Source organism: Python bivittatus, unplaced genomic scaffold, assembly GCF_059951505.1.
Source record: "Python bivittatus isolate LINGU-HERP-01145 unplaced genomic scaffold, Pbiv_v1 ctg000080_np1212, whole genome shotgun sequence".
In the NCBI taxonomy this organism is placed as follows: Eukaryota; Metazoa; Chordata; class Lepidosauria; order Squamata; family Pythonidae; genus Python; species Python bivittatus.
Window position 1 is genome coordinate 32416840 of NW_028277035.1, and position 72089 is coordinate 32488928.

Sequence of the window (72089 nt, forward strand, 5' to 3'; positions counted from 1 at the left end):
TTGCAGACTCATGTTCTTTTAATAGCTGAGGTAGGGAGGGAGGAAGAGTCACCAGCTGAACTTGCCTGCCAGATCAACTCGCCTGCCAGATAAGTAGTAGAAAGTGGATGGATGGTATCCAAGTATAGATTTTCCTTTTTTTCCTGTCTTACTTTCACAAGTCCCTGATCAGCTTTAGCTCCCTGAGAGCTTCAGGTGACCGCACGCCCTGCTTTCTCCGTCTCCTTCTTCATGCTTGCTTCTCCTCGCGGGAAAGGCTGCTCACAGTCGGTCGGAAAGTGAGCCCGTGTTCCACCCCGCCCAAACGGGGCCTGCTCCGCCCCCGTCCTGCCTCCTCGCTCGCGCCCTTATTTATCGCCGGCGCTCCACTGTGCTTGGCTCACTGTTCCCTGTCCGGGGCTGCTCCGTCGCTCGCCTGGGACCGCGGACTCAGCCGCCGATCGCTCCACTTCGTGTCGCTCACCCACGCACTCACTCACCGACCCACCCACCCACGCACCCGTCTTTCGCGATGCGCACCGGACTGCTTTTCTCTTTGGCTCTGGCTCTGTGGGTCACCAACGCCTGGGCGGCCAGCCGAACCCCTTACCAACAGATCTTGCAGCACAGCCGAATCCGGGGCAGACACCAAGGGTAAGGCTCCGGAGCAGGGAGAGCGCGAAGGGACGGCGAGGGCTCTGGCGACGGGCGAGCCATTTAGCCCACCGCCCGATGCCTCTTGTATTGGCGGGAGGGGGCTTGGAAAGGGACTCAGCGCGGCTCCCTGAGAATGGATGGGACGGACGGGGTGGTCACGAGCCAGAGCGCGTATCTGTGGGAGCGAGAGGGACAGGCGTGGTTTTCCAGGTTTAATGGCCATTGATTTCCTAGAGGATCAGTTTCTCGGGAATGGGGCGGCACCGATCGCCTCGTTCGAATGCAAGCAGCCAAAGCCTTCAAACTTCGGTCGTTTAGTAGTTCGACTCCTTCCCACAGTCTTTTTTGGCAATAGGGGAAAAGCTGGGAGGTGGGCGATAGGGCTGTTAAACAAATGATCGATTGTTTGGCTCATGGTACAGAGAAGTCAAATGCCACCGGGGAGACGAAGACTTGCTCACAAACCTAGGACTCTTTCCTCTGCCAAATACTGTCCGTCCCAGTAGACATGCACAAAAGTCACTCAAATGATACCCTTTATTGAACCAATGGGGCAAAATGGCTAGAATGGAAAGTTTTCAAGTCAGAGATTATCCTGCCCAGGTGAAAGTCCAGTGTGGCTGGAAAGTTTGCTGATTTTGAGACATCCTACTTACAGTAGGAAAATAAATGCTGACCCTATTGTTAACCCTGGACAGTCTCACTGTCTGGGCCTGTGATCTTTTTAAATGTGTGTTTCTTGTGTTCTAAGTAACACAACCAGTCCGACTTTTAACCAACATTTGCCTTGTACCAAGGGTTGCTTAGCACAATAGTTCTAAGGCTTTTTCTTTTCCTGAAACCTTTAAAACTTTTCCCAGAATTCAGCACTAGTTTTGTGCTCCCCAGATGTGATGAATGGATCTTTGTTCAAATCTAGGCACTGTGAATTACAAAACCTTATGTCAGGGGCAGACATCCTGGTCAACTTGGAGTCCTTCAGATCCTTCTGAACACTGTGGGTCAAAGAATTTGGAAATTGTAATTCAAAGCTCTAAAGAGTAGCAGGTATCTCTGGTTTATGTGAAAATACAGTTCTTAGTATGAAGGATGCCACAAACGCCATACATATGGATAGGTAAGAATGAAACTGATGTTTTCTAAATTACTTTTCCTTTTCTTCCCAGTTCAAACAGTCAAAATGATTTAGTAAGGAGAAATCACTGCCAGGTATCCAACATGGATCACCTAATGTGATGCTCTAGTGTCAAAACTTGTTTGAGTTATGGACAAGGCACTATTTTGCCCAAGGATGTTTTCCTTTTAGTTGCATGCTTCCATAATTTAACAATTGGTATAGGGATGGGGAAAGATTCACCAGCTGAACTTGTCTGATCAGTTATCCTGCCAGAAAAGTGGTAGAAAGATGGCAGGGTCCAATTATTGATTTGCAGAAATGGAAAGTATTTCTACTCATGCAAGTCTGTCTCCTATCTGCTGCAGCCTCATGCATCCTTCTACAGATTGATCCCACTAAGAACAGTGATTGTGTTTGTATAACATGCATGCATTTGCAGTCTGTTTTCCAGTTGTTAACTTGCTTTATTAAGCCCTCATCTCTCTACCATAAATAAAGAACTGCCTAATGTCCTTCAGAACTATTTGATTGCAGTTCATATAACTTGGACATATTGACTGCAGATGGTGGTAACTATAAATCTAGCATGCCTGCAGGGCTCCTATCTGGAAGACCCACAGGGAGAATTATATCCCTTCTGTGTACAATTATGATGCCATGGGGCATGGACAGATCTTGGGAAATGGAGCCAAATAACTTCTGCCTTGGCATCTGCTCCAGAGACGATGCTGCCAGTGTTTGTAGTGTATCTTCTAGAACTGTGGGATGGGTATTTCCTATTGGTGTTACACTTGCATACTTGCCACTTCTTCCCAAATACCAGGATTTCATTTTTTTCTTCCTGTAATGCCCTGCCACTATTGTTCCTTTCTCCCCAGACAGACTAATGGTGTTCTTTGCTTTGCCAGTCCCTCCCCCCACCAGTTGGGATCCCTCCCCCTGTTTTATTTATCATTGCAAAAATCAAACACTGCAAGAAATGAATAAAGGTGCAGCTTTAACTGGCTACCAGTTTTTGTGCCCTCCCATTGACTAGCCGGAGGAAGCACTAGTCTAGTGAATGCATGGTTGCTGAAAATGTGAGGACATTTGCGCAAAGGTATGAAAGGATTTCAGGGAGGTGGCTGGTGGCTGGATAGAAGTGTCCTGTGGCTGGAGCTTATCTTCCAACAGTATAGAACGGAAAGTCTTTGTTTATTCTTTCCCATGGATTCCTGAATTTAATGCCAATTTCAAAGGTGACTTGGCTCAATGTTTTTCCATTATTCACAGAGTATATTCATTTCTCCTGCAATAACTGCACTTCTCTAATTCTACAAACACAGTGAGAGGGTTAATGTTTAAAACAAAGAGAAAGCTTTAAAAGAATTGTAGCTCATCTGTACTGCTGAGTGAGAAGTCCTCGGTTCAACAGGAAGTGTCTTGGCTATGTTTTGTCCCACAATAAAAGAAATCAGGTTTTCTACCTTGCTTCTTCCTGTTTCATGTCTGCTTCAAAAGACAGAAAGAAGAACAGAAAAGAAAAGGAGCAATTTCAGAAAAGAGAGCCTTGGCCTTGGCCTTTTGGAGAGAACACAGGAATCCTTAAATCAAAGGCCAAACACTTTTGTGGTTCAAATGTGCTTAATTGCCTCCCTTATCCTTATTTTAGCAATGGGAAAAACATGGGAAATAAGGTGACAGTGATTCCCACAGGGCTGTCCTGTGAAACAAGTGATAGATCTGTTTGGCTCATGGTACAAAGAAATGAAATGCCATTGGAGAGATAAAAGCTTGTTCACAAAACTAAGACTTTTTCCTCTACCTAATACTGCATGGACAACATCATTTATTTATTATATTTGTATCCTACCACAATGCCAAAGAGTTTCTTATGGTTCACAGGTATACGATACAATTAAAATGGCCATGGTCAGATTAAAATTAAATTAATTTTAAAGCATTAACGCATAACCTTATTAAATTAAAGCATAACAACATGTGCCTATGTAGAACATGAACAACCCAACAAGCAGCAACCTATAAACTACAACCGAGAGGAGATTACAGGTAGTCCCCAGATTAAGAATGCCCAGTTTATGGATGACCCATAGTTAAGTACAGAGCCTATTGTAGCAATATTCAAGTTAAATACACAATGATTCAAGTTAAATACACAATGGTTCATGTTAATTACACCATCCTACTTAATCATACTACTATTCCGGCTTACATATAAATTCAATTTAAGGACACACCTTGGGAACGGAATTCATTCTTAAACTGGAAACTACCTGTACAACCCAAATACCTCCCAGAAGAGCTCCATGTTAAGCTACTTCAAGAAAGTAGTTAAACTGAGAGTTAATATGATTTCTACTGGGGGGGGGGGCATTCCAAGGAGCTTGGACCCTCTCATCTCACTTCAGCCTTGGACTCCCTCACTTTACAAGCAAAATATTGAACTCATTGATCAGTCATCCAGGCAGAGTTCTTGATACTGGTTCTTCCTTAATGGGAGGTTAACCACCCTAAACCTTGCTGTTAGGCACAACCTGCTGACAAAGTAAGAAAGAAGTTACTTTGTCTCTCTTATTGCCATGGAGTAGGCACAAAGGTGAGCACGTATCTATGGTGGAATCTATTCAGTTTTTGTCTTTTGCTATCAGTGCTCTAGGTTTTATTTCTGCTGCTTCATTGCCTGGAGGCTCATGGTCAACCAAGGAGCTACCTGGGATTAGTCAATAGAAAGAGGCCACTTATGGGTGATTTTTATCAAGGGCCCAGGTTGTCTCACATTTCCAGCGATGAACCAGGCCCTCAGCAGATTCATCCACCAGATTGTTGAAGAAGTGCCCTCCAGATCCATAAGATACCTGGGGTAGACCATTCAATTAGGTCCAGCCCTATAGAGGTCATAGATGGCTGTCAATTGTATTTGGACTAGGAAATGGTATGACTGTGGCAAAGGGGTGATGGTAATACTCTCCATGTCCAGATTGCATAACAACTGTTCCATAGCAAAGGCAAGGTTTAGCATATGTCTACCAATATGTATTGGCCATGATTATCTGAGACAACTCATGGTTGCCTGGAAGCCAAACTCCTGACCTTGACTAGACCCAGTGCCAGTTGCATGAAGATTGAAGTTCCAAAAACCAGTAATGGGGGTCTCCACCACCAGCCAGCAACCAGGTCTAGTAGCTCAGGGAGGGACTCTGATGTCTGTGGTTGGTATACCAGCAGGACCCCTAGCTTGTTTCTGTGGCCCTGTATATGACATAGACAGTCAAACCTTGCCACTTTAGAAATAGTTACCCTGGCCACAGATAAGGTCTCAAATTAATGCCATTCCCCTTTCTGGGCCTGATTTCAGAGCTCATGCATGACCCAATCAAATCATAACTTTTATTATAGATAAAATCAACTGTTTAAGATAGTTAGATCGGGAAGCTTTCAAGTCAGAGAGCTTATATTGCCCAGGTGAAATTCTTGTGTGGCCTGAAAGTTTGCTGCTTTTGAGATACGGTATTTATAGCAGGAATATAAATGCTGGCACTATGGTTGAGACTGCTGATGGCCAACGTCTACATTCTGGTCCCATCATGGAGTGTAGTGAACCTCTACAATTAAACCTCTGGTAATAATCAGGAGTTCTTGTACTTTATATGGCTTCTCCCTTACATTTTCCGGTCCATTTTTTGGCTATAGTTTCACAATCCCCATATTCATTGAGATTATGATGATAATCACCTTTGAGTCATTGAGATGGAAGATTGCTTGAGATGGAAAACTCACTGTCTACAAGACCTCATATCCACATGAGCTGCCATTTCACAAGGAGTAACTTCTCTTGCCTTATATTTGGGCTATGCCTAAAGAAATTTACTGATCATTATATAAAGGCTTTATCTGCCTATCTTCCTCCCTTGCCAGTGTCACCCACTATTTCTCTCAAGAAGGATGGCTATGAGTAGTCCCTAACCATTAGCCATCACTACCCTATTTCCTTCATTTCTAAATTCCTAGAACATTGCGGAAGAAAAACTATTCACTAGGCTGGACCTTTGTCACAACTGGTTGCAGGTTTACTCCAAGGATTTTACCCTTTATAGCAGTAAAGTCTGACCAGTCTTCAATGCGTATGTGACAATAGCCTCTATGTTAAGCTAGAGAATGTGCTCTTTGACATGCCAGTATTCAGCTATTTGGGCTACTGTATTTGCTTTGTAGGAAGTAAAATGATTCCAGCTAATCCATTTTGTCTATTGTGTATTTCTGCACTATCAGAATTGTGTAGCATTTCTTGGGTTTTGTCAATTATCATTGCACATTCATATCCAACTTTGCAAGTCTGGCCAAACCACAGACTTGGCTTTCCTAGAAGGGTGTTTCCTTTTAGTGGGATTTCAAAGCTCCATAGCCTTTCTTCAACTCAAACAGGCACTTGCTTGTCAAACCAGGTATTTAACACAAACGTCATGTATGTATACATATGTAGGTGTACACATAATCCTCACTGTCTTCTTTATCATCAGTTTTGCCAAGTTGCCTATTTCAGAGTGAATTGCTTCCTGTCACTGGATAATTGGCCACATGGTTTTAAATGATTCTCACTCATTCAAGATAAGGTTAGTATATCATATAGGTGGAATGTAGAACTTAATACATAGTTAGGAATATGTCATCCAGTTGAGTTTGTCATCTGGACAAACTATCAACAATTTTGGCAGGTTTTTGTAAAAGCTTGTAGCTCTTCCAAGGATATTTCAGGAATCTCTTTTGTTTAAGCATAGTCATTTTTAGTCCATTCATATGCTTGTATCTTCTGCCCAAAGTATATGAGTTTCTGCTTATTGATCATCTCCTTTAAGGAAAAAGTCAGCCTTAATTTGGTCCAGGACTGATTGGTTCATATTGTAGTCCATGGGTCTCTTAGTGACTGTTCCCAAACCTTATAATTGGAAGCTGTTTATCTTTTTTTCCCCCTCAGTGTCCAGCTTTCACACTTGTACGTTACTACTGCAAAGGCCATGAATTTACATTCTGATCTTTCTTGTTGGTGAAATGAGCTTATCTTTCATGATATTTGCTAACTTCTTGGTGCCTTAGTTTACAGCTGTCGTATCTTCCAATCCTGCCATCATTATATTTGTTGTATAACAGATTTGGGGACATCATTGTGTCACTCCCTTCTATATTCTGTACAATTCAGTTTCTCCAAATTCAGTTCTTACAGTAACTTCTTGTTCACTGTAATATCCCTCAGAAGATTAATCAGATTAAGATTAATCCCTCAAAATATTAATTATCTGACACTCATTATTCTTAATATATTTCCCATTCTGGTATGATTTATGCAATCCAGTGAAACAACAGAAATCTAGTATTCTCTTGCTCTGTCCATTATCCATTTTATATTAACTGCCTGGTCATTTTCTAGAAAACAGCCTGTTTGTTTGGCATTTCTCTCTCCATTTGGACTCAATCCCTTTTTTAAGATCTTAAATATAGTTTTGCTTGTGTAAGGAGTCAATGCAACAATTCAGTAACTGGTGCATTCTCTTGCAAATGCCTTCTTCAACAGAGGCAGATAAACTGATCTTTTCCAATACCTAGTCTGCATGGTCTTGTACCATATTTGCTGACATAGAGTTCTTAATATTTCAAGTGTTTCTTCTGCATCTTGAAACAGTTCAGTGGGTTTTTCATCTGTTTTTGGTACTTCCTTATTTGACAACAGGTCTATTGCCTGTTGTACCTCACTTTCTAGTACAGTTGGTTCCTGAATATATTGTTTCTGTGCAAATACTTCTGTCATTTAGCAATTCCATTTGTAAAAGTAGAGTCTTTAAATTTTCCTTTAATCTTATTTACCTCTATCAGATTTATTCTGTGTTTACCTTTCAATTTCCTTTCTTAGCTGTAAATTTTCCTCTGACTTCTCTCATCTTACTAAAAAAGAATTAACAGCTATTTGGGCAAATGGCAAAGGAAAAAGTTGCAGATATTAACACACCAGCTCTATTTCTGTACTTGAAGAATGCCTCCTAGAAAATCTGTCAGGAAGGCATTGGATATTCTCCCCAAACTCTTAAATTTGCTATTGAAGTTCTGGTTGCAATGCTGCATTTATGGTCTGTTTTAAGTCAAATTAAAACAAGCAAATAGACTGTTGTGAACTTGAAACAACATGACAGAAGATGCAGTACCTCATTCAGAGGTGCTGTTCTGAGACAGAGTGTGAAGACTTGGAGTTTATTAAATGTATACATTAAAGCAATGTATATCAACCTTTTACTTAATGTCTTGGAGAAAATGAAATCAAACAAAACAAAAGTCCAGATTCTATCAAACTACACATGCGTATCTGTGTTATTTGGCTTGCAGTCAGGCTTGACCCAAGATATTTTTGTTGCCTGTGGCAAAGCAGTAAGTGAAATGCAGATATCTTAAGGTCAGTTAAATCATCTTGGCACCTGAGGCACAAAGTCTCAAAGCCATTGGCCACCCAACTCAGTGTAACAGTACAACAGAAATAACAGTTGGCTGCTCTTTCTTGCCACCCAGAATCAGCTGTTTGAAACAGCCATTCCATCTAATGATGCAGCTGGCCTATTGTGTGTGTGAATGAGCCCCTGGTTTCATTTTTCCTCTAAAATGTGTTTCTGGTGACTCAAATGAAACAGATAGCATTAAGTGGAACTTACACGCATATTAAACTCAAAGGTGAATCAAATCAAGCTGATACATGCCAAAGATAAAAGGCTTCCTGAAGGCTTTGAATGTAATGAAAGCAAATTATGTTAATCCTTTCAGTGGCCTGTTTATCTTTTTAAGAATTGCACTGAGATTTTTATCTACTGAACTGTAGACAGAGTTGCTGGATCCTAACTCCCACTATTCCAAACAAGGGATGTGTTGAGGTAATGTGAGTTATACTCCAACACTCCCAGAGTGTATTAGATTGTGGAAGGCTGCCCAACAATTTTGTTGCTCCACCATTTATTTTTATTTATATTATTTAGTTATGTTATATTATTTACAGTATATTATCTGCTTGCAAATGGACTCTAAGCTATTTTTTTCTCACTTAGCTTACAAAAGGCACTCTAACCCAATGGTGAGACACTAAAGCTCACTTCAGTCTCAGTAGCATTTCCAGCAAAATATAGGATCAGATTCTTAAGAAATGAGTATGCCAGTTCCTGTGGTTTTTGGCTAACTTAGACTGACTGTGACAGGATAGTGGGATGTCCACTAGTGTGTTTGTGTGTGTGTGTCTTTTAAAGAGTAACATTAATATAACGACAGTAGGTCTGATATTAGTAACTGGAACTTCAGTTGCGCAGACTAGTTCATGGGTGTGTTGTTGGGTATTAATTTCCTGCTGTTTTTTAAGAAGTTGAGGGTAGCCTTTTGTCTTTCCTCAACCTTAAGTTGTGATGGAAGGCATCTTGGGAGATAATGATCTCCCAAGGCTAATGAAAGAGCATTGTTGCTAAGTGATTATTTAATTGGGGATTCCCACATCCAAATCCAAACTCTCAGGAGTGTCCATACCATCATTTGATCTTCACACGAAGAGATGCTGTACACTTCCAGCAGCATTTGATTTACATCCCCATGGCACTATTCCATTGCGTCATGGAATTCATGAGCTTCTGAAATATATAAGTATGGTGTGTCATTGGCTTCCTGGTATCCATTGGGTGAGAACGATCTACACTATGGGCGTGGCTGTTACATTTCCATCATCCCCTACCCATCAAGATCCTGTTATTTTCCTATGCAAAAACTTTCAGATGGGTTATCTACCATTTTCAGTTTAATTTGCTGGTCTGTGGATGGAATTATATTAATCAGATACCAGTGGCACTGGTTGAAGAGAACTGTGCTACATTATTAAAAAATGGCTATACTAGGCAGTGCCAGAGGAGACTAAGAAAGACAAACATCCCACCAGACAAAGTGGTCCTGAACCCACACACAAAAAAATAGAAGTTCACTTTTTATATCTCTAAGTATATTATGATTGGTTGCCCAGTCAGCCAGATGTTTAGACTGGATTTAGCATTTTTTTTCCGCCTATCGAATCCTTCTCAAGGACCTGGGATAGGTAGATGTTGTTGTTTAATAATATTAAAGGTATCATCATAGGATGTAAGCTGTTCCAAGTAAAGCTGCCTTTTGCAATTGACTGATGGTTATTTGGTCAATGCCGATGGTCTTCAAGTGGTGCTCCAGATGTTTTGGGATTGCACCCAAGGCGCCTATTACTATTGGTACTATCTTTGCTTTTTTTCCCCACAGTTGTTCTATTTCTATTTGCAGGTCTTTGTATCTTGTGATTTTCTCCAGTTCTTTCTCTTCTATTCTGCCGTCTCCAGATATTGCAATGTCCACTATCCAGACTTTTTTGTCTTTCTTATCAACAATTGTTAAGTCTGGACTGTTGTGTGGCAGGTGCTTGTCTGTTTGAATTCTAAAGTCCCAGAGCACTTTAGCTTCTTCATTTTCTATTACTTTGTCTGTGTTGTGGTCCTACCAGTCCTTGCTTGCAGGCAAGTGGTATTTCTTGCAGATATTCCAATGCACCATTCTTGCTACTTTGTCATGCCGTTGTTTGTAGTCACTCTGTCCAATCTTCTTGCAGCAGCTAACTAGGTGGTCCATTGTTTCTTCAGCTTCTTTGCAGAGGTGGCATTTGCTGTCTGATGCTGTCTTCTCAATTCTGGCTTTATATGCATTTGTATTATTATTATTATTATTATTATTATTATTATTATTATTATTATTATTATTTTGAGTTAGTTGAGTTCCTCATGGGTTCATTTTCATTGTTTAATGGCAGAACTGGATGAGAAGATAATGCTGGAGCTGGAAGATAATTAATAGGTGGATTTCCAAGCCATTGAAATTCACTTCTTTTGTATATTTTTCTCCTTTTCCACCTGTCCTACTGTCAACAATTCTTATGTGTAAGCTGAAAGAGACAGTGAGAAATATATTATTGCTTTTCTTTCAGAAGTAGAGATCGTTGGCCACAGCTCATCACCATCTTGAAATCTCCTTTGTTCCTTCTACACCACTTCTTAGTATATTGTTTCCTCCTGGTGCTACCATGATGGGATCTAAATATACCAAGCTTGTGACCCCACATGGCAATCACATATGAATTCAACTCTTTGTACAAGAAACATGTGAAGGAAGTATTGGAAGAGTATGATATCAGTATGCAGTGTGCTGTTACATCACTATCATATGTATGAAAGAGGATGGGTGAAGCGTTTGATGCTATATTAGGTCCGGCAGGAGAGGCATGCTCCAGGTCCTCTCTCTTAGGGAATGTCAACTGGAGGAGCCAAGGAAGAGACATTTTCTTTTGTGACACCTGCCCTTTGGAACGTTATCCCCCCAGAGGTCAGATTGACCCCAACCCTACTGGCTTTTCGTAAGGCTTTAAAGATGTGGTATTGCTACCAGACTTGGGGATCTGGGTGCGCAATAGAGCCTGTACAGTGGTTGTGTTGTGTGTTGACAGTTTTTTATACCTTGGATGTAGATTATATGTTTTTTCTTATTTATTTTTATTTATATATCAAATTTGTCACCGCCCATCTTGTTGAAACGACTCTGGGTGGTTTACAGCAAAGATAAAATTCATTAAAATATGATATAAAATATTCCTAATAATAAATAACTTCCTAGAAAGATAGAGAGTTGATGAATAACTTGGGGAGCGTAGTCAGGGTGCTATCCACCTCCAAGGACGGTTATAGCCCATGTTGCCCCATGCACGCTGGCAGGGCAGGTCTTTAATCCTTTTCAGAAAGCCAGGAGGGTCGGGGCCCACCACACCTCTGGGGGGGGGGGAGAATATTCCAAAGGGCAGGGGTAACAGCAGAGAAGGCTCTCCTCCTGGGCCCTGCCAGCCAACATTCTCTCACTGATGGGGTCTGCAACATGCCCTCTCTGCCTGACCGGGTGGGACGGGTTGATGTAATGGGGATGAGATGGTCCCTCAGGTAACCTGGACCCATGCCATGCGGGGCTTTAAAGGTGATAACCAACACTTTGAATTGGACCCAGAAGCAAACTGGCACCCAGTGCAGCTCCCACAGCTAAGGTATTACATGTGCCGTCCTAGCATTTACATGGTTTTATATGCTTTTATATGTTTTAATAACGTATTTTGTTTTTTGCATTGTTTATAACTGTTGTAAGCTACCCAAAGTCATGTATTTGAGATAGTCAGCTATATCCATCCAAGAAAGAAAGAAAGAAAGAAAGAAAGAAAGAAAGAAAGAAAGAAAGAAAGAAAGAAAGAAAGAAAGAAAGAAAGAAAGAAAGAAAGAAAGAAAGAAAGAAAGAAAGAAAGAAAGAAAGAAAGAAAGAAAACATGCCTTCTAATCAGGCCATGAAGCTATATAGTCTCATGACCTAAAATAGCCTTTCCAGACATGCACACTTTAGACATCTTGAATCATGGTTATACGAATGTTCAGGCAGTATAACCAATGGGATTTTGTGGTCCACAAAGTCTATGATATTTTTAGGAAGCTAATTTGTTCCAGAGTTAAGATTTCCACTGACTAGCTGCCTTGGTAGAAATATACTGTTCTAATTTCAGCATTTTAAATTATTGTTATGATTGTCAGAGGGAAAAAGATTTTTTTTAGTATTAATTCAAAGGAAGACAAATCCCACTTTTGCTTTAGTATGAAAAAGCTCTTTCAAGTCCCAGCTGAGTTTACAATGGCTATTTTATAGTCTACCGCCTGGAAGTTAAATGACAACAATAATACCTTTCTTAACATATGCAGTGTTTATTGCTGATCTATTAACAAGATATGTTGGAATACCAAACTATGAATGGAGAAACTCAAAATAATATTTCTCTTTTGATTTATAGTCCCAATGTTTGTGCTGTGCTGAAACTCATTGGAACCAACAAGAAATACTTGCCAAGTTGCAGAATGTGGTACCAGAAGAAAATATGTGGAAAATCAACGTAAGTATGGTTTAAGAAAACGGGAAAATTTCTCTTTTTGTGCTCAACATGCATGCAAATAAATGATGCAGTAAGCTTTTTTCCTGGCTTCTTCAGCCCCATGAGGGAGATCTGCAAATCCATCTGAGGTCTGTTCTGGCAAATGCAACAGGCATTGCCTAAAGCTTCCTGAAAAAATGGCCTTGATGCATACTTTTGGAAGGAAGAAGCAATCTGCACTCAATTAGGAATTTATACAGGCTGGCTGACTGCCAGTCTTCTCCTAAAGTCTGTTAGTCTTCTGAGAAAGGTGTATCCTCCCCAAGGTCACATACGCTGAAAATTGGAACTTGAGGGATGAGACAACCAGATAAATGTAAATATCGTGAAAGGTCCAGAGAGCAAAGATCCAATTACTTTGCCTGAGTAATTTATATGTTGGTCGTCAGTGATGATAAATAAGTTGCTACGTGAGACGAAATCAAAGGGAAAACATGTCTTAAGGGAGCCAGTGTCTTCTTAGAGCAGAAGCATATAAGTGTTTTCCCCCAATGGTTGGAAGTAAGTAGTAGTAGTAAGTAGTAGTAGTAGTAATGGTTGCAAGTAAGTAGGGCTGTCAAAGTGGTGGGGCCAGGATAAAACTTAGTTTGATTTCATTTATATGAAAAATTATATGAAAAATTAATTACAATTGAATCAAGTCAGTGTACTTGTAACAATTCTGCATTGATTTAATAACCTGACCCATTAGTCACATTAACATTTACAGTTTGGTGGCAGTGTTTGGAAAGTTGTGTAGACTATATTGAAGACTTGAAGCTTTTGGTTGTGCTCTTCTGCATTTGAGGTTGTGATGTTGACCATAGGGAAAGCCCTGTTATAGTCGAGCCTCAGCACCATGGCATTATGAATGGTGTTGAACCCAGAGGTATAGTACTTTTCTCAGAAAAGAGGTAGATTTTGTTTCTTCCTAATTTGTTTTCCTAATTTATTTCTTCTTCTAGATCAGAAGAGATGTAGGAAGACATTGATTGGGAACATACTGTATCAGGGAATGTTAAAAAAACAAAAACAAAAAAACTATAGTCTTATGGTTTCCAGTGCTCAGTGTAGAGAGTAAGAAACACAGTCTTGATGTAGATGGACAAGATCCTTTATCAAAGCAACAATGAGGAAAAAAAAATTAAGTCCAGAACAAGCAGAAAGTATGTAGAAGTCTCTCGGACAGACACCTCACTAATTCACATTATAGCACAATCAGATTTGCAAGTTCTTGTTGTTATAACTACTCTCTATAAAAGTAGTCTTAGCTTTCCTATGGAGCTGATTCTTGGTCTGGTCTATATGGTGGGGCTGACACTTAGAAATGGTTTGCCAAAAATGTAAAGTGGGGATTGGCAAAATGTCCAGATGGAGATTGGAAAGGACTGTTGTTGGGTAGATCCTAACTGATTAAATAATGACCCAATAAGTGCTCATTTATTGCTTTGTGCCACCCTGGAGGGAGATTTCAAACGGGTGTTCCATGGCCTTAACTTAGGCCCTGCCTTTCCATTATTTGAGCAGAGAATTTGAATGAAAGAGAGGTGAGTTGCTTATCGAATTGGTAGGTGACAGAAAATTGGCAAGGGTTATCAGTACTAGGGAATACATAATCAATATTCAAAAGGTCTTGACAGGCCTAAACTAACAAGATGAAATTTAACCAAAATAAATTTTAAGTCCAACATTCAGGTACAAAAGAATAAAAGGCATGTGGGATGGGTGAGAGCAAGCTTGGCAAAAGTAGATGGGAAAAGGATTTAAGTGCCTTGTTTGTTGCAGCTTAAATGTGAGCCAGCATGCTAAAAAAGCGAATACAACCACAGACTATATTAACAGAGTAAGACTGTTGAGATCATGAGAAGTCGTATCTCAACTTTTATGCTGTATTGGTCAAACCTTACCTTGAGTACTTAACTGATCCTAGATGTTACATTTTAAGAAGTGCAATGAAAAACTAGTAGATGTGCAGGGGAGTTGCTGTAAGGAGTGTCTGAAGGAATTTGGGTATATTTAGCCTGAAGAAAAGATTAATCAGGGGTGGCATGCTAGCTGTTCAAATATTTTATGCAAAAGATGAAACCTGTTGCTCTTGAGGGCAGAGATTTATGTAACTCTAGTGTCAGTCTCTTTGCATCAATTCCTTACTCCCCTCCCCAAATTTTCTTGCTTTAGTTTTTGATTTTTCCTTTTCTATGAAGCACAAGCAATAGCATGAGCATGTAGATATGTCAGACATTCACAGAATGTCTCTTTATAAGAGAAAAAAACCCCTCTTGTTCTGTCTGTTTTATAAAAAGGGGATTTTTCAGTAATGCTGTATTTAAATACCATCTTAGAAAAATAGAATGACTCTTGTAATTGATAATGTTACTGGGACATGATCAAATTCAGCAATATTAGCTTATTGCAATTATTAATCCATTCAATTAAAGACTGAGATTCCAGAAAGTAATCTTGTTGAGAACAAGACTCATGTGAAACTAAAAAAACAGAATATTTTTGCTGCAAAGGATGCTAAAATTACTATATGTCCACCAAATTTAAATCCATATACGACCTTGCAATACCTTCCATGTGCAAGAATTAGATTTTGGTAGTGTAGTAGTCCAATTTAATAACCCTAAAACTTGATTAAAATCTCTAGCCATAATTAAATGATTCACAGCCAAAGTAAAAAGATGTTCAAAACATCTATATAACACATCTGGAAAATCTGTACTTGGACCATAATAATGAATAATGTTGGTACATTTATTAAAGCACTTAATATATTAAAAACATATTTCTGGATCACTTACTTCTTGTTCCATTACAAATTTTAAGCAGTTGTTAATAAAAATTACTACCCTCTAGCAGATTTTTAGTTTCCACTTATGTATACTTGATCAACTGATCCCCTAGACAAGGGGGTCTTCCTATGGAGAAAAAAAAAAGTGAGTTTCTTTTTAAAAAAACAACTTTGGTCATGAGTTTCAGTTAAGTATTAAGAATTGGTACATGGGGGATATATGGTCCATAAATGACATAAGAACTTTTTAACTGACGATGATGATGATGAATGTCAGCCATTGGGAGACTTCAGTGGTGGCAACATACCAAGTTTAGACATACTGCGATGACAGACAGCTAAAGGTTTTGGGTGCTGAAACAGGAGATACTTAAACAGAACCAATTATTCAGAAGGATGATGGGCTCATCTTCACTTTTCAGATGGAGCTGGACTGCCATCTGTTAGGGATGCTTTATTTTGTAGCCCTCCACATTGTTGGATTCAGTGGCTGAAACAACCCCTTCCAACTCTATGATTCTGTGTGCAAATGCTTCTACCCTGAGGTCTTTCTGTCATATGTATGTACCGCAGAGTTCAAATAAATCTTGCAGCGTTCATGGGCAATGCACAATAAAGACAATAAAGCCCTGATACATTGGTAAAAATAATAATGCCAAGATATCAAAAGACAGAATGTTTGTAAGATCCAGAACTTCCAGTCCTACCTCAAGCAAGTCCAAACAGGAAAGCTTATAATACCTGCAACATGCCAGCAGGCTCAGATTAAAGCAAGTTTTTCAAGATAGCTTTTCATGCTCTGTATTCATGATATGTATAATTAAAATATATGTGTTGAAAAGAATACATACATGGTAAGACATGTAAACAGCATGTAGAAGGGATTGCGTTTTTGTTCTATTTTAAACATGGATGTAATTTTTTTTTAACTTCCCTGTGCTCCTCTGTACTAGAGAACCATGCTTGCATTTTGAGCATAAACACCCTCTGATTTCAACAACAAAAAGCCATTGCATGAATGTCCCTTGAGGGTCCTTGATGTCTTCCCCAAAGGAGATCTATCTCTCCTACTGATGAAAGGAACAAATAGAAATAAAGTCCATCAGACTAGAAATAGCAAAGGAAGCATTTCTAGCTCATTCCTATGTTATGCCATGATCCATTTTTGAGGCTACTGTGACAGTAGTTACTATGATCTCTTTTTTATTTGTGCCTTTGAGTCAGTTTTCTTGGCAAGGTTTTTTGGAAGTGGTTTGCCATTGCCTGTTTCCTGGGGCTAAGAGAGAGGGACTGGCCCAAGGTCACTCAGCTGGCTTTGTGCCTAAGGTGGGACTAGGACTCACCATCTCTGGTTTCTATCCTGATGCCTGATGAACCACGACACCAGATTGGCTCTCCTCATGATCTCTTTAAGTATAGTAATTATTCCATATCATTTGGACCTACTATTAAACAGAAAAGTTTCTTTCCCGATTGTGGAATTGTTCTGATTGTAGAATTCCAGCCCTAGAAATGTTAGATTGGGTCCTTTCTTCCTGAGGGTTACATAGGCAATTTGTTCCACCTGTATGACTTTTTGAGCTAAAATGGAACGCATACACAGTGTTATAAGTAAGCAAAATATTACATTATTATTTATTAATAGGAGATTGCCAATAGTGTGAAATTTCATTGTTGGGAAGCCCTCTCCCCCCCAAAAAAGTGTTTCAAGGGACTTTCTGGGAGAGCATGTGAATATCATGCTGCTGGAATTGTTCTGATTTTCCTCTTAGTGTTTTAAGAGACACTTCTAATACAACAGCTGCCCTATTGAGTCACTGGTATCGGGTTTTTAGAAATTTCAGAGCTTCTGACATTCGATTTACTGGTATCCAAATCTCTACTAAATTCCATTTCCTTACTGCATTTGCAGTGACTGAATTGTCTCATCTTGATTCAAACAGAATTTAACTCACTTGGTTCCTGAAAAGGTATAAATCATGTATGATTTTGCCTTGGCTCTACCAGTGTTTGGAATGGGGCCCACAACATGTTGAAATGTAGATTTTCAGTGTTGAAAATCCAAAATCTACTTTGAAAAAAGTAGAGCACTTTAGATTTAAAGATTTCTGGAATGGTTCAGTTAATGCTACTTCATCAAAACAAAAGGGAAAAAACCTTGCCAAAAATATTGGGATGTGGTCAGTTATCTGGTATGAGACGTATTTGTTTTTACCTAAAAATTGCAACCCCTTTCACCATCTTCCTTCTACTCTAATACATAATGCTCACTTCAGTACCCAGAGATTAATAAATGTGGTCTCCTGTTTAAGTCCCCATTGAGTCTAGGACTTCTTCTTCTGGATGGCTGGCACAAATACAACTGATGTAATTAGAAACGTTTGCCACCATGAGGTTACCTTCCCAGTTTTGCATTTCTGCAAAAGAAAATCTGATTATAAAATGTTAATGTAGAAGCAGTTTTAAATATCTGGAAAGGAGAATTGATATCTGTGGTGATGATTAGAGCATGGCCATAATATAAGTTAGATGTAGGCAATATGGGATCAAATCTTTTCTGCCACAAAGCGCTTTGAGTTAACCATCATTACTTAGCCTGTTGTGAAGAACTGCCATGATAATAAAATATGGGATGTCATGATTTATAAAATATTATTGGACTATGATAGAAAAGTAAGCTAAATGTACAATTCTTTAATACTGAATGCCTTTAGGCCATTTTCCACCCTAAGAATGTTGTCTTTCCAAGACAAAGATGGAACTGTAATGTTCACTCATAAAATCAAAGGAAGATAAGCTGATTTTGCTCTTCTTCCAAACTCCTGATTTGCTGGATGACAACGCTATTGAACTTCACACGTCTATCACCAGATGTTGTGCTTGTCAAACCTAAAGCCTCACAAATCATGTGTTTTATATCTCCTTCTGTTCTCCATGTACCACTAGAACTATTGGTTGGGACCCTAGGCAGTTCCAATTCAAATATTTAGGAGAACCTAGACTCTCTTTAGCCCAGAGACCTGACGAGACCTGAAGGCAAATTTCATGCCACTGTCTGATTATAAAACTTCCCACAAACTTATATCTCCTTTCATTCACTGGACAGTTCAGAGATATCTCTGATATGTTTTGATTTTGTAAGGTGAGCAACCATTTTGCTACTCTAAAGCTTTCTCTGAGCTCTTTGATGCTCAGCCATCATTTATCTTTTTCTGATAAAAGTCTACTAGTTGCTGTACTCTTGTGCTCATCTAAATGCCAACAAAAATGGGAAATGCTTGAGTTTTCATTTGCTCACATTCCTTCTTTCTTGCCTGAACTACCCTTTCCTTACCCTGGTTGTTATATGCCTGAAGATTTTTGTTAAATCAGTTTGAAAATGAATCCTTGAATTTTATGAGTGCAATGGACTAAAGTGGGCTGGGCTGGGCTGAGCTGGGCTGGGCTGGAGATAGGTAACCATTTTTACTCAGGGGCTGTGGTTTTTTAAAAAAAATCAGCTCCCAAGATCCATGGGGTAAGTCAAGGCAGCATCAAGATCTGATGTGAAAATATACATAGAAAGTGAGGGTTAGCATAACCCTGTTACTTTCACAAAGAACAAGGGATTCTTGGGATATTCCCAGTTTTAGAGTGTATGTTTTGGTTGGAATTAGACTGGGTGGAGAAGGAGATTTGTATAACTGTCAGTATATGTTTGGATAATATGTTAGTTTAAGAGCAATTGCAACTAAAGTGACGCCACAATATTTTATTAACTGTACAGTGAAAGAAGAACTCTGTTTAGTTAATTATGTAGTTTTTCAAAGTTGGAAGTTGAAGGAGCAAGGAAGGAATTATTTTCCGTGATAGCATCCTTACATTCTTTCAGTTTTCACTCATAACAGAATGATTTCCTTTATCAGGGATTACATAAACTTGTAAGAATTTCATCCCACACAAATGCAGAGAATACCTTTCCTTCTAGATCACTGTAAAAGCAATTCCAAAAGTTAATGATTTAGGGGGGTAAAGTAGCAGGTAAGCAACTAAGAGCCTTCTAGGTGTTTAAGATTTCAATATGCATCAGTTTCAGCCAGATGCCCCTTAGTAAGGGATTATGGCCATGAAACCTAAAACATCTGCAGGACACAATATTCCATACTTCCAGTGTACAGGATAGTTGCCGTGATTGTCTATATGCTATCTCACCCAAGCAATATTAGTTTTCTCTATACAGTCATATATCTTAAATGGAGATCCATTTGCTTTATTTTATGCAATTATTTTATGGACATATATACTGCTGTCCTCCACTGATGCACATAGAATAATAATTATGCTCACAGCCAAGACAAGCCCTGTTTTTTTTAATATGGCATTACATATATGCTTTGTTTTTAGTATAGCACTGCATATATGTTTTCAGTTGTATTTTTCTGATGGCTGCATTAAATAGGGGATTCTTATTATGATACCACTTAGTTATTAAATGCCTGGACAGTAATAGAGCCTTGACACTTCTAATATCTCAAAGCAACTATGTTAGGTTCCTAAGAATGTGTCTTTAATGTTATTGCACCATGAATGATAACCATGTTTCCCTTAGAGTTATCGTGTTTCCTTATCAGTTGTAAAGCCATTCTCTCTGTTGGGGTCTCCTATTAGTGTATACGCATGCTCAAGGGCTGTTACTCTTGGCTCATCTGGGTGCTACAGACCAGTGATTCATCATAACCAGCTAGCTTTAGAATAAAACATTTGTTTGGATTCTCTCCTGCTAGTATTTCCTTAGATGAGTTTTCCACTGCAACAGTGAGTCTTGATTTGGTGCATGTTTTAATGTCTGTTTTTTATTATCTCAAATGTAAATTTCCACTTAATTTTGCATGCTAAGAATTATCAGGATCTACAAATACAGTATATTCTTTCTCCATATATTTTTGTGGCTATCTTACATTTTGAAATCAAAGCCTAATTGACTAATAGGAAAAATTCACTTAAAATCACACACATAAAAAGACTGGAAAATGTGGGCAGAAGACATTACTGTGTATAGGACAAACGTCCGTATTAAGAAATCTAGTATAACTATGACTAGATTTCTATGTCATAAATATATGTGACATCTAATCAGACATTCTAAGAAAAGAAAGTAAATGTACTAGTGGCTTGTAAATTTATGATTTGTAAATAGTGTGTCAGATGACCTCAGAAGATGACCTCAGTGCTTTCATTGCTGAAAGCTGATAGTTTATGCTGTTTTCTTTACTATTTCTGATTTGTCCTGCATTACTGTAGCACATTATAGATTCTGTGAGCGCTTATGTTCCGTGCTTCCTAAAATGGTGTCTTCCATAAGAGAGCATCTGGAAAGGGCCATACTGATAATGCTCCTGACCTTTCGCTATTTGTTATATTGATTGTCAGCTGTTTCATTGATTTTTGAGTCAGACAAAATGACAGAATGTTTGGTGCTGCCTTTTGGAAGAGAAATGAGTGGTATGAATATGGCCACCAGATGGGAAGGGCTGCTGCTTAGCTATCCCTCTAGTCAGTGACATAACTAGAGTCATGGTTCAAGCTGGGTTTGCAATCGGTGGAACAAATAATTAGAGGTCATAGTAAATAAGCTATACTTTGAGGGCTGTTCCACACTTATGGAACTCTTGAGTGTCAACATTTTTCATTCTACGACCTCTGTTTTTCAGTGAGAGAGATATTTGCCTAGGCTAATGTGGTGACCCATAAAGATGGAATAGAATAATAATGTTGAGCTACAACTGTCTATTTTGTGTATATTTACCTCAGATTTATTTCTCCATAATATGTGAAACCCTGCTAACATCAATTTGAAGAAAAGCAATTCATTTTTTAATTATTTATTCCCTAAGGCTCTGTGCTCGTTAATCTGCAGTGTAATACAGTTCCAGAGAATCAAGCAGATGCTTCTACTGAAGAGTTCAGACTACCCTCCTAACTTTGTATACATTAGGTTTCTGGCCAGTTAGTAGCAGCTCATTAACACCCATTTCTCTATAAATAAGCCTTTGAGAAACAACATCATATCTTGGGAATTCTTGATGCTAAACTGTAGCTGAATTCTTCATTAATCATTTCTTTGTGTTAAATTCTGGTTTGAACTAAAAATCTGTCTAGACCATTAATGGTGAGTTTATTTTGTTGCCAAATAGGGCATATAAATGTGTATATCTGTCCTAAAGAAAAAGCTAGTGTGAGACTGAAAAGTGTACCAGTGGGGTGTTGAGAGCTCTAAGCATCAAAGAAAGCAAATTACTTTAAGCAAAACATTTCCCATATGGAATATATAAAGTCTAGACAATGAGTCTAGATTTTCCTGTGTAACTTTTCTTGGAACTTGCAATACAGAATATGTTTCTATAAGTGTAGTGCACGTATTTGTAGCACACTTTAAAATGTAATTACCTTAAATATTTTTTTTCATTTTGTAGCATGTTAAATGACAAAAGTCAAATCATAAAATACCAAATAGTTTAACTTGCTTCCATCCAATGACTCTCCCCTACTTCATCACAGATACATTCCTATATTTTTCATATCATTTTAACCCAACATTTGGCTTATGTACTTCTAAGTCAGTTTTGTAGGTTAAATCCACATTATTCTCTTTGCAGTTTTGACAGTGAGATTATATTGTCTACTTTTCTAAAAGTTGCAGACTTAGAAGTCAGCCAACACTGGGGAAAGATGAAAGTGGAATATTTTTTCCATATTAAAAAGAAAGCATAGTTTCTTTTAACAACAAAATAAAAACTATGCTTTTTTTTTAATAAGGAAAAAATATTCCACCTTCACCTTGTGGAAGAGCTTTGTTTTTAAAATTATAGTTTAGATTGTCTTCTGCTAGAAGGCTGAGAAAAGACAGGTCACCAGGAGCTGTTAAATATGTCAGAGGCAATTCATTAGTTCGATCACTGATCAAGTATTTTTTTAAATTAAACCTTAGAACATAACTAATTGGCCTGGCTGCTTATTTATATCACAGAGGTACATTCATTGGCTGATTTACTTATCTGATTGCTCATAATGTAGTTGGGATTCCATGAGTTCATTCAAATTGGTACAAGAGGATGAATAAATACATATTTAAATCAATTCCTAGTTGTGTAGGCTGGTCAAAGAAAGCAAAAATTGTCTCCCAAGGAGAGAAGTATTATTTCAGTACTGGGGCTTGATGAGAGAAAACATTAGATAGCTTGTTAAGATAATAAACATAATGGAATTACAGTGTCATCCAAACAGTGATTAAATATAATGTATGAGCCCAGCAGATATCAAAATAGCTTAATCTGCTAAGAAAACACACTTCATTATTTTTAATGCAGACATAAAAGATTACAATTGATTACCCTGGCATAGTTGGATGGATTAAAACTTTTTTAAGGTTTCGAAAGATTCAGTGAATGGTTGTATGTTCAACAGTCAGAAAACAGCACATGATGTTGGCTTCAATGCATATATTTTATGCATATTTTCCTAAAGAAATGGCCTCTGTATTTAGTACACCTTTCACCCCAATATGGTAAGTGTAATAGTATTTTTTTTTGTAGTTCATCTTTAGCACAAACTAGAATGCCATCTGATTAGTCTATAATTTTTCAGTAAGTTTCACATGGGGACATTTCCCGACTTTACTTGCCAGTCACCTTTCCAGATGTTTTATATGACTTTTCAGAAATGTTAATGGTCAGAAATTATGGGAATGATAGGTCAATACAGACTGATGTAACTGGACTTAATTTCAGTCAAGTTTCACTGTATGAATTGTACCAGGTGGCAACTGGATTTTTTGGTTGATTATTTATCTTAATATGCTGTGTATCCTTCTCATTACAGAGTGATTGCTTATGAATGTTGTCCTGGATATGAAGAAGTTCCTGGAGAAAAAGGCTGCCCGGCTGGTAAATAAGATTATGAAATGAGGTTTACAGGTTCTCTAGTTTAGTCTAGACTAGTTACATAGCCTAACCTATGTAAATTTGTATTAATCAATGTGTTACTGCATGTCTCCTGATTTGACCAATGAGCCTTGTAAGAAACCAGTAATAAATCAATAAGTAAGAGACAAGTTATAGCAAGAAGTCTTTCTCTAGTGTCTGTTCCAGACAGACAGAGTAATATAAAAAGTGCCAGCTCTTTTTAATCTCTAAAATCTGTTGCTATGCTTTCTGTTTTCAAAGCATAAACCATATTAAATAGCTAGCAACACAAGTACAGTATTGCATATGTTTGGGATTTAACTAGTTAATAAATAAACCTGGCAAGCAGGTTCTCTTCTGACTCGTTAGATCCTGGACCATCTCACAGTAAAACCTTTCAGCCTTAATTTTATTTCATCTTATTTCATCCCTATTTTCTGCCACACGTTCTGGGTGCCACACGTGCAAATGGGAGATTATACTGAGTTTTCTTTCCTCAGCATTTCCATTAATCATACTTTTTTGTCTGTCAATAGCTATTATGGTTAAAGGAAACTTGAGTTTCAAGAGTAGCGTGTCTGAATACTTTGGTTGGTTTTGGAGGGAATGTAATGAGAAATAGGCTGCCTTATGAAATATGACAAAGAAGTATTTAGCAGACAATTACTGGAAACAGGACTAAACAAATGTTTATCTGATTCAGCAATGCTACACAAGCATATCATCTTCAGTTACCTCTTCCTTGAGTTTCCATTTCTGCCATAAGTAGAGCAGGTTCCCTTTCTTTCTACTGCCTGTTTCCTTAAAACCTTTCAAGCCCCAGTTCCATTTATTTTCTAGCAAAGTGTTCATAAATCAATCTCACCTCATCTTATCTCCTTAACCCACCTATGCAGCGTCATCACATTCCTGGGCTCTTTATAACGTATACACACACAAAGCATATATAGTATGTTAGGTAAAAGCTGTATATTATTTGCTAATAATAGTGTGATATATATATATATATGATATTGTTTCTTACTAGCAAACCTGCTTTGATGGCAGAGAAGAGCAACTTGGAGTGAAAAAATGATACCTACAAATTGTTTGTTATAAATTACTCTTCCCCACCTCCCCCGTCCTCCCCCCCCCATTTTCTTCTCTGTGGGATTTCAAACGTGTGTGCAATTGCAAATGTATGCTTAAAGACTAATAAATTGTAGGAAAATTGTAGAATGAGAAACAGTAAAGTCTCATTCTCCTTGCTTCTTCTCCACCCATTATTAGCATTTTTAATTTAATATCTGGTCTGCAAAAATCTATATAACCATTAGATACTTCTGTATTATCATCTAGTGGTTATCTGGATTTTTGCAGATCAGATATGCCTAGGCAATTATACCCATGTCCATGCAAGATATCATTTGCCACTGCTGCAAGTTTTGTTTCTTTTTTCTGCCCTTTTCGGACCTAAAACACAAATCAAGCTAAATCTAGGTCTGTGCTAAAAACAGTAATATGTGAAATCAGTCTCAACTCAGTGGGTTGGACACAGACTTATTTATTCTTTGAGAACTAAGGACAGGACTTAAAGTAGTCCTGTCTAACCTACCTCATTGGTTTCAGTTGGTCTTCTCTCAGTTAGTGCCAACTAATTGACCAGATTTATTTTCAAAGCTCTTTAGTACTTATTTATTTTATTCTAATTGAGAAATAACCCTAACCCTAACCAGAGAGCCAGTCTGGTGTAGTGATTAAAGGCCCAAGGCTAGAAACAGCCAGGAGACAGTGAGTTCTAGTCCCGCCTGAGGCACAAAGCTAGCTGGGTGACCTTGGGCCAGTCACTCTCCTTCAGCCCTAGGAAGGAGACAATGGCAAACCACTTCTGAAATCTTGCCAAGAAAGCTCAAGGGACTGAGAGAGAGAGAGAGAAATAGTAGATTTTGTTCTGAAATTACTATAGTGTTGCTAAAGTGAAATGCCTTCTTTATTTTTAACAGCTTTGCCACTTGTCAATCTTCATGAGACACTTGGAGTTGTTGGAGCCACCACCACTCAGCTCTATTCTGCCAGCTCTAACCTGAGTGCTGAAATCACAGGGCCTGGCAGCTATACCATGTTTGCCCCCACCAATGAGGCCTGGGCATCGTTGCCTGCTGTAAGTCTAGGGCAGCTACATTTTGCTCAATATGGATGGAATTCATGATGTGGTAGATTTCTAAGCTTGGTTTTAACCACTCATTATGAATAAAACTACAAGAATAAATAGAATGTGAAAAAGTTGGATCCAGAGTTATACCTGTAAATTGAAACTTTTTGTCTTGCCATTATCAGAAACATTATTTAAATATGCTTGACATTTAAAAAAAAGACTGAAATTAGGTGGAACTGTGTAAGTTATGTACAGCAAGTATGGGGCTACAACTGTTCTTTATATCCATACCAGGCTTGTGAAAACTAAGGACAAGTTAGACTGCAAAAGAATGTAGTAGGTGAATGTAAGATTGGCAATCGCAGAGTTGTTTCCTTTTCTGAGCTGACATCTTCTGCAGGACAAGGACACCAGACTAATTAAAACAGTGTTGTGTTATCACATCACAAGCCTTCCTCCTTTCCTACCTGTGTTACAGTGTTGTACACCTGCTTCCAAAGGGGAGAACTTGTGGCATAATGCAGCAATCAGTGCTTTCATCATTCTAATGAAAGCAGCAAGATCCGGTGGATATTGTTGCATTGAGCAGAATGTGTGGTTATTACCGCTTCATGAGCTTGGTTTTCTACTTGGAAAGGGAAAAATCCTTTCTTCACGGGTAACCTACCTCAGCATAGTGCCTCCAGATAATTCTGTTACTAGGGAAGTTGCACTTCAGTGCATCAGGTTGGAAAAGGAAGTGGATATAGGAACGTTTTCTGTAAGAAAAATGTTGAGATAGTAACTGCTGTTTCTCTGGCAAAGCTCTCAATTCCCACTCTAGGGAAACTAGTACAGTTCAGGGATAAACTCCCCACCTCCTACTAGGCAGAAGGCAGATAGAAATAGTCAAGTAAAATGTATGTGCCTAGACCTGGGAAAGGATGCTCAGTATAGCCAAATCATTAATCTGATTTTTTGGTCTTAGGAAATGTTGGATTCATTGGTGAGCAATGTCAATATTGAGCTGTTAAATGCTCTGCGGTATCACATGGTAAATAGACGAATCCTAACAGATGAGCTAAAACATGGGCTTTCTCTCCCTTCAATGTACCAGAATATTGATATCCAGATTCATCATTACCCAAATGGAGTGAGTATCTGGTAAATTTACAAATATAACTCGGCACAGTACTGGATTTAGATTGGATGAAGTTAGGAAACATTATTTTGTTCCTACTTTGGGTAGCTTAATAATGTAGCCAGTTATGTTAATATAAATTAGCTTTCTACAATGTAGTAGCCCAAAAATGTGGAGTTCCTACCATGAAGAAACACTTTCAAAAGATTTTCTTGTACTGATTATGATGCATACGTACAGCACTCAGAATGATTTTTGGGAATGCGAAGATTAAAAAAACAGCATAGCTGCTTTTATCCACATCTCTCTGCAGTCATATAATAGTGTCATTATGATATATAATTTAAAAGAAGACTGCTAAATTGTATTGGGAGGGAAGGAGAGGCGGGGTTGGGGGAAGAGATCTACCATAGATAGATGTAGAGTGAATATAATACAGACGATATGAAGGAAAAGCAGTGAATTATGCATGCATGCAATCTTTACAGGTTCATTGCCTTGTATTTAGATGTTTGTGTTTGAGTAAAACAGTTTGAGTAAGATGCTGTCCTCTGAATTGGTGGTCTTTATTTTTTTTAACTTTATGAGTTTTTATTAAAAGTAAAATTATTCATTTATAAATAAAGACCTACCTTTAAAACCTATAGGATTCTTCAAAATGATTCTGTCAGATCTACACAAGCAACCCCTAGGATTCATTCTGTCTCTGTTAATGATATCCCTCCTATGTTGTATCATCCTTCAAATCAACATAGACATTTAATGTCAACAATATATTCATTTGCTTTTTTTTTTTCCCTATCCAGATTGTGACTGTGAACTGTGCTAGATTGCTGAAGGCTGACCATCATGCTACCAATGGAGTAGTCCATCTGATAGACAAAGTCATTTCTACAACATCAAACAGCATCCTGCAAGTTGTAGAGATTGAAGAAAGTCTCGAAACTCTTAGGGTAAGTCTATCTCAAATGATCTCAGTCTTATTTCCTTACACCAGTGAAAAGTGAGATCAATTTATTGGAAATCTGTTTATCTGGCATCCTTACTAGATTCATTCTAACATAACTGATTCCCTTTCTTTTCCATTTCTTCAAAGGCTGCTGTGGCAGCTGCTGGTCTAAACAATCTTTTAGAAGATGAAGGTCAGTTTACATTATTAGCACCAACCAATGAAGCTTTTGAGAAGATTCCTAAAGAAACGCTTAACAGGATCCTGGGAGACCCGGAAGCTCTGAAAGGTAAATAAATAACCACAATCTGTCCATAATAGTTATTAAAAGAAAGGCTATTGGTTTCACCAAAGAGTTGACCCTATGAGTGATGGATGGAGGCAAAATGTATTTTTGAAATTTATTACTATTCATTCCTGTTTATTCTCTTGAGTTATAGTGGGACAGTAGATGACAGTTACAAGAGAAGTGAAGGGAACTATTGAGATATAATACACCATCCTGAGGGTTATAGATGCCCATTTAGATTTCATTATAATCCATCCTTTCAGAAAGATAGAAACCATGTTTCAGCATGTTGTGGGCAAAATTGAGCCTGCTCTTTGAACCACATTCTTTTAAGACGTCCTTCTTATTTTCATGGGAAATAAATAGTTGTACGGGAGAATTAATCAAGTTTCTAAATGTTACAGACAGCAGTGTTAACTTATAAAGTCACATACAGTATGAGATAGGTTTCTCTGATGTACCATTCATGGACAAAATTGGTCTTTGAAATTATTTCCAGAGATAAACCTAATTTAAACTTCTGTTTAAAATGAAATTGCATTTTACTTCTACTTAGTGGATATAGTGTGTGTTTGGGTATAAATAGTGTGTGTGAGTATCAATATACATATGTGCATGTAATATATACTCTAAGGCAGCATTCCCTGTTTAAAAATGGTCAAAACCTCATTACCAGGGTTTTCACTCACTGAGACAAATATAAATGCCTTTGGGTTTTAACTAGAGGTTCTAAATAGAGAATTAGGCCACCTATTTTGAAATCTAATGGAACGCTAATCTAGAATTCCGTCCTCACCATTTAGAGCTGAGAGATGCAAAAACCATGTTAGTTTTTTGTTTTTGGATTTGTTTGGGTTTGTTTTTCTCTCTCTTCCATTGTTATTTCAAGAAGTTATACATGAATGGAAGGGACCTACACTGGAGTCATAGCATGCAGTCTTTGCATGCCTCCCTGCTATGATGGTGGCTCTTCCTAACTCCTTTTCCTCTTTTGGTATGTTTTGTTTACATGAGTCACTGCTCTAGTGATGACGTTTTTCAACCCTTCTGCTGACTTTAAGGCAGGAACAGAGAGAGGAAACCATGAGAAAGCTGTGTTGGCATTGACTCATTACCAAGAAGGCAGATGCATGGAGAACTAGGCAAGCTGGTCAGCACTTTCCATGGGGAAAAAGATGAACAATAGCAATCAGCACTTTGAACGATGTATTTGATGACATTAGATGGGCCTCAGAAACCTCTGCAATATCAAGCTGTGTGCTTTAAAAAAATAAAATACACAACACTCATTCATTTCTAAAGCCAAAGCAAAGTATAATTAGACCAGTTGTTTGTGCTTTTAAATGGGAAACAATCCTCAATATTGTTAAGGATCTGAACGAATGTGTTCAATAAGAGTTGAGAAGAGTCTTATCGTTAGGAAATAAATGTACCTGATTTTGTATACATAGAAGGACTTTTCAGCAAAGAAATATTTTTGTAAATACCATAGCATGGATTTGGACTTGGACTTGGAACTAGGAAGTTGATCCTTGCTAAATATAAAGAGGGCTGACCAGAACTAGTAGTAACTCCTTCCTCTCATTAAGGCTAGAACTACTAGTAACTCCTTCCTTCTCATTAAATAGTGTATTTGCAGTTGATTTGCCTGTTTGACCAAGCCTGGAGGCTACAAACATCTCTGTGTTGATGTGCCCTGAATGAAAACAGTGAGCTTGCTTTCCTCAACCTGCTATCTTCCAGATCTGATTGGCAATTCTAGGAATTGTAGACTCAACAAATCAGGAGGGCATCAGATTGGAGAAAGCTACACTGAGCAATTTGCAAGATTTGTTTTCGCTTTACTATTTTGCTTATTTAGAGACAAGAGTATGAAGCATGTCAACTTACTATTATTCTGAAATACTATTTAATTTTCAGTGTGTGGCCTACCATTCACTAGAAGAGATGTCCAAGCTGTTTTAAAAAAATTCTGCTTACTGTGTCCTATTCCCCCATAGCACTGCTGAACAACCACATCTTAAAAACAGCTATGTGTGCTGAAGCTATTATTGCCGGTTTATCCATGGAAACCCTGGAGGGTAATATGTTGGAAGTAAGCTGTTCTGGTAATCAGCTGACTCTCAATGGAAAACCCATCATTGCTGACAAGGATATAATGGCAACCAATGGAGTGATACACTTGGTCAATGAACTTCTCATCCCAGACTCTGGTAAAACTTTTTTTTTTTTTGTCCTCAGAATGCTATATGCAACTGCAAGTTAAACAACATGACTTGGGTGCCATGAATTAAGTTTCTTTCTTCTAATGGAAGATTATGGAACTAGTCATCTTTGCCCATTTAAAATGGATGTGTGAATTGGGAAAATGGAAATTGCACATGGTAGCCCATGCTGTGATGTACGCTTCCTTGTTCATGGAACTTCTAACCCTTGCATGTTCCCTGTACTTTTGAAAAGCGATTGGTATTGTTTAAAAAAAATAACAAATTACCTTTTAGGCAATTACCTTTACAGAAATATGAAAATGGGCAAGAGACTGCTATCTAGATACAGTAGATGAGAGACTAAATCTAGATACAGTACTTGCTTCTCTCACCCTGACATGATTAGGAAGATGGTTAATTTCCTTAAAAAATATAATTTTCCAACTTTTAAAATGAAGTTAAATGTTGGGAAAATATGGAATGGAAATGCTAGTTCTTTCTGTTTAAACAAAATATGGAAGAAACTATGAAAAAATGAGAAATTATTTGTTTTTGAATAATTTTGAAACCTATCACTGTTTTGGATCCAGATTTAGTCAAGCCTAGATTACACTCACTGAAATCAGTGGAATTTGTCATGGCAAAGCAGTGCCCTCTTGAATTCACTAAGCATGCTTAAATATGATTAAACATTTTAACAAATACAGTTCTGCTCCTTCATCAGGTACTGTTTAATATGTCTAATAATTATGAAATCCATTTTGACATCTGTTGTCATTGTTTTAATTGAAGCTAAAACACTGCTGGAGTTGGGTAAGGAATCCGATGTTTCAACATCTATTGACCTTTTTAGACAAGTTGGTCTTGGTTCACATCTTACTGGAAATGAGCGTTTGACAGTCCTGGCTCCCATCAATTCTTTCTACAAAGGTTTGTATACTGGAACTCTTATACAGAGCAATCTGTTTGTCATTAGTGTCTCATGTTCAATCAACAAGCTGTAAGGGAGGGAGAGAAGGAAAATTCATCCCCCTTCCTGTGCCTGGAATTGCGCCTTTGGATATGCCTTAAGCTTCAGTTGATTGCTAGGACTAATTTTTAATTAGTAGGACTGCATGTCAAAACCATATCCATTTATAGCTTTTCAAATGTTATTTTCGTTCATGTGCGTGATGGTAATAGGAAATAGGAAATAAAAATAAGTTAGATGGTCTTGCTTTCTAACAATTAATGAAAGCTATTTTTATTCAATTATATCTTAAATTTCCTTCAGTATCCTCAGAAAGGTACTAGTACTCAGGTTTTAGATATACTGTAGACAGATTTATTAAAATGCCATTTAATATTTTAAATGACTAAAACACAAGCAATTAAAGAAATGCTAAGTGATTAGCCCACAGTCCTAATCAATTTCATAATAAATTGATGTAACTATGTTAATTTACTTTACTCAATCATACATGGCACTGGTCGGATTGAATTTAGTGAATGATAAAATGATATTTACCAGGTTGTAGCAAGTTCTTGTTGCTGGTATTTGGGGACAATATAGAAGTCTATTTGATACAGAAATAAGATTATATGAATCTAATCACATTAATGGGATATTTATATGGTTATCCATTAATACCTGTAATATTGTAACCTGGGTTGATTGTATCAAGATAAAAAATGAGGTATGTGAAATTAGTCTAAATGTTTGGTTGTTAACGTCTTTCCTGTGTTTGTGTCAAAATGAACAGATAATTTATAGCAGACATAGGAAGTCTGCAGTCGCAGGATCCAAATTAGGCATTGGAAAATTCATTCTGACTCTCATTGCTCACCTTCCTCTCCTTATTTACAAAACATCACAGTAATGGTCCAGTAATATCAATTGGTACCTTTGACTTAAATTATTCTATCTGAATCCTGTTCTTCTTCTCCGGAGTTCAGGCTTTACAATAGTACCAGATAGATGAACATAGAGCAATCTGAATTTTCCTAAAGCTGATTCTTAGATAGCTAAAACAATATCATCCATACATAAGAGAGTCAAAGTGTTAAATATAAATTGTTAAAGATTTTGGAAATGACCCACTGCAGACCTGTCATGCCAAAGCAGAATGTTGATCAATTGTTGGGGCAGGGGAGCAGAAAACTGGGGGACAGAGAATAAAATAGTGTATACAACATCCTAAGTGTTCTCACCATATGATTATATCATGTCGAAGTGGGTTTTACTGCATGCAAATTTATATGACAGTAAACTCTTCCAGATAGATTGGATATGTTCTAAACTATCAGCATACACGAGTCTGACCAAATTGTGTAGTATAAAAGTACTATAAGTAAACAATAAATAAAATAAATTGGTTGGGAGATTATGAGAATGGGAATTCAACATATCTGGAGGCCATCATAAATGATCTACAAAGTCCCCAAGTATTTGTGTTTTCATACCAACCACCCCCGAAAACCCAGACTATTTTTTTTTTTTTAGAATATCTATTTTTAGAATATCTATGGGAGGAACTGAAAGTGGGTGTGGAGGGGTAGATGGAAAATTGTGAGATTTCTGCTGTGAATAGGCTGAAAAATGCAATGTTGTTCATTGCTTAGAATATAGGCGAGAAGGAGGGAGAGAGAAAATGGGAGCAGAAATACTGATTTTGTTTCTACAACCTCTTCATGCAGAGGCATCCGCAGGATTCATCAAAATGATGAAAGTAGTATTGCAATGTTGTGACATAACTTCCACCTCTTTGGTATGTGTGTGCAAAGTCACAATGCATGTGCAAAAGGGCAGAGCTTTTATACTTTGCCCCCTTTATCATCTCCTGCAGTTGCTTCAGTCTGCATGTATTTTAAAATGGATATAACTGACTGTGTGCTGATCTGAATGTATGAATAATGGTTTTATTTTGTTCTGCAGATCATAGTCCTTCGGTAAATAGAAATTTGCTCCAAGATCATATAATTAAAGAGCAGCTTTCTTCTAAATATCTTTTCCATGGACAGAAGCTAGAAACTCTGGGTGGCAAAGAACTGAGAGTATTTGTGTACCGCAATGTATGTTTCTCTTTAATAATTGCTGCTAGTTTGATATTTAAGTCTTAAGATTATGATAGTTTATGATTTTTAAACATACATAGTGCCCAACTGAGACATTACCATTGAGTTTTGTTACTATAATGTGTTTGCAGCATGCAGATTACAGCCTTTCCTCCAAATAGTCTTGCTACCATATATAAAGTTATTCCATGTTTAACTTCCCAACAATTCCCTGTGACTGGTTTCATCTAGGAATTTTGTAGTAGAGCAAGGATTTGGATATCAGCTTTCCTAATCCACCTCCAATAATGTATCTGTTGTAGAAGACTCATTCTGTTCCTGGTTCAGAAAAGATGAGCAAATTATTTTTGTCCTTCCTTTTCAACTGAAAAGCTATTTCAAACAATACGGAATAGATTCTGCAGAATGCAACTGTGAGCTCATTTATGTAATAGCTCTTTCTTAAGAGTGGAAACATATTTTGCTGTTCACCGTAGCTCCTAGGGCAGTGTTGTCCAAACTTGGCCACTTTAAGATGAGTGGACTTCAACTCCCAGAATTCCCTAGCCAGCCATGCTGGCTGGGGAATTCTGGGAGTTGAAGTCCACTCATCTTAAAGTGGCCAAGTTTGGACAACACTGCCCTAGGAAGTCTTCACAGTTTTTCTAGAAGTTTGTGGTTCCTCTGGAACAGATTTGGGGAATCCATAGGGAATTGCCAGAAAGGGGATATTTATCTTCATTTATTTATATGATTTATATAAATAATGGGGGAGGGGCAGTTGTGTTTGGGCCTGATTATGAGGACTTAATAAAATGTCACAAATTCCAAATTACTATGATATATCCCTCTTATAGAATCTCTGCATAGAAAATGCTTGTATTGCTGCCCATGACAAGAGAGGAAGATTTGGCACTTTGTTTGCGATGGATAAGATGCTAATTCCCCCCGTAGGAACTGTTATGGATGTGCTCAAAGCAGACAATCGCTTCAGGTAATAGTTTTACTTCTTACTATTATTGCATGGCAGTTGAGTAGGAAAAGTCGTTTTGTTTCAGCAAGGATTATTTGTGGGAGCCCATTGTTTCTACATTTTAAAACATATATTTATCTTTTAGATATGTGTTCCTCTTGTATATTAAAAAATAGACAGTCCACATAAGCTATTTTTAACTACCCAAGATTACTGACTCATCTGAGTCACTATGGTCTCTATTGACTGGTAGTGATGTCTAAAGTTTCTGAGAAGAATCTTTTTCATCTCTTCTAATGTGCCCAGTGCAGTCCTAAATGACATTGGTTGTATTAAAACATTGGCACATAGTTATAATATAATGATGTGATCCTTCTCTGAGGATGGAATATTACAGAAAGATAACCATAAACCTACCAAACCTGTCTCTTCCTTCCAAGCTTACATACAAGCTGTGCCCTAGGGCAACAAAGGAGAAGAGCATGTCTGGGTACAGTTCCTACATCTTCATATGCCCTCCCTCTTCAAATTGATTAACCTAAAGAAGCTTTGATCCTTGAGTTAACTTTCACAGCAGTGTGTGTGTGTGTGTGTGTGTGTGTGTGTGTGTGTGTGCAGGGGGGACAGCTGAATAGAAATATGAAATATACAGTAATTCCTTACTCCTTTGGCTGTTCTGTTATAGGATATTCATGGACCTTCACTGAGGAAAGACCTACAGAAGGTGGAACTGTTAGGGGTTCCTTTTTTGCTTTATAAACTTCATTTTTTAAAACATGTTTGGTGGTTTTATGAATTTATATTCAGCCTTTTAAAAAAGCTATTTTCTCAGTGTTTAGATAGAAAGTCAACCAGTGGCATCTTCAGAGTCAGTCAAAAAGTCAAGATGGTGGTCACAACCACATGATCAAAGACCCATTATTTTTGTATGTACATCAACATCACATACACATACAAAGGGCAGGGCTTTGATCACAAGTCACAACTGCCATCTTAATTTTTTTGAAGCCCCATGCAGACTTCCCTGGAGTTAACCAACAGTGCTCACTGAACCTTTTTTGAAACTGGCTGAATCTCTGTCATCTCCAGCAAATTTGCCAGACAGGCCACTCAGATGCTTTTGTCCTAATGGGAACAGTTTGTGAACTGCAAATGTTAAAGTCTCTGTAGATCAGACTTCTCAAGTAGTAAAACAACCAGCCTGCAGGGAAATCTTAGCTTAAAAGTAATTGCTAAATATCCTTAAACACTTTGCTCCAGTTCAACAAGTTATTACAGGTATGTGGGTTCTGACAATAAAATGAATGAAGAAGCCATTTGCTCAGTAACTCCATGTAGAGATCAGGGCTGCTGTATTTTAGCTGTCATATTTTATACTGCCTTTGGAAATTTATAATTCTGTTCATTTGTGGATTTCTTCCAGTACCCTAGTGGCTGCCATCCAATCTGCAGGCCTAACTGAAACACTGAATAGGCCAAGATCCTTCACAGTGTTTGCACCGACAAATGAAGCTTTCCAAGCCATGCCTCAAAGGGAGCTGAACAAACTTATGGGTAACTTTCCAGGATCTTATTGATAGATTATATTTATATTACCTATTCTTAGCCTTCCAGTAAACTTCCAGTATTTAATTCTGTTTTAGTCTCAAAAAATACTTAGCTTCACTTTGATGTACTAGTCTATTAAATAGAAATATAGGTGAAAAAAAGTAGTGCTCAGAAATATTATTAGACAAACACGTGGACAGAGGGTTTTATAAGTAAGCTACTCTATTAGTGTTTGTTGCATTAGTATTTATTTAAATTTCTAAAATCTGATTTTTTTCCTCCTCCTTGCAAGAAAAGGGTGTAATTTTACTACCTAACTCAACTAAAATAATGACTTAGGAAATATTTCTACTTCTACTGCTACTACTCATGAATATATCTAGCCACATTTTCCTGCAATAGATCCACATCCATTAATGGAACTGATTCACCAACTGAAGCAGATTAGAATGGGAAAGGAAGGCATTGAGGGCAGGAGAAAGAGGGGGCAAACAGAAATTCCTGTGCCAAAGAAAGCCTTGTGTTCTTCTAACACAACGCAACCAGTAATAATTTCACCATCACCTTCATTATTATCCATTCTTCTAGACTGTCTATACATGCACAGCTGATTGTAAAGTCATCCAAAATTCCAGTCGCTATCCAGATATTTTCTAGCAATATCAACTCCCAGAATTTTCTAGCAATAATAATATGATCAAAACGTGTAGATTCAATGTAGTAACATCATAAGTGTTAGTTCGGTAATGACAAAGATTAGATGACTAATATATACTGAAAATACATTGGTATGAAGCCATATCAGGAAGTGGCATGTGGACGTTCAGTAATCTTTTGTGCAAATATTGAAGCATTCTTGCTCATGCACTGAAATCTAATTATGGCTTTGACCAATAACCTCTTTATTGATGCCTAACAGTTTTGAGATATAATGAAGCAGAGATCTTCTTATGAGGACTAATTATCCCTTTTAAGTTCCTACAGCAGCACTCTGCACATTTGTTCTATTGTTTAGATATATTTATAACTGATTTGTAGCTACTGTAAGCAGTTGTGATGCTGAAACATCCCAGATGTGAACAGTCAAAATGTTCTTGTGCTTTGTAAGCAAAATGTTTAGCTTACTGTTCTGAAAGTGATGAATCATAGGTAGGAAAATACAGAAGAGAAGCAGACTTGTGTAAGAGGGGAAAAAAAGGGAAGGAAGAAGTTATGATTTGTTGTTTTATCTCTTAAAAATGAAGACCATGCTGAATATTTCACACATTATAAAACTAGTACCAGACTGGCCTTTGTAAACTATAAAAGCACATCAAGATGATGATGGAAAGCCTGCTAATTTCTAGTAGAATGTTTTGGCCAAGGTTTGGCTAGTTTAGTTATACTCTGATACATGAAATTTGGGTTGGTTTTTCAGGAATACAGGATTCATATTAAACAGATTCCCTGATCCTAAATATTGTACAGGATAGCAATGAACTCTGAGATCACTGGACCATAATTCCACATAACAGCTCTGATCAAATTAACTATACATTCAATTACCCCTCATTCTCAGCTGCAGCAGCGAAGTTCTGTGAAACAAGCTGGTCCATAGAACGAGAGATTTCTGACTGCCTTTGTGGTATTTTGAGTAGGGTTGGGACCACTGGATTTTGACTGGGTTGCGTGGCTATATCAACCAATCTGATAATCATAGCTAAACATGTTAGCAATGTAAATTATGCAAAATGTGATGTAGATGGTATTGTAAAATACCTGCCTGTTATCGCTTCTGTATCTCAGTATCTCAACTTTTAATCCGTAGGGGTGTAAAACTAAGCTAAACCATCATTATCATCCTCATCCTCAAATTCCTTGTGTCCAGATAATTCAATAATTATAATTTAGATAATTCAGTGATTACTTCAGAGTTCAACATTTTGCCACAGGCAAAGGTCAAAGATGAATACTGCTCTTTCTTTCTAAATGTAGTTCCATGTCTACCAAAGTCTCTGGGAAAAAAGGAATTATATTTATCTTAGACTTTATCAAGTAACTTCTGTTTGGGGTTCAATTTCACCTTTTCCAAAACACAGCATTTGCTCCCCTCCTTCGTCCAGCTGGTTTTTGGCCACATTTCGACATTTCTGCCAGACAGCAATTTTATACGCTAGCTGTGAGGACTCAGTGCCAATATACGGTGCTATTCTCTTTCATTTAAGAAATATTCAGCATCAGGAAAAAGCAGCAAGTTATGTCAACGTGATAGAAAAAAATTGAAAAGCAGGTGTTATGCCAAGCCAGCATTTGACCTAAAAAGAGAGCACAATTTGGCTTCTTTGATAGGTTTCCAAAATTTCAAATCCTTTGGATCACGTGTTTTTGCACTTGAAGAGCTAAAATGAAGAAATGTGTTTCTTTCTGTTTGGGGCGCTGTATCCCTCCTGCTGTTGCACAAAATGCTCCAGCTGTAGAGTGAGAAACAGTTTATTAGAGGGAAGGAATTGCTATGGCTGTCAAGGGGAATCTTGATAGGAGCATGAGACAGAGAAACAGCTGCTTGCTTAATGGGAAGGGAAACACTTTCGGTATTTTTCCCCCTTATGCACGCTGCCAGCATGACATTTTGTTTTCTTTCTTAGTTACCATGGAACATGGGAAATAAGCTATAACACTGATGTATTATTGGCCTCCTCTTCCCTTCCTGTCCCAGGTAATGCAAAAGAACTTGCCAACATCCTGAAGTACCACATTGGGGATGAAATTTTAGTGAGTGGAGCAGTCGGTGCTGTTGTAAGAATCAAGTCTCTGCAGGGTGATAAATTGGAAGTCAGCTCTGTAAGTTTATGGTCTTCCCTCTTATTTTTTTAAAGTTTTTTTTTTCCCATTGTAGCTCAATCTGTCGTAATGCAGTTTAAAGAACAGCTATTCAATTTATATCACTTTTATTTATTTTTTTTTAAAAAAGGCCACAAGGACTTAGCAGACTGGAAGTTGCCAGATGGAGCCTCAGGAAGTAAAACTATTAAAGTCTAATGTTAGGGGAAAATCTGTTTTCTTTCCCAGTGGACAACCTCTCTATTATTGAAAATTAGTATTGATTTACTCTTCCAGTGTTCTCATTCTTCCTGCTGTATGATCTCAAAGCAAGTCCTGCTGGACAGTTGGGAGTGACAGCTAGTCTTTATATTGTATTAGTTATTTAACACTGTTTAGGCAAAATTTTATTTCTGTGTTTGTTATGGGGAATAGCACTAAAATAAGAAATTTTCCTACATGGTTCCAGATAATTAGTTTTAGTACTATTAAACCAAAGGCGTTACACAGCTCTGTTGTCTTTGTACCTTTTAATGTTGTTGTTAAGACAAAAGATGGAAAAGGTGTGAGGAACCATGGGATTGTCACAAAAGAGAACTCTTGTAAAGTCTGTGTTTGAGGCAGAGTAGTTCAACAACAAAAACCTTGCCTGAAAGCACACCAAGGTACTGTATAGTGTTACTTGACAACTTAATTAGCTAATTACACTATCCAGAGACAGAGGCTAGGCAGCCAGGATCAGTCTTACAGAGAAAGACCAATGAGTTATGGTTGGCGTGTACCACAGATTAATCAGTGTGCCTGTGTGTACGCACACACTAGTTGATCCATTCCTCAGTTCAGGCTAGGGCTTCAGAATGAATTTATATCGGGGTGGCAAGGCAGGGGATAGTTTTCCCTGAAATTATGACTGAATTGTATCTTTCCTTTTAGAGCTCAAGGCAGAACCAATGGGATTTTCCCTCTCACTTAATTCTTAAGTTGGGCTAAGAGATTGTGACTGGCCCAGAACCACCCATGAACTCTGTCACTGGGTGCCTACTTCAGCCTAAGCTTCCACAGCCCCACCCGGTATCTTCACCACAGTAAAGATGTAGCACAGCGCAAAGAAAAAGATGAATATAAATTATGCTGTACTTCCTTTAAACATAGCTTGCTCCAGCTTTTATTTCTGAGTCCAAAACATCTGAAACCATTCAATTCTACAAGCTTCCTTATTTTTTAAAAACCTGCTGATATATAAATTAACCTTCTCATATATAAATATTAGAATCTTTACCTATATATTAAGTAGATTTTTGCAAATTAGTTTATCTTCTCTAGTCTTACTTCTTCATATGTTCTGACAATTTATCTCTACTTTTTCTGCTTCAGAAAAACCGCATAATAAATGTCAACAAGGAGCCTGTTGCCGAAGCTGATATTATGGCTACCAATGGTGTGATTTATGCAGTGAATACTATCTTAAAACCCCCAGGTAGGTCAGCTTAAGTTCAGGCATAAAAGTGAACTCATGTTTTTCCCTCAGATTTGCTTCTCTTTCCTAAGTAGTTAAAGGCACACTATTATTACAGAACATCAGTGAATTCCTATGTATAAAAGGAAGTTCATTTCCTGTGCAGAAGGAAACAAGCAGGTGATTCTCATCTTCCAGAGAAACATTAAAGCTTCAGTTTTTAAAAAGCATACAAGCAAAGCATATGCATTTTAAAGGGTTTGCTTGCTTTCTCAGAGCAAGATCATAAATACCGTCTTCGTGCTTCAGGAGGAAAAAGGGAAAGTGTTTTTACAAAATACGGCGAATCATTTCCTTTGACAACAATTGTACATTCTTCCATATATGCGCAGAGGTATTCTCCAGATCAGTACTGGATGAAGGTGCCTACTTTTTTGCCTCTGACTCTGTATAGGCTGGATATGGTGGAATGTGCAGAGGTGATCTCTGTTTACTGGAATCTCTTTCATGTAGATCAGAAGAACGAGTTTAGGAGGAAAAACATGATTCCACATACAGTTCAGAAATTATGATTTACTTTTTCCATTCCGCATTTGGCACTGGCAGAAGTGCAATATGCCAAAAATCACAGGCAGGCAATTCACAATAACATCCTAACACATGGAATTCTGTCTCTGCTGTTGCACTATGAGTGGTAAGGTTGATACTAGTGCAAGGCCATCAAGCTTAAGAGGCTCCTGGGCCAAGAATCCCATGCAGAAGATGCTCAGAAGCTACAGCAGTGAGTCTTCAAAAAGGACAACCAAGTGTTGAGGACTTTTTCTTAACCCCAGTTAACTGCAAAACAACAGCTGAAGAGTGCTCTAAACCTGTTTGATTGGAACTGTGATCACAGGGTGTTCTCATTCAGAAGACAAACATTTGCAAGCAAGCACTTTGCTTCAGTTGGTTACATGCATCATCTGCATCCCTTTGTGTAGCCTTATTTGGAGCAAAGAATCTTGTCAGACAGTAATGAGTTGATTAGAAAAAGAAAGAGCAACCTTGCCCTTGACCAGGTGCTGTTATTGGGAATCGTACACAGAGAGCTCCATATAGCTTATCAGTGATTCTCCTCCCTCCCAAAGTGTTCTTTATGCAATTTATCTGCTTTTGCAATAGCCTTTAGCAACCCCACCCCCCGGCTTGTACTTCATTCTATATGGATTGTAATTTGGCTTTAGTTACCTACAGTATGTCTGCTGATTTGGGGGTCCTGTACATGTTTGATGGAGGAGAGGGCCAACAAAAGGATCAGGGGTTAGCTTCTAAAAGAACCATTTGCTAATCAAACTCTTGCTGTGTTACTCTTACCTACCTTGTCAAAATCCCTTTTCATGCCCTCAAAACTACCAGCACCTTTTGACTAATCCTTCAAGCTGGAGGATACAGCTGCAAACCTTTCAGGTGGTTGAAAAAGTGGACTAAAAAACCCAAATTCTAGAATAGAGTGACCATATTTATGATCACTAATGAGAATCAACTCTGTGACATTGGGATTACAACTCTGCAGCCAGCATGCTGACCAAACGCTATGGGAGTTGTAGCTTCAGTACCTCTGAATAGTAGGCACCAGGTTAGGAAATAGTTATCTGCCTTTTCTATCTGTCTCAAATCAGCAGGATACAGCTGGATAAGACTTCCAGCTGAAACCCTGGGAACAAGTTGCTGTTATGATAGGCCGTGCTGAGTGGACCAGGGGCTGACTCAGAAATAAGAATGTTAAAGGGCCTGCATCATACTCTATATGGACAATTGCAGTGTTTGATTACCTGGGCAGGGTACTGATTCAGTAGGATTGATGAAGCCTTTGTGCTTGGATTCCATTAATTTTATTGCAAAAATGTGTATTGGTTAACATTGCTTAAAGTAACAAAATAGGGGGGAAAAAAGATAAAAATTCCAAATGAAAACATTTCAACAAAATAATGTGTTTTGATCTGTGAATTAAAGAATACAGGTTCCCCCCCCACACACACACACTAAATATATTTGAATGTTATTCCTCAGCTGCTAAAACTAATGAAAGAAGTGATGAACCTGCAGATCATTCTCCGGAAATCTTCAGGCATGCCTCTGCATTATCCAAGGTACATATAATGCTTAAATCAACATATAGCAATTTTTCTAAAATTGTCATTTAATGTTCTGGTTATGTGATCAAGGTGTGTTTTTGGATTAAAAACATTCAGTAAATGCAATTCCCTCATGTGTGTGCTCACACGCGTGCTCTCTCTCTCTCTCTCACACACACACACACACACGCATCATGAGGGAGTCAGAGACAGTTATGCAAAATCCAGACTCAGTTTTAATTTTTCTACACATAGAAAATTGGGATGGAAAGGATTGACTGAACAGGCTCAACATGTATAATTACAATGAGATTTGCTTTAGCCTTGGCCTGAGTTGTCAGTTTTAAACTTGTAAGTGAACTCGCTTCCTTGGATCAGAATGTCACTGCAGCTGTTTACGAAACCACACTACATCTCTCATCCAGCCTATTTGTCTATTTATATGCTAGATTTGTATCTCACTTTTATTTTGTACCATTCAAGGCAGTGTACATGATGCTTCCTCCTCCTGCTTTTCCCACAACAACAACAACCCTGTGATGTGAGTTGGGCTGAGAGAAAATGACTGGCCCAAATGGCTTGTATTCCCCCCCCCCTTGCAACATTGAGGGGCTGAGGATGGGAGGAAGGACTTCTGCCTAGTGGTCCCTTTGTTGTGCCCACGTCTCCCTTGGGCAATCAAGTTGAGTGGGCTATTTCTGACCCGCCAGAAGCCAGTCAAGCCAAGCTTTTTCAGAGGGCTGTGTCAGTTGAAGAACACCATAGGAACTGGTTTTAGAGATAGCCTGTAATGCTTTTAATTGCTTTATTATATACTGATTACTAACTGTGCCATGGATCTTTTATGTCAGTATACTGCTGAGAATTGCTGGGTTGCAGCTGGGTAAAATTTCCATTAAATATTTTCCTACCCCATTTGCATGGTCTACAAGGCCTGTGATCCAAAATATCCTTGTGGACTGTCTGCTCTTCTGCCAGGATTCTTTTCTAATAGAAGCCCTGTGTAGCATCAGAGCCCCTCTGAAAGCTTTCCTAACTGTCCAAAATTGTTTTGGAGTTGTGTGGAAAGGACTGCAAGAAGAGAGGACTCTGATGCTTTGAAAGGCACACAGATATTGCCTGACATTCTCTGGGTTTGGGCCTCTATTTCCCCACTGATCTTTTTTTCTTTTGTTCTTGACAGGTTTCGCTAAGGGATGCTCGGCTTGGTACGTGACATATTCTGGCTTCTTTAAACAGTACTTTTGTAATATGAAATAAGACTAAGGACTTTCTACTTGGGTGTCATCCTACAGGCCCAGGCATCCCCAGGGGAAGGGAATGACAAAACCTATGTTGTACCACGTGTATAATGGGGTCTGTGTCACGACATCTCAACACACATTTTATTTTATTATTATTTTTTCCATAATCACAGTTTGTGCCAGACACCTATACTTATAGGCATTCTAACCGCTGTGGAGCCAGATGGAAATGTTCTAAGAAATGACTGGAATGGGTTTTAGCTCACAAGCATGAGCGAGAAACACCACGTGAGGAAGTTGCTATATCTGCAACAGTCTACATAAACCCTTTTGTATGTAGACTGTACAGAATCAGAGCGTTCACTGAACCCTCATTAGACAGAGATATGCAATCATTGCTAAAACATACTGGCACATGGTAGCCAACAATTCAGCTGATGTTTATAAATAGTGTAAACTGGAAGGAAGAGGCATTTGATTGAGATGGCTTTATATTGGAATTTGCAAGCTTATGGAAGATAAGGCAATTCATGGATGCCTAAACAAAGCAATAACTGTATCAGAGCTGAATGCTTCTCAACTTCATGTGCTAGGAAACATAAGTAGAAGGGTGCTATGTTACCCTACTTAATGATCTTGCTGGAGGCATTCACCTGGCCTTTGTGAAGACAGAAGCTGGACTAAATACGCCTTCAGTCTGGTTCAGCATGGATCTTCTTTACAGTCTTACATAGTACACACACATACACACACACACACACACACACACACACTTTTGCCTCTGGTGCAATCAGCAAGAGGTATAATAGCTAAGAAAATAATCTTGGCATTAGCTTGCATACTCCTGCTTTAAGGAGCCAATATACTATTCTCTTTTTTTGTCAAATACAACTTGGCAGATATTGCCAAGGGAAGGTGAGAAGAACTACTGTCATGATCACATCACGTTGGCATGAATATCTGAGCCAACCTGCAAATGGTTGTAGTGTGCCAAGACAACAGATATAGAGTGCATTGCCCAGGTTTCAAAATAGTTGTTTGTCATAATTTATGAAAATAGACATATTTATGGCTTAAGCACTGTTTCCTTTCTCCCACCTCCAACCATCAGCTCCACATTGCGTAACTGACAGGTTTTCATCCACTGCTGCTTTCCAAAATCCTGCTGTGATTAGTTAAACAGCATCTGATGAAAGAATAAAAAGATTCCCAATAAATTTTGAATCCATATCTTCAGTGAAAAGATGAAAATAACTGCCGGAGGCCAAATACCATATCTGTGAGCTAATTATCTATATGACTTAATCATTGGTCTTAATCTTCATTGTCATTCAGTGGTGAGATTTCCCTATCAAAACTCTTATCAGATTTGTTTCTTTTGTCTGCCAGAATGTAAGAGTGAATCTTGATTTAGCGATGCAACTAAATGAAAAGGTAGAATTGTTAAGTGGCAAAGCGGATTAGATTACTTCAGACTGTGGCTCATTGATGCCATTCTTAAACCCTTTTGGAATAGTTTAGCACCCTTCATTCTGCTCAGAATTCTGTTAAATCAGAAAACACAATATAACCTTAAATGGTATTAGCTAAGCTAATACTCTTCTTAGAGCACTCTCCCTCACACGCACACACACATATACAGTATCTCTAAAGTAAACAGAAATGTTTTAGATTGTTGCTGGAATGATTTCAACATCTGGATCCAGTGTGCTTCTATAGAGAAAGCAACACCTTGACAAAATTGAATCTGCCTGCCTGGTCCAGTCATCTAGAGAGGGCCTGCTGAGAATATCTGCCCCCTCCCTGCAAGAAGTACATAGAAGAGGGACTGGACAGCAGCCTCCATGAACAGCATGGAGGACAGCAGCCTCTTACTCTTTGGAACGCTGACCCTGCTCCCCAAGAGTCCCTACCTTCTTAGCTTTTTGTAAACAAGTGCAGGTAGTCCTTGACTTACGACCATTCGTTTAGCAACCGTTCAAAGTTACAATGACACTGAAAAAGTGACTTACGACCTTCCTCACGCTTATGATTGTGGCAGAGTCCTTGCAGTATATGATCAGAATTCGGAGACTTGGTAACCGGCATGTATTTATGACAGTTGCAGCATCTTGGGGTCACATGATCATCATTTGTGACCTCAGCTGGCTTCTGACAAGCAAAATCAATAGGGACCGCATGATTTGCTTAACGACTGCTGCAAAAAAGTTATAAAATCAGATGCAATCACATAATGCCTCACTTAATGACTGCACCACTTAACAGATTTTCCAGTCCCGATTGTGGTCATAGGTTGAGGACTACTTGTAAAAGCTATATTATTTCAGCAAAACTTCAACTGCTTTTATCATACATATTGACTTGATAACTTGTTCTGTAACATTGCTTTGTTGAATTTAGACATAACCAGAGACTTTTGGGATTGGGCTAGGTTATAAATACTGCTAATAAAAAAACAAAATAAATGCCCTAGTTTGGGCACTGATTTGGGCACTTCTTGATGAAGGAAAAAAATATTTATCAGATGCACTTGCAGAAAGGCATTGACAGAAAATTTTAGCACATACATTATATTCTGACATTTTTGTTTAAAAATCTGTTTAAAAACTACCACATCAAGGAAGCCAGCTCAAAACTCATTTAGAATTTTAAAAAAAAATGTATTTCCCCTACTTGCAATCTGAAGTGAGTACAGTTCATTCTGCCATTTTATTCCTTCCTAATTCTGCTCCATGTCTAAACCTGGTCTAAGATGTTGATCCGTGAACATTCTGTTGATCAGAGGACACCATTATAACTGAATAATTTTCCAAATAAACAGGCTGTATACAATACAAACTAGGTTAAGGGAAAACAAATTATTCCAAGCTAACAACTTCCATACGCCCTGTCAGTCCTTCAAGGTAGTCCAGCCCAAGAAACCAAAGTTATAAATACTAATACTACTTTTATTATAAGGTTACAGTAACAGAATCTTATAAGTCTGAATGTACCTTTTACATTCCATAGAATTAGGGAGGGTCTCTTCTGAGATGCTTATTCCACCCCATCCCTCCTTTGGACTATCAGACTGTTGTCTAGGCTATGGCTCTTTTTCCTGTCTCTCAAGGTTATTCTCACAGCCCATTACATGCCCTCACCAACATAGTCAACAGTTAGAGAATTATGGGAGTTCTGGTTCATTGCAGAGTATCAGTTTGCCTGGAATAAAGATAGTACCTGAATACTGATTTTAATTTTAGTGCATATTAGTGATGTGGCAGTAGGCAGAGATCAAATAATGCTACTTGTGCTTTACAGCTGTGTCTGCTTCTTTCTTTTTTTCAGCTCCTGTGTATTCCAGACTGTTAGCCAGGATGAAGCAGTAAAGTGACAGCTAATCTACATGTCAAGCACAATCAAGAATTCAGCTAATTTTTACTGCTGAACGCAAGGCCTAAATTAAAACAGAACCAAACACCACCATGTAGGTGGAATTATCTTTACACAAAAATGATCTTCTTTTCAAATTGAAATAAAGGAAAGAAAATGAAAGCCACACACACACACGCACACCCCAGATACACTCATCATTTAATAAGATTAATTTGTCCTCAATGGTAGCTGATAATTTAGGGAATATCTATTCCAAAATGATTTAGGCCAGATGAGCTTAAGCAAAGAATGCTTTTACTGGATAGTCACATAAATGTATATCTCTCAGGTTAGCACTTCCAAAAGAAACCACCTGGTATTTGTAGGTGCTATCAGAAATAGAACAAGGTATCATATGCTCGGCCCATCCATTAAACTGTTTTGCCCAATGCCTTATACTTCACTGGGCAAAAGCTGTTTCAATTCTCAAAGGAACAGCTTTTCCATGTCTTCTGATGGAACTTGTTAGCTAGTGACTGTGCCTTGGATCTTATGTACATAACCCTGCTCTGTTCCACTGAATAGGTTTCTCCCATAAATTATTTTTTCCAGAGGTTTCTATGACATATTTGGGCTTTAGCTGCAGAAAATGAAGAAATTGAGCACTCTAGTCTAAATAATTCTCAGGTTGGCTTCCATTTTGTTTTTCTATATTCTGTCTATAGACCAAAGTGCAATCACTTAAACTATACTTTCTCATTCACTTCTAAAACAATTGGTGGAACTCAAGAGTCTAAACTATATTTATGTTCTCAAAGCCAATGAGATTAATAGTCAATTTTTTTGTAAGGTGCTAACAATAGGATTTTGTTTCTACATAGTTTTGTCAAGGAATATTTTTGGCTAGAGTCAGAGAACCATCTAACATTCATGTACATATATACTGGCAGAATCATTAGCTTCTACTTATGTATTAGGAATCTTTAAATTGTAATGCTCTTTTTAAAATTGCACTCTTTTTAAAAAAAATACTGTAGAATAAATTTCCAGGTTTAAGATTCTGTCTCTATTTCTGGTCTGAGGCTCACAGTCCCCACACTCCCACAATTTCACCTTTCTCGAAGGTGTCTGCGGGTGAGGCAAGAGGGAACAAGTGACAAAATGTGCATTATGGCATCATGGTGTACAACTTGTGTGTTACACACCTGTGTCTTACACACATTTCATGATAGTTTTGCCACTGAAGTTGGGAGGGGATGCCTATGACCTTTCAAGGGATCGTTTGAATGTTCAGCTCTAGATATCTTTTGAAAATGAAGCCTGAAGTTTTATAGTGATAATCATACCATTCTCCCCTCAGTTGCAATAGCCTGGAGTTACATTTGTATTTAGATATTTTATGCAAAGTAAAATTGAATTGTGTCAGTTGAATGTGGCTCTGTAGGTGACAGCCCAAACCTGGGTTTCCTTCTGCTCTTTCATAGCATGCCACCCCCAGATCTGGATAAATGGCAAGCCTTTTTGAAGTTTAGCATTCAAAAGGCTTTTGCAATGTCATGTGCGGGGCTGTTGTCAAAAGCCACTTGGGCACATATGAGGTATTGCACATGCTGACATGAGCTCTCTGAAAGACAGTCTGTAATCTTAAATGATAGCAATAAGCAAGTCCCTGAACAATGCAGTTTGTGTGCTTTAGCAAGAACCTGTGGTTTTTCATTTCTTCCCTCCTGTGCTTTGAAAATCTTCCATGCAATTCTACATTTTAACTTTTTTAAAAAACCCTCATTGTTGATATTAGGGAATTTGCATGATGCAAGCTACAGTTTGGTCAATGCGGCCGATTAGCTTTGGTTTACACATATGGTTCTAACTTTAATATCTTTTGTTCTTCCCACGTCTGAAAATACACCCTCACAATAAAATAGCCATGGAGTTCTTCCTCATCAAAACCCTTGAATAAACAATACATTTGTAATAAAATTTGAGTTTCATCTTAAATGCATAAAAAAGGTAAAGTTTCTTTCAACTCAAGCTTGACTTTGGACACGGCCATATAATTTTCTTGGCAGTATGGAAGTGGTTGGCTGTACGCTTCATAATTATGACAAATGATTTCAGCATGTTTTGGAGTTTGAGTTTGACCTCTGAGATGAAACAGAGGTTTTATCTCAGAGGTCTACCTCCATCTGCATTATCTTATAATACTGAAGCTGCAGCCATTCCTTTCTTCCCTTAAATCATCAGGAAACCTTGGACACAAGTAAAAGAAATGGAATCCACACTTATGGAAGTTTTCACTCACAGCAGTCATGCTCACATGTAGACAATGTTAAGCCAGTGAATTCACATGTGACAACTAGGAAAGTAATAGGTTGGCGAGCGGGAAAAGCTCCACATACAGACTTCATAGTCTTCAGTTTTGTGTGTTGATATATTTAGAATAAGGGAGAAAAATCTGTAGACCCTACAGCTTATTTAACTCCCAAGTTCCCATATCCCTAATAATTGGTTGGTCTCTCTGAGGTTGATAAGAATTAGAATCCAAGAAAATCTAGAGGATTGTACATTCTTTACTTTTGGAGGAAAACTTTGGAATTATAGCAAGGAATAAGATTACCTGTGTGTCAAATAATTTCATTAGTATCACAATTCTATCACTAGAAGCTCAAGGCTTGCCCATATTGGGGTTTTCCCCTTATTTTATGCTAACAACAACTTTATGAGATAAATCAGGCTGAAAAATAGTGATCATACTGGACATATTTTCCTGAAATAAATGGCAGTGGCCTCATCCTTATTTTTAAAAGTCTCTTTACCCAATATTCCAGTGAATTTCTATATCTCCTAATACTTTGCCTGAAATGGTTTTGTTAACTTTTTAAGGCAATAAAAATAGTGCCTTGCTATTTTGTGGATGCTCTCCTCTTGAGCCTTGTCCAGCCAGTTAATGCCTCAGGTACAGTTTGCCATTACTTTTTCTTAACTCCATTGTTAGATAGGAACATCTCAGGACAAGGAAAGCATTGTTTTTAGATTTTCTTATCTAACATACAAGGCTCAGGGATGAAGGAATGTTTATTTCTATATTATTACAACAGTGGCATACCAATATCCAGTGATCAGCTTTGTTCTCGATTGCTTTCCTTTGATTGCAGATGAACTGGCATTGTCTATATGCAAGGGTGAATCCTTCATCTTGACATGCAGTTTGGGCCGTGCACCAATTCCTTCTTCTCCATCACCTGGGGAAATACTCAAACACCTATCTCCTCACCTGAAGTAGTACCATTTAATACCAGTCAGCTTAAGCTAAAATTTATAGCAAAATTTCTTACAAGATTGTAAACTCTACCTCTCCTTCTAGATATTATAATTACTTGAGCTTTCTTCCACAAATAAACATGAACTATATACTGTAATTCTATGCATCCCAAGAAACAGAAACACATGTGCAATTATGTAATTTAGAAAACAAATGCACAAATGGGTAAATAGACCTTTAAAGAGCCAAAGAATGTCAGGTTGGGTACGGTTATTCTCCAAAATAATATGGGTACGGCAATAGTAGGTTGGGTACGGTTATTCTCCAAAAGCAGAATTGCCAAGGTTCTTTGCTGCACAATAGGAGTGAAAAGGCATGTTGTCTCATCCAGCCTTAAGAAAACCACAAAAAGACCTAGCAGAAGAAAATTCAGTGCACAGCTGTTATGGAGGCAAATGGGGAACTGAAAGAAGAACTTTAGAAAAAGGAACCAGTATTTATATATTTTGAAGTAAGTTTTAAACTTTATTCTTCTACCAGCTCAGAATAAAATCATCTTTGTGGCTACCAATCAGGAAATCATTGTCCTCCTTTTCAATAAATTAGTCCACTCTGAAGCATAGATGCTCGCTGGTGGCTTTGGGCCAGTCACATTTTCAGTCCAACCTACTACACATGGGTTGCTGTGGGGAAATGCAGGAGGAGGAAGTTCTGTGGATGCCATCTTGAGTTCCTGCAGGAAAGGCAGGGTACAAATATAGGAAATGGATAAATGATTGGACTATGCCAGGTTAGGAGAGTTAACAAAATGGGGCCTGAAACTAATCAACGTCCTTTGATTTCTTGACCATGAGAAGACTCAAGTAAAAACCTGCATTGGGTCATCAAGAATTAACTTACCAAAAATAAACTTCATGAATCAATTGTCCATTCTGTCCTTTTGAGTGAAGACAATTTTGTTGCCTGGTCAGTCTATAGGCAGTGCGGAAGACAAGGAAGGAAAGAAGGAATTCTTATATAGGCATAAACCAACACACATTCAGTACATTGTATGTAGAAAGAGTCCGTATTCAGTTAGCTACCAAGCAATGTGTCCCGTGGGGCAAGTTTCTGGGGAACATAAGCAGGATGGTGGTTTTGCATACTTAGAAGCAGCTGGTTGGTCAGGGTGAGAAAACAATGCTCGACTGATCTGATTCAGCAAGCTATTTTGATGCCCTTAGCCTACTATGGTAAATGCCTATATTTAACCTCTGAATCATCCTGCCAAGTGTTAAGAATTTTTGCTTTATCTGGCAAATAAACATGTCATATGGTCATCTGTATCCACCATGGGATGCCATATATTAGATCTTCAACTTGCCATTAACATGAACACAGGCTAAAACCATATACCTCCAGCCACGTACCTCCAACCCGCTTCCCTCTTTCAGGCATCAAATATATAGCAGACCAGGATCTCACCCATGAATAAGGGGCTTATAAAAGTATCACAAAAGCAGTATTGAGGATGTAGCCGGTAAATCAAATCAAATAATTCAGCTATTGATACAGAATGCCTCAGAGCTACTGAACATGAATCAAAGTTGCAATGTTAAATCATGCAATTGTTATTCCAAGGTAACTGCAGTGATACTTTGCTTCTGTCCCCAAACAGAAATTATTGGTACAGTCACGTGTGGAGTTGAGTTCCACATGTGGGGGTTGAGTCCCACTTCCACAGAAAAGGAAGATAAAACAATTTTCACTGTTTTAATGTGATGGAGTCCCTTATACTGTACATTTTAAGCCAAATGTATGAGTCCATTAGCTTAAAATACTGAAGGGGAGGGAACTCATTTATTCAGATGGAAATGGCATGTTCTATTTTTTTTTCCCTGTAAGAAGAGTCAAGGGGTTCAATGAAGCACATTCCCTGTGAAATCCAGCATTACTTCAGGCTCCAGGCCTATGAAATACTTTGTTCTTGGCACACCAGACATCTCTGACTGAAGCCTAGTTGAAAAGTTAGAATCTTTAGGCTCTTTGTGAGAGGAGAAAACCAGTCATGGCTAATGTGAACATCTTTCTACAACTGCTTCGCAAATCAGATCAAAGTTTATTCTCACTTTTTTCACAAGGAAGAAGGCCAAATGTATTCAAAGCCCTTTCACCCATATTTTAAGGAAACAAAGGGAACTGAAAAGGAGTATTATGTTTAGGCCTGCTTTTTTGGGTCTACTGGTTGTCATATCTGCTCCCGCCTTCTGAATTGGGGAACTGTTTCTAGTTGTGGAACCTACAATTTCATCAGGTTTCTAAACTGCACAAGGATATGGAGAATGGAACAAGTTACAGCTTCACTGCCCCTTTCTGCATGCTTGATGAAACATGCACTACAGCACAAAATCTTCCACTTACAGTACATGCTTGCATGAGACCTCGTGATGCAGGTAGAAAAGGGTGGAGCTTGCATTGTGACATCACAATGCACTTTTCAATATTTTGACATCACTGTGGTTAGGAATGGATGCCTATGAGAACAGGGACTGTTTTTGAGTGTTACTCCTGAGCTTGAACAACTGACAAACTGTTGTGGGTTGTGTGAGGGAGATGGTAGGAGGGTGGGGAATGGAGCCTGGCATAAGTGCCAGTATGAAAGTAGTAACTGTGTGTGGGGGGGGCAGGGGGGCGGGATTTGATGGGACGCTACAGCTTGGCATTGCAGCGAAGAGAGGACACAGTAGTGGCTGGTCTTTTTTCCTTTCAGTTGCAGTTTAGTCAAAAAAATGTAGCTTAGGTGACCCTATAATCTAAAGGTCTGGCTTTTTAATGCCAGATGAGTTGCTACTTATCCAGGATGTAATATAGGATAAAGTGCTGTCCTGGCATATATAATGGAGAGCTGGCTGAGAGAAGGGGAGAGTCAACCTCTCCCAGCTCTGTCCACCAGGTGATTCTAAGACTGCAGCTGGAATTAGTGTAGCTGTTTGTGGATGTGGATGTGGGTGTGCCTTCGGCCTTGGACAAGTCCCTGCAGTTTTCTTGGCAAGATTTAAGAGGTGGTTTGCCCTTGCCTCCTTCCTAGGGCTGAGAGAAAGTGAATGGCCAAAGTCACCCAGCTGGCTTTGTGCCTAAGGTGAGACTAGAGCTCACAGTCTCCCAGTTTCCTGTAGCATTAATCTATAGAAATTCCATCTCATTGGTCAGAAACTCCATCCGACAGTCTACCAATTGCTAGTGTTTGTTGCTGCATTTGAGTGTAGGGATACTGTTAGCTGCACAATGGACAATGCTTTCTTGAGAGCAGGAGGTGCTCCTGCCCGCTTTAAAGAGGCAGTTATAAAGCTTCTGCTAAAAAAGCCCAAGAGACCTTTCTAATTATAGGCAAGCCCCAAATATCCCATCTTTGTAAGGTGATATAGTAAAGGGTGGCCTTGCATGCATCTGGATGGAACTGATTATGTGGAAATACTACAGTCAGTATTCTTTCTGGGATATGGTACTAAAAGTGCTTTGGTCACCTTGATGGATGACCTAACCTGGAATGTAGCAGGGGAGAGTGCAGTTCTAATTCCTCTGAAGCTCCGGATGGCTTTCAGTACTATTAACAATGGCTAGGTTGATACTACTATATGGTGGTTTCCATCCTTTCTGTCAGAACACACTTAGAAAGTAGCGCTGGAGGATACTGTTCAATTCCTAGATTGTTGACCTGTGATGTCTTCTATGTGGTTTCAAATCTGATGAAACTTCTGGGGGAGATCATTTGGAGGTTTAGATATACAGTACATACTGATGACAACCACCTCCACTGCTCCCTACCATCTAATCCCAAGGAAGATATTGTACTCTTGATACTGTTTAATCTCAGTAATGGGAAGATGAGGGAGAAGAAGCAGAAATTAAAACTGTATGGTGAGGAAACAGTTGAATGAAGTTCCACTTTCCCAGACACACCAGGTTTCAATTTAGGATTGCTCCTCAAACTAGTGTTATCTTTGCCTTAGTTACATCTTGTCTTAACTACTTTATGTGGGGCTAATGTGGAAGGGAGAAAGGCACCTTGGAAAGTAGATACCTGGGTATATTAAGAGCACTGCTGCTGCCAGTGAAAAAGCTGGCATAGAACTTGTGGTTGTGGCAAATGGGTACTTTCATGCACTGCCAAGTACTTCAAGCTGAGCCATCATCCTGTTATCTCATAAACACTAAGCAAGAAGAATATTTTCTCCCACTAGTAGAAATATTCAGAAATAACTAAACTAACAGTAATGCCTCAGAAGGCATAGCAAGAAACATGAGCATACTCTAATAGTCCACTGAGTAAGCTTTAAGATTTCCAAAGCCTATGCATATGAATTATATTTCAGATCAGCCGTACCACATGAAAGTAGGTTCAGCAGAGTTAAAGGTTGGAAAATCCCAGCACCACCTGCCCAGCAGTCCCAATGGTCAATAGAGGTCAGTCCATTGACACAGTAGAAGAAAGTTGGCTGAGATGGAGACAGGGAGGAAAAGGACTCAGTTCCTCCCTATGTCTAAAGTTTGGAGGGTGTCAGCAAGGGACAGTGAAAAGATGCTGTGGAAAAAGGAACAGGGTATGAGGAACTAACTCATAAGGGAAGTAGCCCATTAGCAAGTCATAGGTTATAAGTTTGGTTCTTATATAAATATAGCTAATAAGTGTAAGTTTATAGAAATAGGCTATAGAACCCTATGTACAGATTATTGGTATAGATTTATCAGATAAGAAATAGAATTATAGAAATAGATACAAATGTATAGAATTAGAGATTTAGGAGATGACACTGTTTAACAGCTATCTGAAGCTATTTAGAGAGGTCATCTCTCCAAACAGTCAATATGCTGATGGCACTCATCTTTCTCTCTCTACTCAGGGCTGAACGAGAAAAGCAGTAGAAGTCCTGACCGTGTTTTCCTCAAGCTGTCAGGGAGAAACAGGCTCAGACTCAACCCAAGAAAGACAGAGTGGCTATTCATTCAGAAGCTCAGTGACTCTAGGGTTATACCAACTTTGACTCTTGATGTTGCAGTGCTCTTCACAGGCAGCAGGTTTGTAATTTTAAGCTCTTCCTAAACTCATGGCTCTGCAGGAGAAGTAGGCAGAGACTGTGCCATTAAAGCCTTTGTCCAGCTTCAGCTGGTGTGCCAATTGTGATCTTATCTAGAACAAGAAATGCCTTCTACCTTCTTGGGACAGTCTTGAAGACCTCCAGAACAGTTCCTGTACAAAAGATGGAATATAAACCTAATGAACAAACAAGCAAATAAATACTGTAGATATGTTTGGCTCCATCGTCTCAGTATTTTGGAAAAATGGCAAAATTCTCCTCTTTTACCCAAATTTTAATGATTAATTAATTTAATGATATCAGAATTAAAGTTGTGCTTTGATTTCATTTATTTATTATTCTATTTATTTGGGGGGGTTTTGTGCCTTCGGGTCAGTTTTTGACTCCTGGCTACTGCCTGGACAACATTTTTTGGCAACATTTTTGGCAATATTTTCAGAAGTGATTTGCCCTTTCCTCCTTTCTAGGGTTGAGAGAGAATGACTGGCCCATAGTCACCCAGCTGGCTTTATGGCTAGGGTGGGACTAGAAGTCCCAATCTCCCGGTTTCTAGTCTGGTGCCTTAAGTGCTACACCAAACTGGCTCTCTGATTTTAATTGCATTTTTTTTTATTGTTATGTGTTATATTCTGTATTTTTCAATTTGTTTTAAGCTGCCCTACATGTTTATATAAACAGAAAAACAGGTTATAAATTCATTAACTAAAAAACTAAATGAAAATCCCATGCTCCTACTTAATTTGCATGTTGAGGCAGGTAATGAACTTGGAGGAGAGACTAGAGAACAGTTGGAGCACTAGACTTTCCAGGCTACTGCTTGATGGCTTCCTGGCCTGAGGAGAGGGTGGACTCTAGAAACAGGTGATCTAGCCTGGAAAAGATAAAAAGGCCACAGTAAGTCCTCCTTTGGTCAGAGTGCCAATGTCTATTACAAATATCTCCCTGTCACACATGCAGCGATCAGATGCCCTCGGCAATAGGATGGGAAAGCTTTAAATATACACTGAGTCTGAACTGGCAAGTGAACTTTAGCCTCAGGCTATTGCAACACAGAAACTATGAGCTGTCAAACTAGACTGCTCACAGCCTTGCTTAGTGAGCTGCAATAGCTTCGTGTTCCCACAGTAAAATATTGAGAACTTTCTCCAGCTTGTTAAAATAACAATTATCATGTTCTCTGTTACTTCTCTCTTTCTCTGCCCAGGTACTTTGCCCTGGCAACAGGAATCTAAGCAGCTTTTGTGTTTTCAGAACTGGTGTGTGTGGGTGTGTGTGTGTAACCTGATACCTGAATACTTGTCATACGCTCATGCATCCAGTCTGCAATAATCTGCATTTTGAGACTGACTGTACTTGGGGGATATTATTAGAAATTAAAATATTGATCAGAGCATCGGTTTTAAGGAATGGCCCAGAGAAAGCAGCAATAGTGAGTTTTTGGTAAGGGCACCCTATGTTTTCTATTTGTTAGATAAGAACTTACTCAAATTTGCACATTTCTTTCTAAATTGAACAAGAAGTTGAGGTTCAAATGTGGGAGTAAGTTGAACTGAGAGTTTCATACATTCCAGCAGAGGGTTTAGCTCTTGCTCATCAGTTGGAATCTGTTCCCACTTCTTCCTTCTGAGAAGTTCCTTGTTTTTCCTAAATACATGGTAGGCTGCTACAAACTCATCCTTTCCCAGTTTGGAATGACAATGTTTACTGTATCAGATGGATGCAGATGGATAAGATCTTATCTAAATGATTGGGGTGGGGGATAAGAAATTAGTCTTCATAAATGGCACAGAATGAATTGACAGAAGAATAAGAAACTGGGAGATTCATCCGTTTTGATTTCAAAGCTCATGGATCTTACATACTCCTAGACTTAATGTGGAAAGAGGCTGTCAGACTATCCCTTTATTGCTGGCTTAAAATATAAGGAATGAGCTCTTTGACCCAGATTACTGAAATGTAAGTGAATTTGCCACAATCATAAAGTCCTGTTAAGAGTTTCTGATAGCAATAATAAAAAAGAGACAAAATAAAATTCTCCAGCCACCTTGATAAATTTCTGGCGATGTGGCCTTCTACTCTTTTCCTCTGTGTCACACTTGAATGGCCTCAGGATGCAGCTGGTAGCTTATTTCAGGTTTTCTTGTGACCTCTCCAGGATCCTACTGTTCATTTTCTCAACCCAGATGTTCATAAAACTGCAGCCAGATTTCAGGAAACATAGATATCTAATGGAATCTACAATGTCACACAGCTCAGGATGTCATCACATAGTTGAAGCTTACATAATTTGTGTCAGGCCCACAGTGACATGATGATGTATAGTATGTAATTCATGTCATTTGTATCACATGTCATCAATTAGATTGTGACACATCCGATATCACTTACCCCCTACAGACATGCATGGCTAGAAATAATATTTTGTACTGTCTAGGTTGTTGTCAGCAAGATTTCAAGTATTTAAAAAGTCAATTTTCAAAGCCTTAAAGTTAAAACAGAATTTTCAGATATGCAGACTTGTCAGATGTTTATTTGCTATTTAAATATGGAATACTGTATTTCCTTAAGTTTGCACTTATTTTAAATATTTGTATCATAAGCATTACAGCATTTTAGACTGGGGTGCACAAAAATGCTGTTAAATAAATGAATAAATAATTCTGATGTATATGTATACCAACAGACCATCAGTGATCAAACTACTATTAGCAGGCATTAACAATCAATAGAAAAAGTAAGGCTATTATATTAAGACTGCAAATAACCAAGTGTTCTTTTGATGCCAGAAAACAGTCACAAAACTCTAAATCTTTGCTGCCATCTTTTGGATATTCAGATTTTTGTAGGCTAGATCTGATAGCCCTAGATAAAATCCAGGGAGTGTGTGTAGGGAGACCTATGGAATGTGTGGGGGGCACCTATGGAGCATGTGGGGAACCTATGGAGCGCTCTATTGGATTCCTGAGGGAGTTGCCAAAACTCAGCATTTCTGGCAACAAACCTTCATAGTAAAAGCAGGTAGAAATTACAATAGACAAAAATAGTATGAGGTGAACTCTTTAATTTTTTAGAAAAATATTTATTTATTTGTTTATTTGTTTGTTTATTTATTATCAGTAACATGTATTCAACTGTAACAAATATCCAGTAATAAATGATAATACAAAAACAAAACAGAAACTGAGCCAGACAAAAATTAATAGAAACACAGAAGAAGAAAAAAATGAAATCCATCTGGTCAAAGTTTAATTTGTAATTTGTTAAACTTGGCACAACTATACATTTAACTGTTCTAAGAGGTGCTCTCATTTTATGTTTCTTTTTTTTAAACAGACCTCTTGCTCCTTTAATCTTTAAGTGTTGTTCTTTGTGAGCAAATATAGGGAGAAAAGACTGGCATCTCTTTTAACTGAAATTCCATAGAGAGCAATTCAGTTGGAAAGGGTGCATTTTCTCAGCCGGGTGGGAACCACAGTGTAGTTTCCTTAGTTTGCAAAGCATCTTTGTAGCTGATTTGACCCAAGGGCTCATGTTTGGGTGGTCGCTTGAAGAACAGCAATCTCCAGCAGATGCTCTGTGAATATGTACATGGAGCTCTCCTAGCCCTTGGTTGTTAAATGTGTAATTGCAGGAGCAATCAATTCTTTAAAAAGGCCACCCAGAGTAAAAGAGAAAAGAAAGAAAGAAAGAAAGAAAGAAAGAAAGAAAGAAAGAAAGAAAGAAAGAAAGAAAGAAAGAAAGAAAGAAAGAAAGAAAGAAAGAGGCAGGCAGGCAGGCAGGCAGGCAGGCAGGCAGGCAGGCAGGCAGGCAGGAGTAAAAGTAAAACCATACATACATACATTCTGCTGAAAAAAGACACAAGTCTTCTACATGCCTAGAACATGTTATATTTGTATGTGATTGTTATTAATCTATGTATGACTGATTCTTTTGATGGACAGCAACTTGGTGGTGGTAGAAATGGAGGCAGATAATAAGAATCCAGTTTCTGCAGAATGTCAAGCTCAGAGGAAAAGTGAGTGTTTGTACTGTTTGGGCATCAAAGAGTCTATAGCTTTGTGGTCCCATTTTCCAATGACCATAGAGAATTGGCTTGAAGGAAGAATCCCTAGAGATAAGTTCTGGGGATAAATTCTGTGCTAGGCCCCTAACCTGCAAGGCAGGTTAGAAAGATTAAAATAAATAAACCCCTGGCATTAGTTCTTCTATGTGTATTGATATGTGCTTGATGAACTGTTCAGAAGGAGGAGATTATTTCAAGTAAATCAAGTTCTTATAAATGCCAGTACGTGGCTGGACAATACACATTCTTCAGGTTTTGCTGAACTCTCTCATCAGCCTAGCTGATGCATTCAGTGGTGTAGAATATTAAGAGCTGGAGCTCAAACACACATGTAAGGCTACCTACCCTTCCAATGGATTGTAAAAAATTTATAATCTATTTTTATTTTACCCAAAAATAGCAATGCTTTGTGAAGGATCTTACATCAACATAGAAGAAAAAAAGAATCTAGGGTGCAAAATTCATTGTTTTATACTCAAAGCAATGGCAGCCTCCACAATTGGATCCAGAAACAAAATGTGAACATGTATTTGTCATGATAAAGTTAAAAACTTTGGGAGAGGATTTAGCCCTCCTTCTACAATTTTTTTCTTTAGTAAACTGTCACAGTGGACAAGAGCCTAAAAGTTTATTTTCAGAAATGAAAACAGCTACTTTTGTGTACTGGCCAGCACTGATTTATGGCATTGGTGCTTAGAGGTTTATTGTACAAAACACTTTATTTCTTTGCAAAACCATTATGAGTTTCCAAATGGGGTTTCCAAAATAAAATACACATAAGCATGTTGCTGCTAAGAAAAATATGTGCAAAATAAACAGGTAGTTTAGTTCTTCTGAAAGAAAAAGAAATCAGTTTCTTATGTTTGTCATGAATGCATTTTAAAGAACACCTAAACATATGATGTTAAGTTAAAATTAATACACTGCCAAAAAGAGTCTGGAAAGAAAATTAGGAGATGAGGAGGAGCTGAGCAGGAAGGCTGAAGAGCTCTGAGTACCAGTGGTACTTCTGTTCATGCTTCCAAGTGAAGATTGTGGCTTGAGAAAGGAACAGAGGATTCTGGGGGTGAACCACTGGCTCAAGGGACGGTGTTGAGAAAATGTAGGATTCCTGGGCCATGGTCTACCATTCCTGCAAGAAGGGTTTCTGGAGAGAAATGGGCTGCATCTCATAAAGATGAAAAGAACGTGTTTAAAAGACATGTTGTTAAAAGGTCATCTGACAGACTTCAAACTAATACTGGAGGGGGCAGAAGACCAATACCCAGAACCACACTCAAAACATAGGCCAAAGTCAGGAAACCATACAATTAGAAAGAAATAGTAAGAAGGAAGAAATGCTCAGGAATTCTATAAGAGATGCAACAGGCAAACCTAAGAAGGGTGGTACTAAAAGGCTCAGATGCCTGTACACCAATGCAAAGAGTATGAGAAACAAACAAGGAGAACTTGGAGTCTTGATACTGGGAGCAAATATGCCATGTGGTTGTTACTGAAAAAACAGATGCACAGATACAGGATACGGAGTATCTGACTCAGTAATATACTTATGAGAAGGATCTGGGTGTCCTGGTAGACCACAGATTAAGCATGAGCCAGAAACATACTGCAGCTGCACCAACAGAAATATAGTGTTGAGATCATAGGAAGTGGCAGTTCTGCTCTATGTTGCACTGGGCAGACTGCACCTTGAATACTATGTCCAATTCTAGTCACCATAATTTACGAGGGATGCTGAGGTACTAGAAAGAGAAGAGCAACAAAAATGTGGGGGGCTTGGACCTAAACCCTATGAAGCATGGTTGAAGAGACTGGGTATGTTTAGCCTAAAGAAGAGAAGGTTGAGGGGAAACATGATAGCAAACTTCTAGTACTTGAATGGCTGTTACATGGAAGAGAGAGTGGATTTATTCTGCAGAGCACCTGAGGGTAAGACAGGAACCAATGGGTGGAAACCTGACATAGGGAGATCCAAACTTGAAATATGGAGGAATTTCCTGACTATGAGAGCTATTAAGCAGTGGAACAAACTGTCTCCTGGAGTCATGGTGCTCCATCCCTAGAGGTTTTCAAGCAAAAGCTGGATAGCCATTTGTCTGGGATGGTAGGAGGATTCCTGCCCTGGGCAGGGGGTTGGATTAGGAGACCTTTGAACCTTATGATTCTATGAAATATTATCTTTTTATTTTTTTCAGTGTTAATATCCTTTAAAATTATAAGTCTAATGCTCCTGATACATGATGCAAATTCATTTTAATTCCTCTTTGAAACTGGAAGTGCTATAAAATGGATTGAATAAATCAGTTGCACCTGTCTTTTGATATTTGCATGTACCGTATTCAGATATTCACAGGAACAATTTCATTGCCATTATTAGTGAAGATCAAGCAAGCCAGTTGTAGTTCTTCTTTTATGTGTATTGATATGTGCTTGATGAACTGTTCGGAAAGAGGAGATTGTTTCAAGTAAATCAGGTTCTTATAAATGCCAGTAAATGATGCTTTTGGGGGCCTTCTAATGTGCTTTATTGATATGTGACAAAATTTTATTCAGAGCCCATGATATCTACCTCAATGGAGTCTGGATAACAGATGTTAGCTCAGTTGAAACCTGTTAATTTATTAACAGAGAAAGTAGGATGAATGGAGGACAGGATTTGTAACATCCCATTAAGAGCAACGAGATGCATTTATAATAGCTTATGGCACCTGCCATCTCTGCACTTGAACAGATGCTTTTGACATCTCATCTCGTTGTATCTCCCGTACCAAAATGTTATAGGTTTAAAGTTAGAGAATTTATAGCCTATCAGAATAAACTGATTGCAAAAACTCATCTTCGCAGCTTATTAAGAACTTTTTCTGAATTTGACTGAACATTTCTCTAGGTCTTTCAGAAGCCAGGACCCTGAAATAGTAATTCAGCAAGAGCGTCGGAAGGGACTGCTGGCAGGCCTTTCAGAATAGTGTTGACTTTCTGATGCTTTGTTTTTTTGGAATCAAAACACACTCTGCTGGACTTGAATGAGTCTTGTGTGGAATGCAAAGATACATGGGTCTTGGAGGGCTGGTCTTCATTGAACCATTTTAAGCCCATTTAAAACTTCTGATAATTCTATTTATTCATTTCACCTTTCATCCCAGCTTCAAATTATTTTGGATGTTGATAAGTAGCAAATACTGAGTTTATCTAGAAGGCTTTGGATTGGGGAAGGCTAGACTTTAGAAAAACTCAGCCTTATACTGTATATATGGGTTTTTTTTTTTCCCTTTCAGAGATCAAGATAATTTTGAACTGCTGAGGGGAGATTCCCAGAGTGTTTCAGAGACTCCTGTGCCCCTATTTCATGAATTTCTGGAATTGATTTGTATGCCTCAGAAAAATGTAATTTAAATCTTGGTTTAAGCACAGATTTCTGATTTATTTCACTAATTTAGTTCATTTATTTGGTATTATTTATCATGGGGTTTTGCATACAACATGGATTAATAATCTTCCTAAACAGATGTTGAACTGCAAGGCTAGTACATGGGCATTTTAAAAGACTCTTGAAGTCTTAAAGGCTCTTTCCCCCTTCCTTTTATTTTAAATATGTATCTTAATTGTGGAAGACTTTGGTAAAACATGCTTGTTTAAACTAGTGTCTAATAGGGAAAATAGAGGCCTACCAAGTGTATCAAAGCTTGTCAGTTGTTATAGTTGTACTTTTTCTGGATACTGCCTTAGAAATTTCCTTCAAACTGAGCTTAGTAATTTTAGGTACAATTTCCTTCCATTTACTTCAAATCAAAGATGTTGTTCTCCTCTGGGCTTTCCTTTGTAGTTTGTTTCCATTTGCAATTTTTTTTTTATGTGGTCACTATTTCTCGATTTTATTTCCTGAACAAGGAATGTTTCAAATTAAGCTTAAAAAAAAACAAAAAAACTTGAATGCTATAATTCTAAAACTGACTAAACTTTGACTCAGAAGTTATCAGCTCAATCTCACCCCTTCCTTTTGGGAATCATTGCCTTAATTTGTATACAACATCTAGAACTGACATGGGTTCAGCAGCCTTGCACATGATGTTTAGTTCGGAGAAGTTATTTTTTCCCCCCTTGGAAACTGGCACATATGTAATTCTTGAGTAAATATTTGTTTTTTCATATTGTTGGAAGAATGTTGAAAGTTGCATGGGAGAACTGAACACAGTGGGTTCCAGAATTCTAAGTCCAGCTGCAGTAGGAATTTTGAGTGGCCCATTTTGATCTTATCCTGAGACTGTTTACAGAAATAAGAAGACAAGGCATAACTTTAACATTTAAATCCTGCCCTTCCTTAATGACAATACAAGATAGTAATGGTGAGATTGATTAGGGTAAAAAAAAAAAAATGACTAGCCCAAAATTACCCAATGAGCTCCATGTTGTACTGGATTTAAATCCGTATCTCCCTAATCCAGCTTAACATCAGCTGTGTCTCTATACTATATTGTATGGTACTTTGAAATAATCTTATATGGATATCAGTGAGGATTTCTTTTGTATACAAGGTTCAAAGTTCTCTTCAGTAATATCTGCTCTCATAAATTATTAGCTAGATTTACACTGACTCTGCTGATGTTGCTTGTTGTAAGCACATTTTGTTAAAGAAACCTAAGTAGTTGACTTAACAAAAAGTGGAGCCAAACAACTGGTGTGCTAGTAAGGTAGAAAGATAGTGATGTGCCAGACTACCCAATGATGCCATGGTTGAATAAGGATTTGAGTTCAGTCTAAATTATGGATGGGGAATCTTTTGTCTTCCAGGTGATGGTGGTCTCCAACTCTCAGCTGTCACTTTTACTAGATTGACTGGAGTTGCAGGAAGTTCAGTTGTTCTTGGAGGTAGGTTTCTCAATGCTGTTGTAAATCCATCTGACTAGATGTATTTGCCCTGTGTGGCAGTCTCGTCAACAAAGTAACTGCAGGTCATGAATTCACTCGGCCTGTCCAGGATTGCCGCTGGATCCTTTTGAGTAGATTGGTAGACTTGCTATGCCTGGTGAGGCCTATCTGAGTTCTGGCTTATAACGGTATCCTTGGTCCTGCCTGTGACTTGTTCTTGTGACAGGGCTTTGGGCTGTTAGTTTGCCACAGATTGCTGCCAATGACCTGCTGCCTGGTTATTAAACCACATTTGACTTAATGAACATCTTTAGAAGAAAACTTAGAAGAACTCACCTCTCCAAAACAGCACTTTGGTCTTTCATGTGAGGCAGCAGTCTGAACAATCTCTGCTTCTCCCCATCCTTGCTTTTTACATAGCTGTTCTATGAGACCTATTGCAAAGATTGTCCATGTTGTTTCAAAAGTGTTAATGTACTATAGGAAAACACAACTGGTGGGGAGAGAAGGCTATGGTGGCTGCGCTTTTATGCGTCTGTTTTATGTTTATATTGATTATGTCCTAATTCAGTGATATTGATTCTTTTCAGATTCTTTAGCTGGTCAATTTAGATTGGAACTATAATTTTTTTTACAGTATACAAGCAATTCAAAGCTGCCTGGGAAGAAAATTTAGAGGAAGGTATTCACTGTCAAGTGTCTGTGAAGATCAGCCTTACTGCATAGAACATAACATCTGTCTGAAACTAAAATGATAAACTCTGATCAGAAACCAAGAGCTATTCCTACATCATATGCAGTCTGTTCATGCGAAGACTGTTCAGATTCTTGATTGAAAGGCAATGAAATTTTCTTGCCATCATTCAGGCAAGAAATATCCATGAGGGCCAAATGAAAAGAGGGTGCAAAGATGATGCATCTTACAATAAGCTTGATCACTTTGATCAAAATAAGCATTTGCTCCAGTGCTAGAAGCTTCCAGGGCTGCTTCACAGGCTGAGTCAATAGCATGAGTACAGCAGAGTCATACTCTTCCCACTGTCGAACCACTCCTTGGCAGCTCTTTTGCTGAAGGCAGGCACCTGGAACAAGCATTCACACAAGCTTATTAGCTTTCCATCTGTCATATGCATTTCTTTAACTGGTAGAACTAAACCTTTAAGTGACAAATAACTTTGTGTTTCAGTAAACGGAACAGATCAGCCTCTGCTATGCCATAAACAACATACTGCAGGGTATTTGTGTGCCAAAGGCAACCTTCATTGGCAGGCTTATTGGTCCACTCCTTGCTTGCAACCTAAAATCATCTTGTAGCATGATGTCAGGGTTTTGCTGTATTTTGCCAACTTCTTTTACAGGCTTTTCATTTGGTTCCTTTTTCATTCAGCAAAGTCAGCACAGCACAGAGAAATAAAAACAGAAGTAGGAATCATGTTTTTGACTTTCTGGCAAATAATAGTATCGATAGTGTGAACTTGGCATCTGGATAAAAGGGGGCAGTGGGCCAGATCAAGACCTACTTCTGTCCCTCTATCATAAAAGTTATTTACCCAAATCCTTATGTGAAGTTTTTCAGGCTAGGGAGTTCAGTATCATCTCTTGATTATTGCTTCAGAACATCCTGCTGTTAAAGTGGAAGAACAGGTGGGTAGTTGAACAAAAATGACAATCAGGGACATCTGCAGGGTTGCAAAAAACCAAGATGGTGGGGCAATCAAAGCCCTGCCCCTTTGTATGCTTCCATCACACAATGAAACCCACCGTATTGGCTCTCCCCTCTCCCCCCGTGATGACAATTCTAACTTCTAGAAGTCCTACTCAGGAATATTCAAGGATCTCTATCTTCAGAATGTTCATATAAAACCATCTTAAATAATAGAAGGCAGGTTTTGGTTGAATGCTTGGAAAAACTTCTAACAGTAAGAGCCATTCTACAGTGAAACCAGTTACCCAGAAAGTTGGTAGGTTCTGCTTGGCTGTATGTTATCAAGCAGAAGCTAGACAGCCATCTGTCTGGGAAGCTGTGATTTGGATTCCTAAATGGTTACTTATGACTCTGATTTTATAATTCTGTTTTCAGGCTGCACCCTGCACTGCAGGCCATATTTCAGAAAAAAAAAAATCAACACAACCATTATACAAGGTCTAGAAACTTATTTATCTAATTTAAAAAAGCTACAGGTTTCTTGACTGCTGTAATCCCAGGGATAAGAATCCATGCTCCTGCAAAAACAATCAAACAAGCAAAAAGAAAAAAAAGCATGATAAATTGTACATTGAACGTTCTAAATGCCATTACAAGATGTTCCCACAAAGAAGAACAAGCCTAACCTCCAGATGAAACCACAAAACAATTGTATCAGAAACATAATCTGATTTTAGAAGTAGAAGCATTTGTTTTAACAAGAAAAATAAGTCCCAATTATAATCTTAAAATATCATTTTTTTAGTCTCTAATATCTTCAATATATCTTTGTATTATTTACCACAATCTTTGTAATATTCATCTGGAAATAAGCTGGGGGAAGCAGTGAAGCTGGAGCAGTGGTAAAACTCAGTGCTGAATCTAAACCTGCCATTTGAAGAGAATAAATGCCAAAGCTTTAAAAAGAAAGCCACAAGGTTACAGTATTTTTGTGTGGTTTTTGCTGGGCAAAACTTTGGCTTACCCTCTTACAACTCATGGAGCTGGCTGGATACGTTTGAGCAAGCCACTCTCTCAGACCACAGAATTAGTGTGCAGGCAACGCTGAAGTATCCTTTCTGTTTTGCTTCAAGCTTCATAAAGAAAATGTGCATGAATATAATAAATACATTTTATATGACAGTATAAATAGATAAACCCCTCAACCAACAACATTAAAACTCTGGTGCTTTGCCAACAGTTAGGACCTACACAGGTAGCCTGAAGCATACTTTCCTTCTTTCCTTATTTGATGATAAATGTAACGTGGACACTTAAAAATAAATAAATAAATAAATAAAGCCAAATCATAAAAATGCTTGGAAGAAGAGAAATCTCTTAGCCCTGGACTTAAAAGACATCGAAGGATGTCTTTCTGAGGACGCCTTTCCATGTTGGGCTTCTGCAATTATGTTAGGCCCCTGGCTCCTTTTACCTGGTCAGTTAAAGGCATAATGGAAGAAGATTGTCCAGGGTTTCCAGATGTTTATTGGACCAAAAATGGGCTGGCAATTGGTGCAGCTGACAAACCTTTGGCCAGTCTGGTTTGTTACCTTGAAGCTCTTTCAACTACCATCAAAGGTAGCTTCCATGTTAGATTTCTATTACTGTATGGATATATACTGTCAATTTTGCCATAGCTCCATATTCTCCAATTTTGGTCTCCCAGTCTGGTATCATCATCAAAGTTTCTCTTTTCCAATGTTATGCAGATTTGATCTTGCAGCTGTCAGCAATAAATTGTGATATTTTTCATTTATGTTTTCTGGAATTATGCCTAATAACAATATTTTTGATTTCAAATTTTATTTTTAGGATTTTCTGGGTATTTTGATGGATATTCTTTCCAGTACTTTTGCATGACGACCACATTTGATAAAATGTTCCTCCTATGTTGTAGGAGTTCCAACATTTATTGTTAATATGATTTGTCTGTCTTGGTAATTATTGGCAGAGTTATATACCATCTCTAAGACATTTTATACTAATTTTCCTTTAAATTATAACTTGGAGTAAATTTTATTGATTTTTTGCCATAGCTCTTCCCCTTGTTGCACTGTGATTATAGCTTGGAAGTTTTGCATACACTTGATCATACAGTTTTTGATCTCCATGGCACATCTCAATCACAAGCATACATATCTAGGTTGTGGTCCATGGTTTGGGAAATAAATGGAAGGGAGGAGGAGAATGTGTTAGTAGGAAGTTTTCCCATAATGTTTTTATTTATGTTTTATTTGCCCTTAGTAGTTATTTCTTTCTGTGTTATTCAACTGGTACTTTCCAATGTAGACCTTTTTTCTCTCTGCATTTCATTATTCTAATAATAAAAATGAGAGGCAGTTTGGTGTCGTGGTTAAGACACCAGGCTAGAAATTGGAAGACCTTGAGTTCTAGTCCCATCTTAGGCATGAAGCCAACTGGGTGACCTTGGGACAGTCACATTCTCTCAGCCCTGAGAAAGAGGCAATGGCAAACCACTTCTGAAATGTTGCCAAGAAAACTACAAGATTTGTCCAGGCAGTCACCAAGAGAACACCAGCTTTAAGGCACAAAATAATAATAATAAAAATATATTTTTTAAAAAGGTAGCCTCGTGTTTAGCAACTGCAGAAATATGAACTATGCCCAGGCAAAATGTTTCCCTTTGTCACTGGTATATACATTTCCTTTTGATTCTGAGTTTCAAAGCCTTCAGCTTCTCGGTACTTGGAGTGCCATAAACTATTTCTTAACTTGCTCTGCAGTACAACTAAGCTCTTTGAATTTGTGATGGGAAAAGCACCCTGACATCAGGGAATCTGTTTAGTTTCCAAAGGAGTTATTGCTTCAGCTCTGATGCCATTGTGAAATCTGGCATTCAGCAGCAATGAAGGCATCTAGGATTTAGTTTATAGAACAAAAACAACAGCAGCTAAGTGACTGATGAGACAGATTTTAAAGGTTTTATTTGTTTTTAATTCCAAATGAATGAAAAGGAGACAAGGGTCAGTGGGGTGGGGGTTGGAATATCTTACTAGAAATATATGTACCATCAATCCCATTAGTGTGAATCAGGAAAAAAAAAAAAAGGACTAGTCTATGCATAAATCAGAAAAGAAAAATGTCCAGCATCTATCAAAGAGAAATCACATTTGTGAATGAACGTTTTCTGAGAAAATAGTGCTTTGAATAATTTCAAAAATCTCTCTAGATTTCGTTAGCTAATTCCAACACAACCCCCTCCCCCCACCCCCACCCGATTTCAGGGACATTTGCTCCCAGACAAGGAAAGTAATTTAGATTCATCACCATCTGTAAACCGTAAATATTTTCCTTATGGTAAAATCCTGAAAAAGAAGGATGTACAGGTAGTCCTTGTTTAGCGACCACAACTGGGACTGGCAACTCAGTCATTAGTGAAGAGGTTGCTGAGTAAAACTGCGACTGTACTTATGATCTTACTTCAGCTTTCCTTTGCTTTACAGATCTGTGAAGGTCATAAATGCAGGCATTGGTCATAAAGTTACTTTTTCATCATGTCATAACTGTGAACAGTTGCTAAATGAGGCAGTTGCTAAATGAGGACCACCTGCATTGCTTGGGCCCTGAATGAATATCATTAATGCATATTATGGCTAAGACTTTTTCTTTCTAAAAAAACCAGTTCTTTATTATGGAGCAGGTTAAGCAAACATCAGTTTAACCTTTATGGGTGAGATCCCCATAAGTTAAGCTGCTTTTCTTATCTTCTTCAGTGGTCAGCCTCTAAGAGTAGCACTTTCAATATCAGCCTTATTCTAATGATATGACTAGGAATAGGACCTAAGTGGGGTATCCTTTATACAGTGTTTCTCAACCTTGGCAACTGGAAGATATGTGGACTTCAACTCCCAGAATTCCCTAGCCAGCATGGCTGGCTGAGGAATTCTGAAAGTTGAAGTCCACACATCTTCAACCTGCCAAGGTTGAGAAACACTGATTTATATACCATTGGAAAGCCACTGAATGTAACATCCTTGATTCCATAAACAATCCATAAATGTCCACACTGAATGTCTAGGCTCTGAACTTGCAGATGCTAAACATGTGGCAGCTGGGGTAGGGGGCTGAGGCCCACGGTGTAAACCAGCATTGCCCATACTGGAGCAAAGTGAAGCAGGTGCTGAATGTCATGAAAGGTCAAGGAATAGTTACAGCATTTCATTTGTTGCTGTCTTTGTACTGCCCTAGAAGGGGTGCATAATTTTCTACCTACAGTGCCAAACTTGCTTTTGGGTTCTGTACAACCTGATTGAGAAGTGGGGTGTCATTTGCTGCTTGCTTTCAGGCAGCCAATTGGTGTGGTTCAAACCAGAATCCAAATACATTTGTTCTCCTTGTTTCAAATGTCTGAAATGAACAGGAAGTTTATTCAAGCAGAAAGCAAAGGGAACCACCGCCTCCCCCCTTTTTTTTATCCTGAGAGCATAGCTAGTATGCATATGAATTCAAACTCACTCTGATGTTATTTTCCAAGTTAATAAATCCCTGAAGTTTTTTTGTAAAGTGTCTTACTACAGAGGCTGAGAAAAATGAGAGATGTTTATATCTGCTACAACATCTATGTTTATAGGTTTAATTTTGAGGGCAGGCAGACTATTCTCAAGACTATTATCTTAAATAGATAATTGTTTCCTTCTTTTAAACTAGTAATTGCAACTTTCCATTTTGGTTTCTACCCTCCCCTTTTCCTGTGACAGAGTAGCCCCAGGAGATGTAAAGAAACTCATGACTTTAGTAACATCAATAGATGGGTATAAGAAGGGATTTCAACGAGTGTAGTCGATCATGAGAAGATGAAAAGAAAGGTGAACTTGTACAACCATTGCTCTTTTTCCACATAACCTTCTGGAACAGTAGGACTTCACAGATAGTACATTATAAAAAATCCAGTGCCTATTAACAGTGCCTATTAACATTGCTGCCCCACAATCACCAGGACAAAGATAAACATAATGTTAAGTAAACAGGTCTCCACATTCTCTGGCTGCATCTTAGAATACAGAAAGACTGATTTACACCAGTCTTCATGTGGGCATGTAACTACAGTTCATGGATTATCACACGGCAAGGACTGGTATGGAGAACCAGCCTTGCCTCATAGAACAGTGCTGAAAGAAATAAATGCAGTATTAGCAGTTGAGCCTCACAGTGGGTAGATAGTTGTGTGTGCTCCCCTAACATGTAAGATGAGGATTAAAACATCTATAGAAGAACACTCACAAACAGAAGAGCCTCTACTTTGCAGACAGTCATCCTCCAGGGCAATAAAAACGGCATGGGATTTATTAGTAGGCTCTGTCTCCGACCTCCTCCTCTTGCATACCAAACTTATACACAAGAATTATTAAATAGAGCCTCTGTACTTGGTGTCTCCTGAAATTTATTTCCATAAATCTCATTACATAGGATCAAAAAAAAAAAAAGAAGTTAATCTAAACTAAATGAGCCCTCTCTTGGGCAAGTTTACAAAGTTAGAGGACTATCTGTCTTGCTCCCTATGTTCTGGCACTAAGAACTCCAGTGTAATTTGTTTAGTTTCAGCTTACTAGCATAGGAGCACCTACACGCCCCACACACCTCCTGAAACATGACGGGTCAAGCTCTGTTTACCTCCTGCCTCTGTCGCTGAAAATAGTTCAGCACCAGGCAACTCCTCACAGCCTTTCCAGAACATTCAGGTGGTATAATGGAATACAAATGGAGTTTAGTTAAGCTATAAAAACAGACGGGTAAGAATAAAGGTAACAGTAGAAGAATTCTAGCTCACAATAAGTGCTTGGTTTCCCATGTGTCTGATTTGATTGTGAGACTTCGTAGGTCAGTGAGTTTAGCCTAAAGAAGGTCAGGATCAAAAACCAAGGCCATAAATAAAATTAAAAGATTTAAGCTATGCAAATATATTTGCTTTCAGCCCTCATTGTCTTGGATTTTGATGCTATACTCCCTGTCTATACTCTCTAAAGGCTCTTCCTCATAGCCAAGTGAAAGTGCTGTTCACCAGACCTTGATCTGGGAGAAAACTAAGCCAGTATAACATGAGGTATGCCCACTGGCAATCTCTATCCTGCCACAAACAAAACCCTGGCAAACAGTGCTGTCCTTACTGATAGAATATTGGTCATATAAAGGATAGGGATTCTTAGAGCTCCTCCAGTTTTGTTTCATTTTCCTCCCACCAAATGTCACTAACTGATGGGAAAATATCCGCCAATCATTCTCCTTAGTGCAGGATAGCCCTGGGGAGGAGGCAGGTCCTGGTAGATAGCTAGACCATCAGCATTAACCATCAGTCAAAATTTTACTCTGGGTTTGTGCAAGAATTTGCTCTGGGTGTATTCAAAGGGATGTGTGAATACCTTGAAAGCAGCCAATCAGTAGGGGAGGGTCATGGTGAACC

At 38.3% G+C, this 72089-nt stretch overlaps 1 protein-coding gene across 1 annotated transcript; it reads left to right on the top strand.

Moving 5' to 3' along the window:
* The first annotated feature begins 372 nt into the window (after positions 1–372).
* Positions 373–47774, top strand: TGFBI (transforming growth factor beta induced). Its single transcript, XM_007424730.3, has 17 exons — positions 373–633; positions 12648–12746; positions 23416–23480; positions 25481–25638; positions 26600–26764; positions 27559–27705; positions 27849–27990; positions 29991–30203; positions 30990–31127; positions 33112–33248; positions 34088–34224; positions 35627–35757; positions 38447–38571; positions 39925–40027; positions 42056–42135; positions 43304–43328; positions 46692–47774. Exons 1-17 carry the CDS (start codon positions 512–514, stop codon positions 46730–46732), a joined length of 2028 nt encoding a protein of 675 aa, XP_007424792.3. The 5' UTR covers positions 373–511; the 3' UTR covers positions 46733–47774.
* The last annotated feature ends 24315 nt before the right edge of the window (positions 47775–72089 follow it).

Coding starts and splice junctions, on each gene's coding strand:
- TGFBI (XM_007424730.3), top strand. CDS start 512: ATGCGCACCGGACTGCTTTTCTCTTTGGCTCTGGCTCTGTGGGTCACC. Junction 26,765..27,558: donor TTCATCATTACCCAAATGGA/GTGAGTATCTGG, acceptor TTCCCTATCCAG/ATTGTGACTGTGAACTGTGC. Junction 43,329..46,691: donor GCTAAGGGATGCTCGGCTTG/GTACGTGACATA, acceptor TCTTTTTTTCAG/CTCCTGTGTATTCCAGACTG.